Source organism: Ptychodera flava, assembly GCF_041260155.1.
Source record: "Ptychodera flava strain L36383 chromosome 23 unlocalized genomic scaffold, AS_Pfla_20210202 Scaffold_23__1_contigs__length_28996876_pilon, whole genome shotgun sequence".
Classification (NCBI taxonomy): Eukaryota; Metazoa; Hemichordata; class Enteropneusta; family Ptychoderidae; genus Ptychodera; species Ptychodera flava.
The window spans coordinates 16,649,398-16,709,298 of NW_027248277.1; the positions used below are offsets into that span (position 1 = coordinate 16,649,398).

At 38.2% G+C, this 59,901-nt stretch overlaps 1 protein-coding gene across 2 annotated transcripts; it reads right to left on the reverse strand.

The window, feature by feature from the left end:
* Nucleotides 1–1,500: 1,500 nt before the first annotated feature.
* On the reverse strand, nt 1,501–59,172 carry LOC139123498 (guanine nucleotide-binding protein subunit alpha-11). 2 transcript variants are annotated; one of them, XM_070689654.1, is made up of 7 exons: nt 58,812–59,172; nt 58,427–58,611; nt 29,131–29,285; nt 18,298–18,426; nt 15,537–15,666; nt 14,346–14,499; nt 1,501–12,081 (listed from the first exon to the last, which is right to left on the reverse strand). In XM_070689654.1, the coding sequence occupies exons 1-7, from the start codon at nt 58,927–58,929 to the stop codon at nt 11,891–11,893; spliced, it is 1,062 nt and encodes a 353-aa protein (XP_070545755.1). In that variant the 5' UTR covers nt 58,930–59,172; the 3' UTR covers nt 1,501–11,890. The 2 variants fall into 2 exon arrangements, with proteins under 2 accessions (XP_070545755.1, XP_070545754.1); XM_070689653.1 differs by having other exon boundaries at nt 29,131–29,293; nt 58,426–58,611.
* Nucleotides 59,173–59,901: the final 729 nt, after the last annotated feature.

A 59,901-nucleotide genomic window follows, 5' to 3' on the forward strand; every position in this document is an offset into this window, starting at 1 on the left:
TAACACCAACACTCTACCCACACAATTTACCACATCCACCTCTCAATACTTAACATAACACCATACACTCTACCCACACAATTTACCACATCCACCTCTCAATACTTAACATAAAACCATACACTCTACCCACACAATTTACCACATCCACCTCTCAATACTTAACATAACACCATACACTCTACCCACACAATTTACCACATCCACCTCTCAATACTTAACATAACACCATACACTCTACCCACACAATTTAACACATCCACCTCTCAATACTTAACATAACACCATACACTCTACCCACACATTTACCACATCTACCTCTCAATACTTAACATAACACCATACACTACTCACACAATTTACCACATCCACCTCTCAATACTTAACATAACACCATACACTCTACCCACACAATTTACCACATCCACCTCTCCATACTTACCATATCACCATACACTACCCACACAATTTACCACATCCACCTCTCCATACTTACAATAACACCATACACTACCCACACAATTTACCACATCCACCTCTCCATACTTAACATAACACCATACACTACTACCCACACAATTTACCACATCCACCTCTCAATACTAACATAACACCATACACTCTACCACACACAATTTACCCCACATCCACCCTCAATACTTAACATAAACTTCACCATACACTCTCCCACACAATTTACCACATCTACCTCTCAATACTTAACATAACACCATACACTACCCACACAATTTACCACATCCACCTAACCATACTCTTACCACACACTTTTCCTACTCACCACCCATTCATACTGATGCCTCCCCATCCTGTGAGCGTACAGTTTGCCCTTGAGCCTTCTTTGTCTACAGCACTGTCATAGCCACTGTGACAAGTGCTGATACCATAGATTATGCTTCTCCTCACAAGCAAGAGCCAATCGCTTGAGGGAGAATTCCAAAGGCACAGTGAAACATTCAAGCTGCACTGACCAACCATAATGGCAGAAGCTGCTGTCGCCAGTCTATTCCTACCACACCACAAAATAATCAAGAAATTCACCATACTCCAATTACTCCTTTTGCCATAGCTATCTCACCACACTCCTCTCAAACACTGTGCCATACAATACCACACAATCTGCCACATGCACCTCACCATCTACCATACTCTTTCCCGTCCATACCACTTAGGGTTGGACCATTTGATATAGGGGAGTAGGGTGTGGAAGATTGATGAGGTAGCATTTTTTTTTACCTGATCCATTGTACATTATTTTTTGTCAACTCTCCCACCTTTTTTTTGTCAAGCCTTCTCTGGCGGATTATTTTTAATTGACATTTGCTGAGAATCTTTCTTTGAAAATATTCCAGACCCCCCCCCCCTTCCCCAAGGATATCAAATGGTCCACCCTGTATTTCACCACACCTTCTACAACCATGGTGGGAACATCCAGCATAGCAAAAGACAAACAAACAACAGAATGAAACACAATCATTTCCATTTTATGTTTGAATAAATATTTTATTCTGTCGGTAAACACAAAAACCCTCCATGTTTAGGACTGCAATATTTAGAGGATTACATGAATCTTGAACTGCTACACATTTTTAACAACTTTTTTTTTTTCAAAGAACATTACTGTTACATGGTTGGAAAGCTCTGGTTTTACACTTTGCTTAAGCTGGTTTTGTCACGTGTTAGGTTGAAGCATACAAAGTCAGAATATGGCAAATAGACAAAGACACAATACAGTATGTGTATGGACTCCATTGATAGTCAAGTGTATTAGTTTTTAAACAGAGAACATATACAATCAACCGGCCCCTTGCAACAAAACGTTCACTAAAAATTCGATTTAAAAAATCACTATTTTCAAAAAAGAAAACTTTTTTACTACAGGAGTCTGTTTTAAATACTGACAAATTTTTGGTGAAGGTTTTGCTTTTTTTTAAATTTTTTTGTGTTTTTTTGTGTTTTTTTTTTAATTTTTGTGTATTTTTTTTTGACACAAGAAGTTTGTGAAAAAAAGACCACTGAAGTGGGACCGTGTTGTGAACTCCCTGTAAAACTAGTGCCGACCTATTACACTGCCCTACACATTAAAACATGAACCTCTTCTCTACTCTTTTAAAATTCCTACAAAAAAGTCTTACAGAGAAATTGGTTTCACAAGATAGAGATCTCGTCACTGTCTAACCAGGAAAAGATTCAGGGTCTCTCATTTGCAAAGTTCAAAGGTGAGATGTGGCTACCACAGACCTTCCAACATCAAGGTGTATTCTGGGAAACAAAATGCTCAAAAAGAAAACACCAGGAACAAGGTATGAGAGAAAATATTTAAATAAAGTCACTATTTTCAAGCAATTCTCAAAAAAAATTTCAAGAAAGCAGTTTCACATAACTCACTTCTGGGTAATTTACAACTCTCTTTCAAAAATCATGTCAACAATTAATTTATAAAGAAGTTCTGACAAGAAATCAAATTGGATCCAAAGATATTGGTTACTATAAAAGTAGCCACATCATTTAAAGTTTTCCTTTTGTATCAGAAATTCATTACTACATTTCTATAACTGAAAGAGGTGTCTTTCAAAAATTGACATCTGTGCATCAATAACTAGTTAATTTGATTAACAATTGAAACTGGCATGCCTATTTGCATATTCATGAGCCTTTGCCTGGCTCTGAACCAGTAAGATCACTTCAGTTTTGGATTAATTTGCATATGACTCAAAAGATCAGGATTTACATATTCATGATCTACTCATCGGAGCTCTGATTGGTTAGACCATGAATATGCAAATATTCACACCCATCAGGGACACAAATAAATATTTAAGTAAAAAATAAAAATTTCATTCTGAAACTTGTGCTCTCTGAAAATTTCAAACAGTGCTTGGTTTTGAAGTAGCATTCACAAAAATACCATTCCTGCATACAATGAAGAAATACAATAATTTAATCTGGCATATTTCTACAGGTATTTTGGCATTTTTCTACGGACTCTCTCCCTTTCTGATGGAGAATTTTGGTTTACACGTTTTTTTTTATAGACATAAATACATATACAGCTAAAAGACTTGTTCCTAGTGTAACCTATGTAATGAAGAAGAATTTGGGGAAAATTTGACATTTGGAGTGAGTGTATCAGTTCTGATAGGTGGATCCCTGGCCCTATTGGCTGTTAACGGAAGGAATTTGGCATTTGGTACACCAATTCATCGAACAATGTCTATTTCCCCATGAAACAATGGCATTGTATTTCTACAGGTCTTTTCTTCTCGGTGCAAGTGAAGACCATTACACACTTCACTATGAGAGAAACAAGTTTTCTTAGGGGGCCCTCCTATACACTTTTTTGAAACTGAACCCCCTAGGATTGTGCTGATTTGTAAAATTGTTCCATGCGATCCAGAGCCTTGTTCAGTCTTGACTATTTCTGCCGTTTGCCAATTACTTTTTGACTTGAAAGGGAGGGAATCTTGAGCCTTGAGTTGCTAAAACGGTTTCTGATTGGGTAGCCCTGACATATTGAATAGCCTCAGGACCTGAGCCCATCACTTTTTGCTGACACGTAAAACAGTAAGAACAGCAATTTAAAATTTTTACTGCCCCTGATATGCCTGTCAACACAAAGGGGCTGCACTACATTTTTAGAAGACTATTCTCCTAGCAATGTTTTGGCCGGCAAACTAGATAGGGAAAAAAAGGTGCTATAGCAATTAATCCCTCGTTTTGCAGCATTGGGTCAAGCTACACCTAGGGAGGGGAAAGGGAGGGACTAGCTTTGATCAGAGTTTTTGGACTTAGTGGTTTCATCTTTCAAATTTGACATAATCTTGGACAAAGTGAAAGTTGTGCAAATCTCTGCTTAACCCTTCTGCCACTATGGTTTGGCCTGAAATCCATTGTTATCAATGGGTGATGGTTGGCCGGTTTACAGGGAATTGGGGGGTGGACAGGTTAAGTATCGCTCACTGCCATCAAAGTTACACGCAGCAGAGAATGCCTGGTTTAGTAGGACACAAATCTGTAAAAATCTCTCCCTAAAAATCTGCAATTTGTGTTAGTAAATGACTAAAATATATGAAATAAAAAGTCAATAAGCAATATATCCTTTAATAAAAGTTACAGTGTTGAGTGACAGTTCAGGAACTGAAAGGCAATGGTCCTAGAAAAGCAAGTTTAGGGATATTATTATCTTCACCGGGATGGCCATGAATCAAGCAACAGCGCTGACTTTGACAAAATTGGGAAAGTCAAGACTTACGGCAGTTATTTTTTTCCAACTTTTTTTTCTTTCATTTCAGTGCTTTTTATAATTTTTTTTTTTAAAAACCTTTCTTTTCAATTGCGATTCTCTATGTGAACAGAGAAAATATACAGATTTGCACTGTGCAAATAAATCGTGAAATTACACACAATTTGTTTCATTCTATAAAAGCCATGGTTTCTAAATGTACGCCCTCAACAGTGATAAGATTCACTTCCTTTGTTTATTAGTCTGAAAAATACACACTGGCAGTTTTCTCTGTCATAGCTAAGTGGACCGTGAAAGTTCAAAAAATTCTACTGAGCGTGGTGTAGGCAGTGTTCATAGTTTTTGACTGAAAAAAACAGCAACTTTCCGAATGAACAATACAGAAACCCTTGTTGTATCAAGATTTGAAGCACAGTCTCTGGCAACCACAATCCATTTCACTGATTGGCTAGCAAACTGTACATGAATATGCAAATTAATATACAACTCCCTGATTGGATGATATGGTATTAATCATCATGAATATGCAAATAAAATTACCAGCTGATTGCAGCTTGAGCTTTTCCCATGCATGGCAGTAGTATGTAGGGCTCTTCAACCCTGTGAGGTTCATGCTGGAGCATTACAACACACATAACCAAAGAGTTTAACTTCTACCATCGTTGTGACCTTGAACTCCAAATCACACCAATTTTGAACAAACACAGAACACAGGAGGAAACGTTTCAGAATGTTACATCAGTGTTGGTGGGTCCTTAACAAAGCAATACCAAACACATATTCCCACACCTGTGCCGATTTCATTCGGTACAAGTAGAATAGTTTTTTTGTACTTGCACAAGTTGAAAAGTTGGGTAACATCAATACAGTCCATGTTTGTTCAAATCTAGTGTTTCCAACACTCAGTGAGCTGACTTACGTTTGTTAATAACATCAAACAAATATGCACAAACTCTGATCAGTCCAAGTTTGTTCAAATAAAAAAAGGTTCAACAATTGTAAAAAAGTTACATTAAAGCCAATCCTTGTATAGACAAACGATAACATTTCATTGATGAAGAAACATACCAACTTTTTCACCTCTTAAAGATTAAGAACACTCCACTGATGGTTACTTTTGGTCATGTCAATGTCACCTTTTGGCCCCTAGAGGGCGCTAGCTAAGACATTTCCTGGAGTTGAGGTCTGGGGGCGCTGTGCATGAACTCACAATAGCTGTTCTCTAGAGGGCACTTCATGTGACCCTCCAGAGTATTATAATGTGAGGGGCATGTCATGAGGTATGCTTCAGTGTAGGTGCGGCCACAAGTAAAAAAATTTATATCATAACTGTTTCCCTTTTTGGCACATTTGAACATTTCTTTGGTGTAACCTTTTCAAAACCGTGTTATTTGAAAGGAAAGACTGGCAATGCAAATGACTTGGGTATGGACCATAGTAATTGAGCTAGAATTCTGACACTCAGAAACTGTATTCGTATCTCCTTGCTTTCTCACTTTAGTGCAAGCTGATTTTCCCCCTGGGGGCTGAAACCCATTTACCAAAAAACAGGAGACGACAGGGATATGGTCTGACTGAAAGTCTACAATGAGTAAAATATTGTACATACTCTGGTCCCAAGACCAAATGACTAAGTCCAGAAACCCATTTTTTCGTCCAGCTTTCATTTTTGATCCTACAATTGTGGTGTAAAAGGACACAGTGCTCTACAGACTCAGTACAGCCAAGAGATCACGTGATGGCAGTACAGATAAACCCACCTGTACAAACGCATAATGAAATACAAATATTTCTCATTGCATTTATACACATGGTTTTGTTTATACCGACATCCATTCAACTTCCGGGTTTAACTCATTGCACTAGTATCTATTTTAATATCCACTGGGGGATACACAAAGACATTCTAACCTTGGACTGGTTTAATTGCTCTCTTAAACTGTGAAATACATCTAAATATCCCTCAATTAACAGAAAATTTGCTGATAATAGTGTTCCACACCATGCTGTTTCAAATACCCTTTGTAACATCAAAGAATGAAAAGCGCTGAACATTTCACACTTTGGCCAATTATTAACAGCAGCAAAATTTTTTCCATGATTGAGGGATACCTTCACAATTATTCTTTGGACATCAAAAAAGGTATTTTCATTTTAAGTAAACTTAAACCTTTGTCGCTGATCGATTAAGGTAGAACGCGCCTTGGGGACAGAAATTTGGGCTTTCAAATTTCATCAATTCTCTTCTAATTGACCACAAGTGGGGGCTCATTTTCAAGCTCTTGATGAAAAAAACTTTCACCATCTTGGTTTTTGGGAAATCTAAAATTTTATTTTTCCCCGTAGAGTTAAATCTAAAATTTTATTTTTCCCCGTAGAGTTAAACATAGTGACGGCAGCCTTTTTGAATTTTAAATATTAAGAAATCTCAGGTAATTTGTCTCTCTTGTTCCAAAATTTGTGCAGTGATCCAGAATTTTTATATTTGATTTGGTGAAAGAGTGGTCGAAAGCTTCATTGAGGAAAGTTTGAGCAAAAGTTTAAGTCTTTCACTTTCAAGGCGCATACTACCTTAAGCGCAGTACCTTAGTATATTGTTCAGGAATTACTCTCTTATGTTACCCTGGCTTCCCAAAGTAAATTAATAAAACTATATTTGGGAACAACAGAAACATTAATGGGTTCAAAGATCATTCACCTAAAAGAATACAGCTTTGTCAGCAACTAGTTTTGGACTTTTGGTATAACCCTATTGTTTTCCGCAGAATAGTTGGACCTGTGTACATCCAGAAAGGGGTAACAGGATTTACAACGCAACCTGGTAGAGTCTGGATCACATTAGGTCAGCAGTTTCTAAGATCAATGTGTTGGCTCTTGTGTAGAAATGTAAATCAAAACAGACAGACATACAGACACTTGGCTGACAGACTATATAAACAGCTCCCTACTGCAATTTGGCATACGGGAGCTAAAAAAAGCCATATGAGAGGTTGGTTTGGAAACATCATAAATACTGTAGTAGTGTCTTCAAAGGATCAAATCATTATTAAATAAAGCTTGTATGATCTTAAAAACTGCCAGCAATTGCCACTAAAACCCTTTCACTTCACACAACTTATTCTCTAAGTAAAAATTTCATGCTTCTGACTAAGAATACCCATGACTAAAAGTCTGAAATGGAGGGACTGTTTTGGTTGATATTTTTACAAGTTTTTTTTCATGTTTTATAAGTTTTTCTGGAGGAAGGCTGAAAAATTAAAAACAAGTACAACCTTGGATTTACAGAAAGTTAAACATGGTGGCTGCCGTGAACCCTGTTACCACTAAATTTTGGAACCGCCCTATTCTTTCCTGTGGTAAAGCTGGGCCTCTGGATTGAAAATAGGGGCGACACAATAACACAATTCATAATACTCTAAACATGTTGACATGTGATTGCACAGACATCGTGACAATGGCAAGAAGTAGCTTCTCAGGCAATTAAATCTTGCATCACTTTCCTCATGAAACCAGGTTATCCTTTTGAACAGGGCAAAGTTGCTCCTTAAAAACTTAGGTACATATCTATTTTTCCAAGGGCAAAGTTGCTCCTCAAAATGTAGGTACGTCCCTATTTTTCCACGGAGAAGAGTCAGTACTCTTCCCACAAAACTTTGCATACTCTGATTGTGTAAAAGGTTGGTTAGTTCTTTCCTGGAAAATTTGGTCAGTCGGTATTATTCACCATGGCACAGTTCCATACCTTTTGATGGTGCTACAGGGTTAAAGGTATACTGTCACCTGTTTCAATTTTGCCACATGGAAAGAGAAAATCTAACCAATCACAGATTTTAAGCGGGGGGCCGCTTTTTAAAAACAGTGCCCTCACATGGGCATTTGGAATACCAGGGAATGCCCCTTTGACCATACATGGGCATATTTAGATTACAGGTGACTGTATACCTTTAAGGGGAGTCTCATCAAGATACGGCTTCAAAGCAATATATCAATACAGGCAGCAAAACACTCCCAGGTAATGTGGGTCAGAATCCAGTGATGTGATGCAGTGAATGAGCAATGATGCAGGGGATTTGAATTCATTCTGACAAAATGGGCTTGACAAACCAGAAGTACCATACAACAGACTTGTTTAGAAATCCACACTATTACAAGCAACTTTTGTGTCAAGCAAATCATAGAAAAAAAGTGTCCGACCCAGAAGTACATTCGTCCATATTAAGTTAACAATAATTACCTGCTAATAAATTGTACTACTGGCTTGGTTCGGTTTGTTAAGTTTTTTTGTCTTTTTTGTCTTTTTTTTTTTACAAAACGGTGAAAACACGAACTTACAGCATGTGTGAAGGCAGGGAGTAAAGCGGGCATGAAAAATCAACCTGGTCAAGGAGGAAATATGCACAGTATAACAGAGGTTTGGACTGTATGCTATCAGAGACAGTTAGAGCTTGTTCATTAAATCCGCTATAACCTTGATCTGGTGGTTACTGAGAGTGCTTGCCTTACTCTGTCTGCCAAATAAGCAAGTACAAATACTGCCTTTAATGAGGCTCTGTCAGGGTTTTCAGCCCTGCGAAAAAATCAATATCTCTTTCCTATCAATGTATTGTGAGATGAACCCAACGTGTGTTTGTTAAGCTAGAAGAGGTGTTGCTGGCCATGGCGCATAAAATCAAGCACAGTACACAGACATCAAAATACAGCACACAAAATGGACAACTTTCTATAAAATAGACATCAACTACACTTTCTTTCCAATGACCTTTTCCTTCATTCTTGCCTGAGCAAAAAAAAAACAGAAAAAAGTTTGTGTTGTCTGTTATGAATTTATGATAGCATGCACTGCAGGAGCAGGTATGCAGACTCAAAAAGCTCATAGTCAAAAAAGTTTTGTATTGGCTTACTTTCCTTAACATCGAAAATGTCTTTCTCCATAGAGTTAACACAGGGATGACAGCCATTTTGAATTCATGAGTCCATGAATGTTGGGTAATTTGTTTCTCTGGTACAAAAGTTTTGCACGGTGCAGTGTACCCATCCCCCATCCCCACCACTTTTATTCTTGATTCAAAGGGAAAGAGTTTGAAGTCTCCCCAAAGGAAGTTTGAGCAAAAGTTTAAGTTTTTCGATTTCGGGGCGAATACTGCTTGAAAACTTTGGCTTGAAAATTTCAATTTTTCGGTTCTCTTGGCACATCATAATATGGTCTTATGTTAGCTTGTAGAATTTACAATGCAATATTGGAAGATCTGCCTAGGGAGTCCTTCAGTAGAGGATGCTACTTTTCATAGAATTAGGGAGCCCTATATAGTTGCGATAACAAATCAGCGGGTACCTTACAACAATGTCTTTCACCAAGCAGACAGCCATGAACATGTAAACAGACTTTGGAAAAGGCATGACCTGTCCAATATGACACAGATGACCTCTGCCAAACATGCTGATCAACTTTTCAAAACTGACTGATACTATAGAAATCTTGCAATGAAGAAAAGGAGTTTTCTAAAGGGGCCTCTTATAGATTTTTGATGTCACTGGGCCCTCTTGTATTTTGTTGAATAGTAAATTTGTCCAGTGTTGGAGAAGTCTTCAATCTTGCAGAGACTTCAAAACTTAAGGGAAAACAGCACACAAAGATACATCTGATTTCATTGACCAACATGATTTCATGACCTAGCTTGCAAGTGAAGAGAGACCCGAATATAATCACTGCTTTCCCTGGCTTTTCTGAAAGTAGACACACTCTCCACAATGTCATGAAATATCAACACATTCTCCAAAATGCACAAATTTATCGCCAAAACCCTCACACTTCTAGAAATACCCCATCAGTTTTGAGATGCCACCGTGTCTTAATGAAAGGTATTCGAACCAAGAAAGGGCAAAACAAATTACAACTTTTTTCTGTTCTTTGCTCAGGTTTTTCCATAATTTGCATTAAACAGGAAAAGTACACTTTACAAACCATCACAAGACGAAAAAATTTCCAACAGTAGAGGAAAGAAGTTACAAACTAACTACACTCAACATTCTGTACGGCTACCATAGGTCTGATAAAAAAGTTTACAATAGTTATGTTGCGTAATATCATGAAGCTAGGGTTGACCAATGTTCATTCTATTGAGATATTTCTGTTCCAGTGGACTCCTTAAGTTAATCAGAAATATATCATTCAAAGCGTAAACTGCTCGCGCTAAAACTGTGTGACCATTGTGCGACCACAGACAATTGAATACAATTGAGTAACAGAAAAGCACTTCTTCAAATATTTCATTCTAAAATCTACACTTTCAAGCTCGTCCAGTCACAGCCCAGGTCTTCCAATACGAAAGATCACTGTGTTCGTTTCGTGTGAGAGATTATTTTAGGTTCGTGCATACCAGATAAGGAGCTCCTGCGTGAGTGCGTGATGCGTGTGTGTGTGTATTTGTCGCGTACAAAGAATGCTACAGCACAGCGCTGTTGATTACAATTCATTTAAAGACTAGTTAACTTTACAACAGACCTGCAGACTCATACTACCTTTGTTTGAAAAAACTCTCTCACAATGGGTGTGTGATGTAAAAAATCTCTCGTATGACAGTATACAAAGAAATAATTTCACTTTAAAAGGAGACTCTCAGTGTTTGTGGCTTCACAGAGAATTAATGTAGAAATTAATAAAAATCAACATCAAAAACGGATTATTTCTACTTGCACAGAATAAGACTGTATGCTGACTACAAAATGTGGACAAAAAATTTCATATACATTTGTTCAACTCACATAATTTTTTTTTCTTTTTTTTTTTCAAAATTTCTCGTTAAACATAGTAGCAAAAAACTGGCAAAAATCTGAATTGTCAACGATTTGTATGGTGTACTGGTGGTACCCCTGTGTGCTTAATGGAGACCTTTGCTTCACGTACAGCAATGAGAGGGCCTTAGGGAGTGTTACAACAGTCAAGTCAGTCAGCACAAAGGATAGGGAAGAAGAAAAAAAGAAAAAAAAAAGTTGACACTTGTCAACGGATATCCCCAGTTTGTGTGATAGTAGTAAAACCACTGCCTGTTCTTCCATTCATTCTCTCCCTAAAACGCGCTTTCATTTTCAGACAATTCCTGGGGTTAGAAATACTCAACTCTGACTGTTGACAAACAATATCTGGGTGGTTGTTTATTTTTTTCCCTAAACAGTTATTTTATTTTCTAAACAGTGTCATTGGACTACCAAAGGAAACATTGCACGTAATGGTCACAAAAAATTTCCCTTGTAAATTAAAGATTACTCTTTAAGTGTATGTGTCACAGTACGGCTCCAGGGAGCTCACCATTTTGTCTCCTTATTAATTTTTTTTTTTAAAAACTTTCTCAAGTTATTTCAGAGCTTTTTGTAAGCAGGTATAAACACATGTACACACACTTAATTAAATAAGACCATACACCCCAATTGTTTGGGCGGCCCGGCGTACATCTCCTAAAGTTATGATAGAAGATGGTAAACAAATGCCGGTATCCCCTGGGAGTTACACTGTCTACAACCTAGAATCCATGATGATAGTGATATAGGTGTGCCCAACAGATGTGTTGTTTCTTCCTTCGTTTATTTTTTTTGTTTTCGTTAATCCTCGATGGTGACAAGGCGGGAGCGGCGTTACACCAAGTTATACTCCTTAAGGTTAAGTTGTAAGATGGTATCTTTGACTGCCGCGAACACAAACCTGATGTTTTCTGTGTCGGTCGCACATGTAAAATGAGAGTAGATGATCTTGTCGCTATCTGGGTTGAGATCCACAAACATCCTTAAAATAAATTCTCGTGCTGCTTGCGCATCCCTCTGTGGGCCTGCAACCGAAACACAGAATTATTCGGAAACGCCATAAATTACGTGTTGATAAGTCAGTGTTTTTGCTAAGGTAAATCTCACCTCAGGAACTGATATTTGGACTCTCCTCAAATTATTAAAATTCTTTTCTGATCTACCACTTGTGGCAACTCATTTTGAAGCTCACCATTTTCATTTTCCTAAAATCGAAAATTCTACTTTTCCTCAAAGAATTGATACAGGGACGACTCGCAGCGATTTCGAAGCTGTTATCCAATTTGGTGGTTGAATCTTACCAATATAATGAAAACAATACAAATAGACTCCTAAGTGGCTGTAATAGTGACAATCGACCAATCAGATATAACCTTGCAAACACGCTGCGAGTCAGCCGAAAATTGATACAGGGACGGCAGCAATTTGGAATTTCCAATATCAGGTAATGTTACGTAGTCTGTTCCTCTTGTGGCAAACTGTGCATGATGATCCCAAATTTTTATTGCTGATTTAGTAAGAGTATGGATGAACATTTCACTGAGGAAAATTTGAGCAAAAGTTTAAGTCTTTCACTTTTGAGGCACAAACTACCTCAAAGAGTGATAACAGGGTTCACCAGTCGTGTTATATAGGTTCTCCACGGTGCATCAATGAAACATACATGGAGTCCTCAGAAATTTGGGTGTCAAAACCATTCCTCTATCTTTCCAAACCCTAGCAAGGACACTAATCAAGTGTAATGTATTCAAAGTCACTTAAAATTCAAGGTCTTTCAAGACTTTTTTCAGCAATTTTCTACTTTTTTGAGGCCGAAATACCACTGTCCAGATATCTGGTTTATATCTCATTTTAATTTTACAATATCACAACTGATCACTTTTGAAAACTGTGGGTGGAATATCAATTTTCCAGGACTTTCCAGGGACTCTATTTCACTTTCAAGGTTGTTTCCAGGATGCTCTACACTTCAAGGACTTTCACAGACTTTTTCAGGTGCATAGCACTCTACTAATCATTATTCATTAATAAAACAGTTGTGGTTTGAACAGTAAATTAATTGAACAATGCTGTCTACCCAACAAAGTCGTAACATAGATTTGTTAAATGCTGATGTATAAAGGAAATATGCAGAGAATTGTAAAACACATAGGATAAATTTTGAGATACTGAAAATGCTTAGAAATCCCTCACTAAGTAATGTACAGGATTCTCCTACAGTAGTTTGTATTTATATTTAGAATGTCAAGTTTTCTAATCATTTCATATTGCATAAACACAGCGATACACCTGAGAACAATGATGAAATTTACAATGCATGAAGAGACATTGGTTTACCAGCAACTCTAAAGCAGATGTCTCATTTTCAAGTTAAAAGAAAGTTTTTACGTTTTTGACCTTTGAGGGCGCTAGAGTACTGGCCTGCAAAGCAGCAGGCAAAGCTCCTTTTGATTCTATGTAGTTCAGCTAGCTAGCATTGCTTTGTTTATTGACAGTAAGATTGCCAAGATTTCAACCTGGTTATGTGAGCTTGTAGGTTGTCAATGGATCATTCTATGACTGAATCATAACAAAGTATCTCATATCTGACGTTACAAGTTAATATGCTCTGCAAAGCCATGAGCAAACTGGAGGCAAACTTGACTGTCAAACTGTTTTGAGACATTAACCTTCACAGTTTTGCAAGAAACATGGCTATGAAAGCACATCAGAAATTCAATTTCAGTGACAACACCAGTAATGAAGAATTTATACAGATGTTGTGCGCAAATAACATTGTGTGAAAACTGAGAAACGAAATATAAAGCCCACGCCACACCTGATAGAAATTTCCAGTCTTTTATACAGAAAAAGAATGTATTTTGTTTATAAAAAGGTTCATCTCAGCTCTTGACTTGCTTCTTCTTAACTAAATTCAATGTCATTGTTTGTTCAATTAGTGACCTTAGCATTCCAATAGCTGTAACTTTTGACGTAGTTTTTGTTATTTTTCTGTATGGAAAAGGCTTTTGGAAAAAATCACGCCAAATGCCCAGAGTTCAAGTTTTCAAATCGGCCTGTGTGTGTCAAGTGTGTAGTGTACTGATGGCGTCTGGTTTTGTGGTTATAGGACTAAGGTAGCAACAATATTGCACACTGCACACAGCACATTATGTTTGTACAGCTAATATAAGTTTTGTCAAAACACTTCATGGATGAGGAGAAGAAAATGTGTTTTGGAACAACAATAAGGAGTATATCATCACAAAATACAGCGGTTTCTTTCACAGAGTAAATAGTAGTGACTTACCGTCAAACTCGGGAAAATAATCTACTAGGTGTGAATACATGATTTTTTCCTCCAGCAAGTCTTTCTTGTTAAGAAATAGAATAACTGATGAGTTCTGGAACCATGGATACGTGATAATTGTCCTGAACAGTGCTTTACTTTCTTCCATTCGGTTCTGTAAGGTGAAAATTATGTGGATGGGTTAAAGGTCAGAGGTGATGTCATGTGTCAAAGGTCAACTGCCAGATACGTGATAATTGTCCTGAACAGTGCTTTACTTTCTTCCATTCGGTTCTGTAAGGTGAAAATTATGTGGATGGGTTAAAGGTCAGAGGTGATGTCATGTGTCAAAGGTCAGCTGCCACCTTTGTCATTGAAAAGCTGATTTTTATGGCTGCAGAAATTGTTGACGTTTGGAAACATAAAATAGACCCGAACTACTGAATATTTTTGGGTCATAATCAGATTTCCTTAATAGGCTTTAAAGCTAGTAATGAATGTTGTGAAGTTGTGATCTACAATCATTGTACTTCCACAATAAGCTGAAACGCACCTCTGTTTCAGTAAAATGGAGAAGTTCCATTTTGTGCGACCCTAATATCAAACTGGCTAAAAATACCTCAGGATATTACAGATTCTCTATAATATTCCTATCACTGAGTCTACAAGAATTTCATATGTGCAGCAATAGGTTAACAATAACCAGGAAAAGACCCAGTCATTTTGTGAGACTGCATAGTGATTTAGGAACACTGTACGACTACAGATTGGAACTAGACTTCTCTGTCGGCAAAGTCTGGTACTGTTGGTTTGTAATGGTAAGGTCAGTACTACCGTAATCATGTTGGTAGAGAGTCACCACATTGCAGTGTCCATTTCTGGGGTTATTGTAATATTAGGCAAATAATGTGCTACATTGCAACAGCTGGATAACCCTCTGTTTTACCAGTCAGTTTGCTATGACTACTTGTTAAAATCCGGTAGACTCTGTTAGAATTCACAGATGTGTTATCATTCCATTGGAAGTCCAAATAATGGGAAAGATTTTTCAAGCTAGAAAATCACAATGGTTTCATGTTCATATGACAATATTTTAATACACATTTTGATTGGAGTCACTTTTTTACTTTTTAACCAACAGCATGAGATAATTTACTGTGTATTGCACTATGTATGAAACTGAAATCAGATTCAGATTCAGATTCCACTGACCTCATTGTCAGATTCCACCAGGACTTGGTCATATTCACTTAAGGCTACTAAAAACATGATGGACGTCACGTTCTCAAAACAGTGTATCCATTTGCGACGTTCTGATCGCTGGCCTCCGACATCCACCATCCTGGAAATAAAGAAAACAAGTCAACATTGCAATTCAACTTTCATAACACTGTCCAATGGCGAATGGTCATAGATTCCACACAGCATAAGCAAATACTCATTCTCTTCAATAACTGTCATCATCATCATCATCTTTTCAAATATGCTGTCCAAAAAACTTTGATCCTTTCACCCCCCATTTCCCTGTATATGGGTCCATCTATGCCGTTGAGAACAACGGGTTTGTACCAAATCGTGGTTGTGAAAGGGTTAAATTGAGCAGCCTGATGAAAAGCTACAATGCTCTTTCTTTGTTGTTCAAAACATTGTATCTCTACAAATGCAATGCATACAACTAAAGCAAGTACTACTGTGACATTTATAAAGATCACATCATCCTTCAAAACAGTTCTCTTGGTACCATACAAATACAAAGTTCACCTTTGGGGACAGATACTCTGAATCTCAAAATGTTTCCAATACTTTTCTGGTGTACTGCTATATTCACCTATCCATGTTTTCCACAGGTGGAGTGCTGGGCAACAGGGAGAATCAATCGCAAATCATAACCTGGGACAGGGGAATTTGATTGCTATGATACACCCATCAGGGAGAATTTGACAATACCACAAAATGGTAGTTTTAATTTTGACTGATACCTAGTTCTAAATTATCAACATGTAGCCTCTAATTATCACCCCCTTGGGTATTTTGCTTATTTTTGTAGCTTGTGGGTAGGGGCTTTGACATGGCTTTGAAAATAATGTACAGTTCCCCGTTATGCCTACATTATATGCTGTGAGTTTTAGATTGGATGATCAATGTATCAGTCAGTCATTTGCAAATTAAGCAAGACAAGCTCTGTACTAGGCAGTGGACTCTAAGTAGAGTTTAACTTATATTAATTGGTGACATTAACCACTATCCTGCCAGACAATATCACTTCCCTATCTGCCAAGTCAGTAAAATGTGATATTGACCTACATATATTTGCAGCTACTTGGCAAGGTACGTTATCGCAAGTTTAGTCAGTAACAATCACGTATTCAGTATTAATGTGTTTAACCCTTTCACCACCATGGTTTGTCCCAAATCCATTGTTTTCTATGGTAAAGTTGGACCTGTACACAGGGAACTGGGGGTGAAAGGGTTAAAGGTCTTCAAATGTTCAAATTTTCATTGAAATGCAGCTCTGGTCTTAAGCAACTTGACGGTGAAATATGAACTTGGCGGGACAAGGGTTAAAGGGGCAGTTTTCAAACCCTGGTTCTCACATTAGTGGTTGTTGATATTGACTGTTTATGTGATTTTAGTCCTTTGTTTTCTTGAAAGTTGTGCATCGTCAGTCAATTTGCTCAGAGATAAAGCCGATAAAGAGCTTGCCCCTGTAAGCCTTTCACCCCCAGTTCCCTGTGTACAGGTCCAACTTTACCATAGAAAACAATAGATTTGGGACAAACCATGGTGGTGAAAGGGTTAAGCCTTTCACTGAACTTTATCAAAGGTAAGTGTGGAATGGTCTAAAGGGAACGATTATACTCCAAAATCAAAATGCACATGATGTGTTCTGCAGACTTAATACACCAAACAGATCACGTGATGGCAGTACAAACCAACCTATGTGTACAAGCATGTATGTGAAGACATGTATTTCTATGCGCGTTTGCACACATGGGTTTGTTCATACCGTGGGTCCATTTGAATTCCGGGTTTTACCTCTAGGGTGCCACAATATATACTTAACATTTACTCTGTGTTGTTCCTGCGAACATCATATCTATGCAATAATCTCTGAAACTCTGTCCCAGCCTTGGACAAGGTATATTATATCACACCAGTATATTGATGGCACAAATACAGCGATCTGATTGGTCGAGACATGAAAAGGACCGCGGCATATTAGCGATTTACCACAGCTGGCACACATCAGAGCTCTCGGTAAGAGCAAAAAATCCTTTTTTGATGTTCCATGCCATAATTTCAGTATACTGTTGTGATATAACACCAATAAATCACAATCCAGCGAAGATATACCCCTCGGTTTTGACCAGTTCACTTCATATATGCACCAGTGTTTTCTCTGCATGTTCACTGAAGTGGGCAATTTCTGCCCCATTCATCAAAATTAGGGGGCAAACTTGACATTTGAGGGGGCAGTATTTTTAATACTTACTAATGACATTAAACAACATATCCTATCAAAACATGAACATAAAATGGCACTAGTATCCATGGAGACCGAAGCACAACTATGTCCTTTACTGTGTTTTCTTTTCGATGCGTACACTCCACGTTATGCACACGTCACCAAAATTGAATGACAGGTGATATTTTGTCTTTTCTGGGGGAATATTCTGAATAGAAATAACAGCAAATTCACAGTTCACTACACTATGCGTTTGAGTCACAATCATATGGGCGTATTTGCTTGTTGTGTTTTGTGCGCGATTTTCGCGCAGTCAGTAACTTTTAAAGGGCAGAAAACGGCTCGAAATGCGCAATTTGCGCAATCGCGCAGTCGAGAGAAAACCCTGATGCACCCGCTATTGTTTGTGCATATATGTCGTGAACTGGTCAAAATCTAGTGGTATACCGTCGCTGAGTGTGCTTTATTGCTCAATTACAAACTTTGTTGTAACATTAAAATACCTACCTAAATATAACTGTCTCCAACTCAAAGGGATACTCGATAATACCAGTAGTGGGTACTCGGACTCTTAAGACATCTTGTTCCGTCGGGAGATAATCTGGTGACGATATGCGATCTAACTCAGTAAGGTAACTGTAAACAAAAACAAACACAAACAAGAGCAGTGAGACATTGATTTGTCATGTCATCATTGTATGCACATGTTGATTGTCCGTGTGATAAAAACAAGTATTTTCGCCTTAGTGTGTGTTTACAGTAAAAAACTTAAGATTTAATTAAATTTATTTTGTTGACAGATGCACACATATGCTATCATTTCCATTTCTTTGTGTACATTTCTACATCCTCCTTGGCAGTACCAGATAAACAACTGTATAGGGCGCCCCCAACGACAAAATAAAGCTAATTTCAGTCCTGATACCCAGAATGCTTTGCAAAGGTCAGCCAGCATCTTTCAGAGATACAGTTACAATGCTAACATCACAAATGCTGGTTATAAACCTGTTCACCCAAAAGTTCGCTGTAAACAGGTCCAAAATCACCATTGATGTCAATGAGTTTGGAGGTAGAACGGTTGATTCTCGACCTGCGCAGCTGTCTACAGCAGACCTGACTATTTAATCCACTTTCACCTTTCAGTTTTTTTCACAAAATACCATCGTCATGTTTGGAAATACATTTGTCCTCAGGCAAATTTTTATAAGTATCCTAATGCGTACAGAAATGTAGGACAGGTGACAGATTTGCTACTTTGGAAAACTGTTATGAATGGGAATAGGATAAGGGAGGAAGTTGCGGGGAGACCTATGTACAGGGAAATGGTTTTCACCACAGTGCTGGGGTTTAATCCCATTGTTTTCAATGGTGAGGTTGGACCTATGTACAGGGAAATGAAGGTGTTCACCACTGTGCTGTGGTTTAACCTCATTGTTTTCAATGGTGATGTTGGACCTATGTACAGGGAAATGAAGGTGTTCACCACTGTGCTGGGGTTTAACACCATTGTTTTCAATGGTCAGGTTGGACCTATGTATGGGGAAATGGTGTTCACCACTGTGCTGTGGTTTAACCCCATTGTTTTCAATGGTGAGGTTGGACCTATGTACAGGGAAATGAAGGTGTTCACCACTGTGCTGTGGTTTAACCCCATTGTTTTCAATGGTGAGGTTGGACCTATGTACAGGGAAATGAAGGTGTTCACCACTGTGCTGTGGTTTAACCCCATTGTTTTCAATGGTGAGGTTGGACCTATGTACAGGGAAATGAAGGTGTTCACCACTGTGCTGTGGTTTAACACCATTGTTTTCAATGGTGAGGTTGGACCTATGTACAGGGAAATGAAGGTGTTCACCACTGTGCTGTGGTTTAACACCATTGTTTTCAATGGTGAGGTTGGACCTATGTACAGGGAAATGAAGGTGTTCACCACTGTGCTGGGGTTTAACACCATTGTTTTCAATGGTCAGGTTGGACCTATGTATGGGGAAATGGTGTTCACCACTGTGCTGTGGTTTAACCCCATTGTTTTCAATGGTGAGGTTGGACCTATGTACAGGGAAATGAAGGTGTTCACCACTGTGCTGTGGTTTAACCCCATTGTTTTCAATGGTGAGGTTGGACCTATGTACAGGGAAATGAAGGTGTTCACCACTGTGCTGTGGTTTAACCCCATTGTTTTCAATGGTGAGGTTGGACCTATGTACAGGGAAATGAAGGTGTTCACCACTGTGTTGTGGTTTAACCCCATTGTTTTTAATGGTGAGGTGGACCTATGTACAGGGAAATGAAGGTGTTCACCACTGTGCTGTGGTTTAACACCATTGTTTTCAATGGTGAGGTTGGACCTATGTACAGGGAAATGAAGGTGTTCTCCACTGTGCTGTGGTTTAACACCATTGTTTTCAATGGTGAGGTTGGACCTATGTACAGGGAAATGAAGGTGTTCACCACTGTGTTGTGGTTTAACCCCATTGTTTTCAATGGTGAGGTTGGACCTATGTACAGGGAAATGAAGGTGTTCACCACTGTGCTGTGGTTTAACACCATTGTTTTCAATGGTGAGGTTGGACCTATGTACAGGGAAATGAAGGTGTTCACCACTGTGCTGTGGTTTAACACCATTGTTTTCAATGGTGAGGTTGGACCTATGTACAGGGAAATGAAGGTGTTCACCACTGTGCTGTGGTTTAACACCATTGTTTTCAATGGTGAGGTTGGACCTATGTACAGGGAAATGAAGGTGTTCACCACTGTGCTGTGGTTTAACCCATTGTTTTCAATGGTGAGGTTGGACCTATGTACAGGGAAATGAAGGTGTTCACCACTGTGCTGTGGTTTAACACCATTGTTTTCAATGGTGAGGTTGGACCTATGTACAGGGAAATGAAGGTGTTCACCACTGTGCTGTGGTTTAACCCCATTGTTTTCAATGGTGAGGTTGGACCTATGTACAGGGAAATGAAGGTGTTCACCACTGTGCTGTGGTTTAACACCATTGTTTTCAATGGTGAGGTTGGACCTATGTACAGGGAAATGAAGGTGTTCACCACTGTGTTGTGGTTTAACCCATTGTTTTCAATGGTGAGTTGGACCTATGTACAGGGAAATGAAGGTGTTCACCACTGTGCTGTGGTTTAACCCCATTGTTTTCAATGGTGAGGTTGGACCTATGTACAGGGAAATGAAGGTGTTCACCACTGTGCTGTGGTTTAACCCCATTGTTTTCAATGGTGAGGTTGGACCTATGTACAGGGAAATGAAGGTGTTCACCACTGTGCTGTGGTTTAACCCAATTGTTTTCAATGGTGAGGTTGAGTATGTACAGGGAAATGAAGGTGTTCACCACTGTGCTGTGGTTTAACCCCATTGTTTTCAATGGTGAGGTTGGACCTATGTACAGGGGAATGAAGGTGTTCACCACTGTGCTGTGGTTTAACACCATTGTTTTCAATGGAGAGGTTGGACCTATGTACAGGGAAATGAAGGTGTTCACCACTGTGCTGTGGTTTAACACAATTGTTTTCAATGGTGAGGTTGACCTATGTACAGGGAAATGAAGGTGTTCACCACTGTGTTGTGGTTTAACCCATTGTTTTCAATGGTGAGGTTGGACCTATGTACAGGGAAATGAAGGTGTTCACCACTGTGCTGTGGTTTAACCCCATTGTTTTCAATGGTGAGGTTGGACCTATGTACAGGGAAATGAAGGTGTTCACCACTGTGCTGTGGTTTAACACCATTGTTTTCATGGTGAGGTTGGACCTATGTACAGGGAAATGAAGGTGTTCACCACTGTGCTGTGGTTTAACACCATTGTTTTCAATGGTGAGGTTGGACCTATGTACAGGGAAATGAAGGTGTTCACCACTGTGCTGTGGTTTAACCCTATTGTTTTCAATGGTGAGGTTGGACCTATGTACAGGGAAATGAAAGTGTTTATAGCCACCCCCTCCCTCTCCCATATTTAAAGTTACAGTTCACAGGAACAACACAGCCAGAAAAATTCACCAGACAGTAGAAATATCAGCAATACTGCAATGATTTTATGTCAAGTTTAACCCTTTGGGTGCTGTAATTGTTCCCACCAAAATTTTAGTGCAACATTTTTACCAATTTTTATGAATTTTTCTGTAATCTTTTGATTATTTTGGACCAAATGGACATCACATAGCATTAGGTACAGTTTGTTATCAAAATTTTGACAAAAATCTGAAAAAAAAAATTGACTGGAGCATATTTTCTAAAGGTGACACAAATTGACTTTGGCGCTCAAAGGGTTGAGGAAGTAAATCCTTTGACTATTCTTATTACTAGTAATTAATGTGCTTTACTTGACATTAAGATACCAGTAGGTTTCAATCAGCTCAAACTTAATGCTGGTACCGCAGATAACATTGCTGAAATGAATGTCACTCCTATACGGCATACAGATTCTGTTTCTTGCTACCTTTGCAAAATCACAAGAGATGGAAAGCCATGTGACATTTTCAGGAGAAAACAGTCGCAGTGGTAAAACTCTTCAGATGGTTTGGAAAGAAAACATCCCACTTTCTCACACTGTCAGACACTTCACTGGGGAATAGTACACATTAGACATTATAGGTCAAGGACAGCCTGCGGTAGAAACTGGGTCATTTGTTTAGAATATGTATCACCTCAAGAATTGAATCACGCTTACCTAGTTTGGTTGTTCTACCTTCTTTCCTCTTAAAAAGGAATACTAATCATTTTTATAAGAAACAAGGCTACATGTTAATCTTTCTTTTATCAAAGCTATTTTCTGCATGCTCTAAAACAGAGTACATTATTCTGACGGAATATTTTACTATTATTGACTAGACAAAATTGAAGATACCAGTCTCCTGGGGCAAAAGTAACAGAATATGATCGACAGCATCCCTTGATGAATTTAGCCTATAAAATTACACAACTGCTTGTCTACATGCGTGTTATAGCTTCCACAAGTGATGCATTATCATATTGCATGGAGTAAAGAAATAAACTGAACCACACACACACAAACAAATCTTCAGATCCACATTATTGTGGACTCTTTCCCATCAAAATTTCAGTGCAACATTTTACCAATTTTTATGAATTTTTCTGTAATTTTTTTGCTAATTTTGGACAAAATGGGCATCACATTTCATTGGCTACAGTTTTTCACCAAAATTTTGGCAAAAATCTGAAAAAAATTTGACTGGGGTACATTTTATAAAGGTGACAAAAATTGACTTTGCCGCTCAAAGGGTTGAGCAAGGACCAGATACGTACATGTTCATTTTTTTAACTTTTTTCATTGCTCACACTAAGAACCTGTATTTTTTCATTCTACAGAGCATGTCAACTCTTTCAATGTGCAAAATAAAAATGCCACAATGTGAATCTTAAATATTACTCATTAATTTATCACTAATCAATCAATCATTTATTAATTTATTCATCTTCAGATAATGGAATTTGGAAAATCACCAGGGGAATTATTCATCTAAAGTGCAAAATTCATCAAGATTTGAACTCTGTAGGATCTTCCATTCATTCATCCTCAATACTGAAAATGGAGAACAGACTTATTCTTACATCTTTGGAGCAAAAACGAACTGTCAATATTACAGTCCTGCTCATTGACAAGAGTAAGGCTGGCTTCAAAGAGTCCTGATGATACTGAGACAATATCGGGAGCACTTTCTTCAGCGCAAATGTACAAAACACCCTCAGAAGCACATTAAAAGGCCAACAGCGGTAATCTTGATTATTTTTTTCACTATTGTTGTTCTGTAAGTCAACTGCAAGTTCTTGTTCTACTCCCCATAGCATGTTGACACACCCACTATTCAGCTTGTCTAGACAGCCCCTATACCTGTAAAATGCACTGTTATTATTAACAGTGGAATTCTAGTCATATGTTCGTGGGAAAAGCCTGACAGAAGTTGACAAAATCTGACGGGAAAGTTTTAGGGAGTACAGTACTTGGTGACACAGATCTGTATCAGTTTTGTGCAAAGTAAATGACAGAATCTCTAGGTGTTGCAAAAAATGCTCATCTCAAGAGAATCCAAGAGAATCAAAAAAAAATCATGAAAAGTGCAGACCGTGATTGTACAATTGATACAAAAGTATTTGCTGCAGAGGACAGAAAGTCAGACAAATTTTGTCTTTGTGTACATGTTCTCATTACTAATACTGTAGCCAGAATCTATATTCCAAATGACAACACAGCACACTATAGAAAGTACCCATAATTCCCTCTGGTTCTTCTTTGAACGCAATGTTGATGTTTTTTTATAACTTTTTCTGTTCTTAGTTAAAGGGCCAGCTGCTGCAATTATTTTTTCTCTTTTTTTTAATAAGTATGTCAACTGCAATTTCTTGTTGTACCAGTACTCCCCAAAGCATGTTGAAACGCCCACAACTCATCTTGTCTGTGTGGTGCATATACATGTTAAATGCACTGTTGTTGTCTGGACTAGAATTCACAAGTAAATAATAACAATTTAGTTTACACATGTACAGGCTGAGTTGAAAAACTGAATACTGTGTATCGTAAAAATGCTCTGGGGAGTAGAATAAGAAACTGGAGTTGATACACAGAACTAAAATAGTGAAAAAAAATCACCTGAAGATAACACCTACCAGCCTTTGAATATAAAGGTGAAACACAAGAATAATCTTTACATATCTGATAAAAGCATGTTAAGACATTGGAGTAAAGATACAAATTGCAAGTGATCATAAACTTAGCTTATTCTACACATACAATACTTTTTAAAAGCAATTTTGCATAGAGATCCTGGATTCTTCAACTTGATTTTCCATTTTTTTATGAGTTGACATATTTTTGCTCTAAAAAGTCAAGAAAACAAATCAAGGCCATTTTGAAGTTCAAGCATCCATACAGATAAGCTTCAAACTAATTTGCAACTTAATTTTACAAATAAGAACAGCAATGTTGGATTTTTATTCTGAATTATAGCAGAGACCAAGAAAAAATTTCCTTGAGCAAAGTGTGCACAAATTATTCAAACTTGAACTCTTGAGATACATATTTCAAAGACATATCCATTCTTTGTTAGATTGAAGGAATCATCAATACGATCAAAGCAGCCAACCTTGGCATGTTTTTTACAAGACATGTCTTCTGACGTATGATTTCTAAGGACTTTACTCCTCGTTGTCTTCTTTATACCTTCAAATTTTGTACAATTGTATTTTTTCCTGATTGTGTGGGAACTTGCACTACTTTTGTGTGGTTTCACAAGCTAGTTCTCAAATGAAAATACCATATAATAATAAATAAAATAAACTGAATATTCCCTTCACAGCGATACAAGCTGTGGTAGATCATCAAGTATCTATAGAAACACTTCCAAACACACGATACAACTTTGATGACCTAATTTCTGGTGCATAGGACAGTGCAAACTAATTTCACGACCGACTTGTTTTTCATCTTCTCGAAAAGCAGGAAACCCTTTCAAAATTATTCCTCAAGTAGATGGAGCATCATAGAAGACCATAACAAAAGTTAATCAACAAAATTGATGCAAAAGGTCAGACAGAAAAGTTTCTGATACACAACACATCATATTAACCTGATCACCCCTAATTCCCTGTTAATAGATCCAAAATCACCACTGATGACAATGACTTTGGACCAAACCATTGTGGTGAAAGGGTTACAGAATATCCAATTTCTCTCAATAACGAGACTGTATAATCAAATAGACATCTTACTAACACTATTATGGATGGGACTGTACGTAATGACCTCATTCTGTTGTCATTCATATTCAACAGCAAATATTTGTCCGCAAATAAAAATTATATTTTTTGATAAAAATGTGCCTGTCTTCTGGACCAAAACCGATCAAAATACATGCCATAATTTCAAAAAATTGCAGACATTCAGCTCTGTTGTATTATCTGTATATTATTCTCAAGAGATTTTATGAAGTTTTGCTCCTTTGTCAACTTCATTATTCTTTGAACTCTACAAAGATGGGACAATTGAAAATTTTACATCTAAATATGTCAATGTAGATAAAAAATTATAATTATGTTAATTTTTTCTGCCATTGAAAGAAATTACACTACTAATATCCCACGGCTTTTGACAATACTGATACAATTGTGCTAAGTTCAAATAAGTGCCATGCTGTAATCACATTCTCTCCAAAGTGTCACCCACGTTTGTTTCAAATCCCAATGTTTTCAATATTCAGTTGATTCTGGACATATCAAACTGGGGGCCAACAGGGGGTACGAAGGGTTAACTTGTGAGCTCAGGATGAAAGTTTAATTGTACAAAAACTGCATGTACACTCTAACATACACACACAGGTAGTAATTTGGGAACACTCAAGAATTGGTGCTTGTGACAGAAGGCAAATTTGCAAATGAAAGGGGAAAATTGATTGCGAGAAACAATGATAAAGCAGACAGCAAAACCATAAAAGCGGTAGAGAGAGAGAGAGAGAGAGAGAGAGAGAGAGAGAGAGAGAGAGAGAGACAAACAGACAGAGGGAGAGAGATAGACAACAGAACAGACAGATGGAGAGAGATAGTGAAAGATACAAATGTAGACAACAGACACACAGATAAATAGATACAGACAAAGGCACAGATTGACAACGAACAGAGAATAGAGAGAGACAAAAACACTGACAGCGAGAGACAGAGACACTGGGAGTGAAAGAAACAGAGAAAGAGAGAGAGACTGGGGAAGAACGGAGAGAGAGAGAGAGAGAGAGAGAGAACGCAAACTCACAAGATGGAGCTCTGAGAGTCAGTTACTCGGCTATCCCACAAGAGTCATGGGAATGCCTAACCTGCCTCATTTGCATATCACTATGGTGAAAACAGGTGATTTGATACATCTCAGAAATGGCTACTATCGTCATTCACCTCACAATGATGTCATCAATAAAACCTTCACCACTAAAAAAGCTCTCTCGCAAATAAGTTCAACTAATATGATGGGTTTTCAGGTCTGTTTCAGACAACATTGTCAGATCAACAAACACGAATTATTATTAAATTATTCCTGATATCCCTGAAGCCATAAAATATCAAATTTTTCTTGCAGCAAAATACACACGTATCTGCAATTTCATTGAGTGTAATGGAAAATTATGCCAATGATCAACAATCTTTGTTCCTAATTCAGCTCGTACGTACATCATTTCAATGACATATTTTCCGTTATGATTTTTCATGGCCTCAAAAAACAGGATTTTTCATGCAGCACAGATTTGACCATTTCACTTCTCATTACTCTAATCCTCTCAACAATTGTAACTTTTCAACAGAATGCTACATCAAAGTGACCCATGGCTATGCCAAGACAAAACACGCTTCACAATTTCATAAATGTTACTCTTTTGCTACCAAACATTGGAATATTCCAAATATTTTCAATAGGTTGGGTGGGCCTAATTACGAGAAATGAGAAAGAATTGGTCCAAAATTTAAAAAATATCTTTTGTTGGTGAAATTTTTTTAGTGTATCTCTAATATTGCTGTTCACGGTTACACGTTTGTTACTAAATATAGCTGTACGCGCGCGACATCGGACACGCAGCTTGAAATGCGGACAAATTTTATCAATGTTGCATGCGTGGCTGTTTTAGCAGCTTGTACTCTGAGTCGTGAATATGTTTTTTAGTATTCACTGTTACACTAGCAGTCGCCCACTGAGATGTATTTTCGTCGTTCTTGCATGCGTAATTTTCAAAAGCGTAATCTAAAAATGCGGACAAATATTTATTTTTGCATATTAATGAGAGAACAGTGACGTAAACTGTGAACGGCCCTATATTGCATTTGGTTACATTATTATAAATACACTATATTTTTATTACAAAATTCTGTTAGAAATCTACATCTTCTAGAATTGCAAAATCTATACTCATAAGTATTACATAGAGCGACGGAATTGCTGTATTTTGTGTATGGCACTGCAAGGGGGTTGTGTGTCTCTGTGTGTCGTCAGTATGTATATATTTTTGTGTATGTGCCTGTTTGATTCCCAGATTTACACAGACAGACATCCACATTTGCAGTGCTGTAGACACAGCAATTACAACTGTGGTCAATGTTAACTTCTGGTTCAGAATATTAAAACAAAAGCTGTTTCCATTCACTGCATAAAGGACATACATATTGGTTCAAGATGTTCAATGTACATTTCAAGAAAATACATTCGGTTTAATTTGACTCAAAAATATGCACATACATCCTCCGGTATTGAATAGGTCATTTTGATGACCCCTGGATGACCTTACATTCCTGTTCCTTTGTCTGTGTGCCGTATTCACAGTCAAACACTACATTGTTTGTGTGAATGCAACCTCTTTGACAGTGACCTTGGCCGTTTTCTAAAGAATATCTCATTTTGATGATCCCTAGATGACCTGACATGTTTAGGTGGGAGGAAGTATACACAATGCTACGTACAAGTGCATTTGGAATGTAAAGAAATGCTTGAAAATCAGTTACAGCGGCAAGCCAGTGCTGTATCAATGAATATGGCTGCCTGATACAGTAACAGGGTGGCGTCCAATCAAAATGGTATATGCATACCAATGAATATGCAAAGATGCAATGTCATGTTGGACACGTAGAAAAGGTCATGTAAGGGTCATGAAAAGGTCATATTTAGGTCATGAAAAGACCAATTTGTGTAGATGTTACGGAAATGGTCTTCGTATACCACTTACAGATAATAGATGGGTACTGTGACAATTTTGTTGAAAAGGACATGCAGGGGTCATGGAGGGGTCATGGAAAGGTCATGGAAATGTCATGGAAAAGACCAAAGCACGTTGGGGTTGTGACAATGGTCTTCTGAGGACACTTACAGACTACAGATAGGTACTGTAACAATTTTGTTGAAAAGTTCACAAAAATGAATACTGACTGAAGTGTAACTTGATACTCAGAGTCTGTGAATAAAAGTAATTTTTGAATGCAATGACTGGCGTTATCATGACTGTTTTGGTGAACACAATTTAGTCGAGTAATCGCAATGATACACAATTATCTCATGCAGGAGTTGTCTCAAGTCAACTTACACCTTTCCTGTTCACCCCATACATAGCAGTATGCAGATGCCAGTCTTTCAAGTAAATCAGTGAAGATGGCTTACAAGTGTATTGCTGTCATTTCTGTCAAAGCATTTCACATCAGAAAGTAACACAATGATGTATAACAGCTTGTTGAATTATCTTACAAAATCACTGACTTGAACACGCTCTGTACTGAAGTATGTAATAACGAAAAACAACTGGTACTCAGTCCAGAATACAAACAGAAATTATCTTTGTTAGTGATACTTACTATTTTGCTGAATCTGTAAGTTGATACTCTCGTCTTCTGTCGTAACACTCTTGAATGCCGGGATCGTTCCATAAATTTTTAATTGCTTCTACGTAGTGTGATTCTAGCGTTGTCACTGTTTCGTGATCTACACCCCGTAGCAAATTTGCATGTTCCTGTAAGTCCGATACACGGCAAAAACAAATCAAAAAGGTCAGGACATGATATCACACACTATTTCATAACGGAATGGAATGTGTCCCTACTCATGTAACACACATCTCCCTTTCAGCTTAGCAGACAAAAGTGTTGCGCCCTCACAGGCAACAAACCTAGATGATTGGTTCTCATTTTGGAGTCCCTTGCAGAAAGTAACAGGGTGACACCAAATCGGTGTTTCATCTAGATAGGGGGATGAGGGGATGCCCCCTCTGTTGACATGTTGGCACCCCCTAGTAATTTGTCAAAGGGGGCCAGCCCCATGAAATGGTGCTAGTCACACCTTTAGAGATACAAGTAAAACACATGAACTGATAAAATCCCCCCTTAACTTTCTGGTAAAGGGGAAAATCCCCCCTGTTGATGCCATCCTGGATGAAACACTGGAATTTACTTCATTTTAGATTTGTTTCTCAGCTCATGAGAAAACAACAGAACATAAATGCTATCAGGCAGAGGTTTTACAAGGCCCTCTGTGATTGGGCCATTTCTTTTATATTTCTACATGAAGACCAATCTGAGAGTCTGTACCAGACCCTACAACTCACACCATACAACTCACAGTGAGTCTACCAATACAACTGCTATCACATTAAGTTTACATACTGCATGATTATACAGAGCCGATTACATCTCAAATACCATCACATTTTACAAAGCTGGCACACAAATATGAATCATTTTCATTCTATGGAAACAAACAAGGACAACCCCAACGAGGTATATTTGGTATCACTCATTCAGTGTACATCACATCAACAGAAGACATTGGCCTGTTAACCCCCAATGCCCTGTAAACAGGTCCAAAATCACCATTGCTAACAATGAGTTTGGGCCAAACCATAGTGGTAAAATGGTTAAACTGTATAGAAAATGCTGCAACAAGAGTTGACAAAAGTGAAAGTATAATCAACGTGCACTTTCTCTTGCATAGGGAGATGTTAAATAATACCTCAGTGTTTCATCTAGACAGGGGGATTCCGGATTCCCACTCTGTTCACATGTTGGCACCCCCTAGTAATTCGTCAAGGGGGACCAGCCCCATGAAATGGTGCCAGTCACACCTTAGAGATACAAGTAAAACAAATGAACTGGTGAAACCCTCTGAATTTTCTGGTAAAGGGGGAAAAATCCCCCTTTTAATGCCCTCCTGGATGATACACTGATACCTTACGACATAAAGAAACCGTCTAGGCATTCAACTGTGTGACTTAGAGATCACCAGTTTCATTGTTTCATCACTGTGGTTTGGTCTTATCCCACTAAATTCAACTATGACGTTGGACCCACACACTATGTAACAGGGGTGAAAGGTTGTATAAAAGTTGTAACTAATAGCCAGCTCCCACCATCATCTATTCAAGATTGCCCCTGCATAGATGAATATTGGGTTAACCCTTTCAGTGCTGTAATTTTTTCCATCAAAATTTCAGCGCAACATTTTACTAATTTTTATGAATTTTTCCGTAAATTTTTTCATACTTTTGGATCAAATAGACATCTCATTTCATTGGCTACAGTTTTTCTCCAAAATTTTGCCAAAAAATCTCAAAAATTTTGACTGGGGCACATGTTATAAAGGTGACAAAAATTGACTTCGGCACTCAAAGGGTTTTAAATACAGGGATGCCAACGTGTCTGCATACGAGAGAAAAGTCAACGTGTTCATATGAGACCATCCATCTTCTCGACCTCTGAATGACCTTACACTGAACAGAAACATCACAGTATTTTCTAGACTCAGCTTGGTTTCAAAATCAGCAGGAATGAACTATGCCATTCAGGATGTGTAGTGAAACATGGCCTTGACTAATTTCCAAATTAAAACACTTGACATGAACGTGTCCCATACAATGTACTGTATTTCACAGACTTGATGATTTAGAAAAGTCCCCAAAACACATATCATCATGATTGTCAGTATGTCTCCCTATTATTTATGTGAACACAATATGATTTATTCAGACTTGACAGGACAGTGTCAGACCAGTATGTGTCAAAGACATTTTCTAATGCCTTGATTCCTATACCAATTGTGGATGATTTGACCTGAGGGGTCAAAGTTCAAAAGGTCAGGATAACAATCTGCCAGGGTGAAGAGACAGAAAGCTTCTAGCGAGGGGGAAGAGTACATGTTCTCCAGTTTCAATATTAATAATAAAATTATGCTTGTTGTTACAGAAACTGAAACTTAACACACTCAAGAAAGATTGGATATTTTTCTGATCTGACTCAAGAACTCATCTGCTCCACGTTGCTGGGAAACATAGTAGTCCTATTCTGTAATATGCCCTGGTTACATTCGGAGGAATAGCATGAATATATTTTTTCAAGACAGACCTGAAATTGGGAGGGGGGTAGAGAGAGAGAGGGGGACAGAGAGAATCCTTTGTACATCCAACAATGGTGCCGTGGGAGGTTAATAAGTATCTAACTGCATAATTCATATGCTTTGTTTTAAATTTCAACTCTTCTATCTGTTCATCTACATATGAACAGATTGGCAATTTGTAGCTAAATTTAACAGCGGAATGACCCACTGGTGTTTCATGAAGGTCGGGGACCACTGTATTATACTGAATCTGAAAAGGATAGCTGCTGAAACCTGTGACAAAATTCGTCCATGTCCTCTGCACTTTTGACATATTTAACCCTCCACCCCCAATTCTTTGTCGATTGGTCTACCCAACCTGGGGAAAGCAATGGAGTTTACCCTATTTCTTGGGGTGAAGAGGGTTGGGTCACACTGACCATAGCAATGACTGGTTTTACCTAATGAATGATCCAGAGAATATTATGTTCAGACAATGTTTGTTGCAATAGCGCTGTTTGCAGTTACATGACTGCATGCGCTCAACATTGGACACTGCTTCTATAAATGTGGACAAATTTTTTCAGTGTTTTTTGCACGGCTGTTGTCACAGCTTGTAGTCTAACTCCTAAATACGTCTTTTAGTATTCACTTGAACATCGGCAGTCACCTGATAAGTTGTAATTTGATTGTTCTTGAATACATAATTTCCAAAAATGTAATCAAAATTTCAAAATTACTAGGCACCATATTAAGTGGCATGGAATAATGCATTGTATCATAACTACAGCGTGCACAATGACATAGATTTGTTGAATGTAGGTCAGACCTGTCAATGAGAAAGACAAAATAGATCTGCTACAAAATAATGATAGGGCCCAGCAATTAACCCTTTGAGTGCTGTAATTGTTCCCAGCAAAATTTGTTGAAACATTTTTACCACTTTTCATGAATTTTTCTGTAATTTTTTGATAATTTTGGACCAAGTGGACATCACATTTCATTGGCTACAGTTTGTTATCAAAATTTTGACAAAAATCTGATAAAAATTGACTGGAGCATATTTTCTAAAGGTGACAAAAGTTGACTTTGGCGCTCAAAGGGTTAAAACACCAGTAGCCATAACTTTGGAGGATATCTTCACTACTGTTATTTCGTATATCGTATATCAATTGCAAGTTCTTGTTCTAATCCCGAAGTATGTTATACCACCAAGTACTTACTGCGTAGCTCATCAACACAGTGTCTGTCTATGTAAAATACAATTATAGTTTTCACTTGAATTCCAGTTGATACAAGAATTTACTTGTAAACAATAACGATGCAGTCTACACATGTACAGGTTGACTAGCTGAATGCTGTGTATCTCAACATGCTTTGGGGAGTAGAACAAGAAATTTTTGCTGAAATTAAAAACAGAAATAGCCATAAAAATCAAAATTTACAGCTACTGGATCTGTAATGGAATAGTTCAAATTCTGATCATGGCGAGGGATTAGGATTAAACTCCTTGTTAAAGCCAACATGAATGGATAATCCATCAAGACTTACGAAACAAGCACAAGATACGTATGATCAGCCACACCCAATGTTTAGAGTAGACACTAGAAACACATGACATCTGAAGGATCTGAGTCATCCAGCAATATCATGTACCTTCTCTCCAGTGAGATTCATAATTGTATGACAATTCCCAGCTATCAAATTTCAAAGCCGTACACGCGAAGCATTCCTGTCATATCTGCCTGTGAAATGTCAGGTCAAGCTTCAACCCTTTCACTCCGCCAAATTTCGGTACAGCCGTATAGATTTCTGTGGCAAAGTTGGAACCCTGAACTTGGAAATGGGGGTGGAAGGGTTAGATGACAAACATATTCACAGAAAGGTGTAACACTGGGAAATTTCATCACTATGTCTATGTACACAGGTTCAATTTTTGCCACAGAAAATGACAGTACAACCTAAAACTTATCAGTAAAAGCACTGAAGTGGATGTAAATAAATAAATGGTCAAATATATTCAACTGCCTGGTAACCCTTTTTCAAACACAACTAGGCTGGCCTTGTTATTTTCAGTATTATGGCTGGAACATCCCAAGGGAAACCAAGGGTGGAGGGGAGGGGTGTGAGAGTGAAAAAAACAAACACAACTGAACAGATTTGTGCTTTGTGACATCGGTCTTCCAGTTTAACACAAACCTCAACGATGTCAATGATTAACCCTCATATAAAATTAACAAAACGTAAAACTTGCATGCCATTTGTTACGCCTCTAACAAACCTTTTTAATGAAAGGGGGAAAATTTGATGTCAGTATGAAACTAATCATTAACGTCAGCTTGGAAATCCTGCATCTTTTGAATAATACGTTATCCGTTTCAGACAGAAAATATTCCTACCTATATTTTAGAAAGCAATGTACATTGATCTGGTTTAGCCCTTTCACCACCATGGTTTGGCCCAAACCCATTGTTATCAATGGTGATTGTGGACCTGTTTACAAGGAATTGGGGGTGAACAGGTAAGGTCTTTCACCCCTACTTCAAAATACAGGAGTCCAAATTTGCAACAGAAAACAATGGGCCTATACCAAATGAAGCAGTGAAAGGGTTATGCCAGCGAGACAGTGTGAAGTATTCTTGATTTATTGTCTGTGGTTGCTAACTTTGGTCTTGTTGTCAAACAGCGCTGTCATCACACACTACAACTTACACACAGTACCTGGTAACCATACTCTTGTTGCTGGGTTCAAATCTCACAAAGGCTCGAGAAGCCGTCTTTGAGTCAAGGCGATGTGACCCTGGATGACCTCTAGCCAAGTTTGAAGAGGGGGAAACAGTAACACAACAGCACTCTACAAACAAATTTTATTCTTGGCTGCCTTGAGTGTATATTTGATGACTGGACATTTGAGATAAGCCATTGCTGGGGTCTGAGACAACGCCATCTGTCCAGAAATATCTTGAGAATGAGTTTTGAATTTGATCTTCATGTCACATACTGCAAGCAAGATCACTCATATTTGACAATCCAGTTCCCATGTAATAATGGCAAGACTGAAGTACACTTGGCCCATGCTGAGCTGTAGTACATTTTCAGATTATCCTAGGGGGTATATTGTAACTTTTCACCATTACTGGCACCCTTAGACAAACACTGATTTCTACTGTACGAAGGCTATGGCAAAGTGTTTTGCTTGGCCCATGCTGAACTGCAGAACATTTTAAGATTATCATAGGCGGTATATTGTATCTATTCACCATTACAAGCAACCTCAGACAAGCAGTGATTTTTGCAATAAGAAAGCTCATGCTTTCGGATAAAACTGAACACTTCAATGTGCAAAGCTCGTTACAACCACTGTTTACTACATGTTCACAAGGCAAAGTAGGACCTTTACACTTGGAAATAGGGGGGGGGGGGATTATATCACCATACAAAATGCTTGATGGCAACAATCTGACCTTGTAGCAATACAGAACAAAGTTACTTCCTAAATGACCAGTTTCATACCAAAGTACAAAGTTTTTATTCCTCAGTCAATAAACTTTTACAAACACAACAATTAATCTGCAAATATTCTATTCACAGTAAAATTTACATATCCAGGGCAGTGATATAAATAATATTTGTTACAACATCTGGTTAAGCATTACTGAATCACAGTAGTTGTAGGTACACACAGCCAAAACATACGATAACATAATATTATACTATCATGATAATATTTGGTCAAGCTTTATTGAATGGCAAGAATGTAGGTACATAACAGTACAACATGATGTTGTCTGGTAAGCAATGTTGAATTACAACTTAAAGGCATATATTAAAGTCCAACATGATGTTATATTATCATGATAATATCTGGTCAAACATTCTTGAATTACAACTTCAAGGCACATATGCAGTCCAACATATCATATTATAATGATAGTATGTGGTCAAGCATTGTTGAATTACAACTTCAAGGCATATATATAGTCCAACACGATGTTATACTATCTGATTGTTGAATGACAACTTCAAGGCACATGTACAGTCCAACGTGATGTTATAATGTCATGATAATATCTGGTCAAGCATTATTCAATAACACACGCCTGTCCTCTGAGCTGAATTGACAAAGTGCTGACTAAAGACAGTTCTCTTTCATGGAAGAAAGTTTTACACAATAAATGTCCTGGTATGGAGCCAACGCAAAGAAATTGACCCTCTTCCTAGGTCACAGGAAATTGCATTGATTTTCAGGATTCCCAGATGCTGGCATTCTGGGGGCATTATTCTACTGAGCAAGTGAAATTCACTTCACCCTTACCACCATGGATTCATCCAAACCCACTGTTATGAATGGAGATTGCAAACCTGAATACAGGGCATGGGGTAAGCAGGTAAATCAATGTCTGTACTTTACTGGTATATCAGTGTTCTCCACAAATGAAAATTAAAGGCGGGCGGCTAATTAGCATATTATTTGCATAATATTTGCATACAATTTACATATCACCAGGGCTATTCACAAGGCATTCCAGTGATGAGATATACTTCTGACATTTTTAATATTTTTCTCCATTCAGCAGTGATAAATGGCAAGCTATACAATTTATTTTTAAATTTAAATCCTTTTTATTTACATTAAATAAATAATAAAACATCAAAAGTGAAAAAAAAATTGAACTAATACAAACAATGCACAATTTAGTAAATATATTGCACAATACCAACATGAAAATTCAAAAGTAGGCCTACATGAGAAGTAATCAGTGTTCGAAATAATCGGTGGCAAATGGTGGCATATTTTCATATGATCCTCTGTTACTATATGTTTGTCTGTAGCCCGATTGGTAAAGCCATGAACTTCTTTTTTTACGTGCGGCGTCCATGACAAGTTGATACGGGACTGAATATTGCACTAAGTTACAATGCGGAGTCAGCGGAGCATGCCTGCAGAGAAACATACGTTGACTTTAAAACTCTATTCATAATAAAGAGAGGCCCGAAAAAATGATACCAGGTATTTCCAAGAGAAAGATTTGAAATTTCATCGACTCATAGTTCGGCAAACGTACAAAACTTTGACAACTGCGCGGCGTAGGCTGCCATCCATGTTTGTGTGGCGAGTACGCTGGCGCTCTTGATCTCGATCACACGCGACCTTTGAACTATACAGTACAGAACCGTATGTACATAGCTGTTGTATTCGGATGATTAGCTCGTGCAGTTTCTTTTTACTTCATTTCATTGTGCCTTTAATATTTTAAAACGGTCACGGATTTTGAAACTTGATCAAACGCAACTGCTTCTCAAAGTCAATCGAGTGAATCGCATGCAAGTTACGAATGCGTGACAGGAAGTGACACACATGGCTTCAACGTCATGTGGACGTACACGGATCTCAAAATGGCTAACTCGGCTCGGATACGCAACGACCTGAACACGCGAAGTACCATACTTTTTTGCATCTGATATTTGTGTCAACCAATCGTACGATTTTAGCCACATCTGATCGAAATCACTTTTCCTGACCTTCGGATCCTTACAAGTACGAGACATGGGCAGCAATGGTAGTTGCCTATAGTATAGATGCTTTGACTGAGTGCCCGCTGGCAAAAATGCAACACCGAGCCTTGTACCGTGTCCGTTGTATGAAATGGACGGTGTCTGTACGGTACGGTCGGCAGCTTAACACATTTCAAGCTTTTTGAAGTCTTAGCCAATGTTCATCGGCACTACGGCCGTTTCACACTAAAAGCTCGCTGAAATAAAAGCGTGACAAAATCGCCGCTGAGAAACAATAGGTCTTCAACCACATTTACTAAAGAGTATCGGCGGATATGAAAGAGGATCGAGCGAAAAAAATAAAGGATCGGGGCCGATCCTGTTAAACGGCCTGGGGAGAACATTGAGGATTGCATGCAGTCGCAAAACAAACCGACAGATGTGTGAACGGCCCCTCTTTATTACACGACGTTGTCAGTTGCTGTCATTTTTGTACAATAGGCTTTCAGATATTGTTCGGACAACTGACTGTGAAAACAGTTTAGGCTATAGCTACAGTACAGAAAACAAAGGTGGGCGGGCGAGATTAAAGGTGGGCGGGCGAGATTAAAGGTGGGCGGCGACAAAAAGAAGCCGGGCGCACCGCCCGTCAAAAACCCCTCGTGGAGAACACTGTATATCACAGTCAGCCAAGTCCAGTCACACATACCTAACCCTGTGTACAATGCTGTGTGTTCCTGGCATTGCACAGCCTCTCACCACAGCCCTGCTGACTTTTCACTCCATAATGTACTTTGCTCTGCCTTGTATATTACATATATTGTACAGTACATTGTGCAAAGTTTTCTGTCATCCATTATGGTCATACCAGTGACGGAGGGGTAAATTTTGTGTAAACGATAGTTGTTAGTACATGTAGCCAAACCTCAGAATGCTGTAATGTCAGCATAATATCTGGTCGAGCATTATTGAATGATTATGGATTGAATGATTATTGCAATGGAAAAAAAATATCTGGTCAAGCATTATTGAATAATAATGAACTGTAGCTGGTAGTACATGAAGCCCGACACTGGAATTTTTATGTGATATCAACATAATACCTGCTCATACATTACTGAATAAGTTGGTGAAAAAAAAACTAAATATCTGGTCAACCTATATTGATATACTACAGCTGTACAAAGTCTGACATTGACCTCGTTATTTCAAAACCACTGGTACACCCATCAGGTATTGCACAGATCTTTTCTATCCTCTAACCTGACCAACAACACAGATTATGTAAATGGAGGTCAAAGTTCAAACTGTGACCTGACCTGTTCATTATAATAACAGGGTACCAGTGTTTCATTCAAACGTGTGTTCAGGTAGAAAGCACCTCTAAGTCAGAGACAGATATACTGACTCTCAAATCTTGACAAATCTTTTCTGATCTACGATTTATAGAGACTCATTCAACAGCTCTTGGAGTAAGACAGATTTTTACCATGTTATTAGATTGTCCAAAATCACAAATTTAAATTCCCCATAGAGTTAACATTGGGATGGCAGCCATTTTTATTTTAAATATTAGTAAATATTTAGTAATTTGTTTCTCTGGTACAAAAATTGCACATTAACCACCAGGTTCAAAAACACAAATTTGGCCAGTAAATATTTTTAGTAATTTGTTTCTATAGTACCAAAATCTTGCACATTAACCAGGTTCAAAAGCACAAATTTGGCCAGAGCCAAATAGGTCTGACATAGAACCGGCCCAAGCATTAAAATTTAGTTTGCTCTTCTTGTGTGTAAAATGTGTACCAAAAGCAAGTCCATCATTTTGAACTTTTAGAGGTCAGAGGTCACAGAGCTTTTACAAAAGTAATGTCAGAGTATTTTTTTCGTTGCGATCGTGTAGTGAACAGAAATATGACCATCGGAGACAACTTCAGCACATCTGTCATCATCAGGTCAAGTTGGTTTTGAAGAATAAGACATGTCCCCTTGTTGCACTTCAACAAAGACTCTAATTTTTCAAGGTCTATGAAGACTGACAATGTAACATTACTGACTACACCTGCCGTAAATGTAATGCTATACTGTGCAGAAGACCTTTAAAGACAACCTGTATAGGTTTTGACTCAATACCACTTTTCATTGACTTAGCACATGGGAAAGTGATAGGCCTGGCTTGAGTAAGGGTTAAAATGTTTCTGACAGCAGTTTCAGATTGACAGCATGTTGAAGCAATGTATGTGCCATCCGAGTCTCACAGTGGAAGAGAAATCTTGTCCCCCACAAAGGAAAGTTACAATATTGTAAGTGACATTTGACCTGTTCATCCCCTATATCCCTGTAAACAGCTCCACCATCGCCAGGGCTAACAATGGCTTTTGGGCCAAACCATTGTGGGTCAAGGGGTGAAAAGTTCACAGCCATTCATAGGTTTATCAGCAGGTTGTGACCTCATAATTTATTCTGCAAAGATCACCGTATTTTCATTTGGACCACCGAAATATTCTGGTGCGCTGCATGAACCACTGGACCAAAAAAATTTCATTTTGAAAAGTGAAATTTGAAACACTGACCCAAAAATAATTTCAGCTACAACAACATAATCATGAACTGAATCTCTGACCTTGTATTTTGCTATTCAAAATGAAGACACTTATTTTTCTTTCAGATTATTTTTTTCCTGGCATCAACATCAGAAAGAAGTGTGTACAGAAGAAATGAAAATGTGATGTGCATAAATTAACATGCTTTGTGAATTTAACATAATCGGCCCCGGTCTGTATTGATGAAAATGATTGCGCGTTGAGAGATTAAACAGAACAATTGGCCACAATGCAATCAAATGAATAGCCACTCAGCTTTCCGTATTTGATGATCAAATTACAGACCTTCGTATCCCACCACCTTTTGTTGGTGCCTTAGTGATTAATTTCCTCGTCATGTCGTCGTGATCAGCATCTGATCTGGGTCAGACTGTCACATCTGACAAGCACATTTACATTGCAACACGGCTGTGTCCATCTTTAAAGCTTCATTACATGTAACTTTTTTAATACATTCTTCTGTACTTCCTGTGTCTGTGTTAACCTTGTAAACCCCCGCTTCCCAGTAAACAGGTCCACAATCACCATTGACAACAATAGGTTTGGGCAAAACCATGGTGACGTAAGGGGTAAAAACGTTTCATATTGTTTGTACTCTAACAGTGACGTCTTACATGCCTGTAGTAATTAGCTATCAAGGCAACTATTCCCCTTCACATGCATTTCACTACAGAGTATGTTCGTCCTTCCCCTTGCTCTCAAAATGCATCTCAACAGTCTCCAACACCAGGAAAGAAAATCAGGAGGAATGGCCAATTTACATAATAATGCACAATTTGCATATCCTTTTGTAATGAAAATGCATACTTTTGTTTTGTTATGGGGGGGAGGGGGTTACTGTTACTGTCTTGTAAAGTACTCAATTACATGATTTCAGAAAAAGTACATTCTACACATTGACACTGACATAATTCAAGTAACTTCAATTTGAGTCGTTTAAACCCCCCTTCGAATTTCATCCAAAATCTAACAACCTATTTATATAATTTCAAAGAAAAGGAAAAGCCGAAAACATTTCGTAATCTTATTAAAGCCTTAATTAATCCATCTCTTTGGCCTTTTTGAGCCACTTGTGGACAAATATTTGCCAGTTTTCAAGAGTCAAGATTGAGAGAGAGAGAGAGAGAGAGAGAGAGAGAGAGAGAGAGAGAGAGAGAGAGAGGAGGGGAGAGAGATTTAAACCACCTTGGCTTCTCCCTAGGGAAGGCATGTTGCCATGGAAACAGTCTGCTGTCATGACAACAAGGGTAACACCACCAGAAGGAAGGTGTGCTGCCATGGAAACGGTCCGTCTACCTCCATCTGCAGAGCCGGTGGGTGGCAAGAATGCTGTGACTGCACTAGATGGCGAGCACTTAGATGTGGGATCAATGAACATAGACGGGCAGGAACACATTCCACAGACAAGCCACCACATATTTCAGGGCATGAGATTTAAAAAGTGCTGGTGAGCTGAAAATCACTCTCCTAAAATTATCTGCGGGAGTGTTACGAGAGTGATAAAACTACTCCCCTGAAATGCATAGGGAGAGTGAAGCAAATAAAAAGAATTATGAAATCGTTAATTGTGTCTTGTGCATTCTAATTGAGAATATCTATTTTTACTTTTTTTTTTATTTTTTGTTTTTGTTATATTTGTGTTATAGGAACTTAATGTAAGTATTATTATAGTAAGAACCAGTATCGGCAATACAGTCCTGATCACTGGACAAGTCACAAAATACAGACAACTTGCTGTGCTATGATATACCGGTAACACTATCGATATAGCACTCTGTAATTAACATTATTTATAACCACCTATTAGCTAATTACAATCTACGATGATCATTTTCTGTTGACAAAATAATTTTTTCTTTTCATCGCTTCAGAAGTTTTACATACTTCACAATTTTCTCTTGTTGCACTCCTCTCAGAACGTCTACTTTTGAAGTTCGATATCGCGATGCTCTTTGTTTGCAAGGCTGGTTTTCGCCCGAGTGCTCATGGGTTGAATGAGATTAACAATGGCCGCGCGGATACGAACGCTTCCCTCGCATAGATAGAGAAAACTAGGCTTTGGCTAAGTTTATAAGCGCGGCTGAGCACATCGTGTACCTAGGCGAGGTGGGTGTGCTCGAAAACGAAGATCAGTGCAAGTTTTGGATTCAAAATCGGCTGTTTTCGGCGGAGAAACTGCGCGCCGTATTTCCGAGGAGGTTTTCATAGTACGCATAATATGAGAGCGGCGATCGTGCATCAACGTCTTCAAATATTTCTCCAAACTGCATATTCAATTCTTGTCGAAATCTCTGTGCTCTAATTCATCGAGAATACGGTTCTTCCTAATTATGAAGTCAGCTAAACGCTTTTCAAGAAAATAAGTACGAACAAATGAGGGAGGATCGCAAAATTCGTGTTGAATGAATTGCCTGTAATGATCTATGGGAGCGCCCGCTCCGGACAGATGCCAGGCTTACGTTCAATATAGTCCTGGTTGCGTACTCTGTACAGACATCGCATATAAAGCAACACAATATTTGATGAGTTTTACTAGCCACGGCCACGGCTAATCCCCTGTAGGGACCGTGTATAGCAAAGCTTAGAAATAGAAGACACGGTATTGGCACACGTTCGCATGGCCTTTGTTTCTCTTGTTCATATGTTCGCTACAATTTAATTAATTTTTACAAAAAAGAAGCTGAAAGTCTGCAGGCTGTAGCCTGTCATTCCGATGATGAACACGTGCTCAGACGCCAGTTTTTTTGCAGTGCATTCATTCTGTGAACATGTCGCAGTCCTGTCCAAGTTGCCACGCGAGCGGAAAATCGTTCGCGTGGATTTTGATTTGCGCGAGCGCTAGGCGAGCGGAGCGATGCTCGCCTCAAATCTCATGCCCTGATATTTTCTATGCTAAATAACCAGAAGGAAAGTTGAGTGCCCGGTTACGATAGTCTCTCAATGGGTGTGTCAGTTTTTCCTTCACTTTTCTTACTCAATTAACTTGCCACAAATATTGAAGCTCTACTTAAAATTATCTCTGCTCTTCCCAATGGGAGTTTTCCGCACATCCATTTCTACGTAGATGTTTCATTTATTGGGAAGAGGGGTCTGTTGCATGGTGTTCCACTAATTTAACTGCAAATTTCCCTCTGACAGCTAGTTTATTCACCCTTTAGTTTCAAATGGAATGGCTTGTATGATAGCAGAAAAAAGATGAAGTTAATGAAAGTCTGGTTGGGATTTTAGAGGGTGCATATAATATAATGGTTAATATGGCTTTGAGAGGACAGTTAATAATATACTTATTATAGAATAAAAAGATTAATGTGACATTTCAGAGAAACCTGACTGTCCTACCCTCTCACCCCCATACCCTATCAATAGGTCCTGCCATCCTATTGAAACAGATAGGAATATACCACAGTACGGTGGTGAGCATGTTACATACATCATCCTGTATTTAACTTGTATATTAACCCATTTTGGAATGTCTCCTCCTTTTACTGGAAGATTTACCTATCCAACCCTATTCCCTGTATATTGGACCACACTCACTACTGATAACAATGGGTTTGGGCTAAACCATGGTGGTGAAAGGGTTAGAGGGACAGTTCTATGAATTAGAACACTGGTTATCACTTTTGATTCATGAAGTCAAATATGGGACAGAAATTCAGTTGTTAAGACCATCCTGCCGATCCCATGACTGTTAGAAATCAAGCAAAATACACTTACATAGAATACACCTTGGGGAGAAATATCAGAATTCTCAGATTTTTCATATAGTTTTCTGGTCTTCTATTCGTTGGGGCTCATTTTAATGGCCTTGGGGTTAGAAATTTTCTCTGTCTTAAATTTTTTTTGAAAATCGGACTGTTATTTTCCCAGGGAGTTGACACAGGGATGGCAGCCATTTTGAATTTCAAATGTCAGTAAATGTTAGGGAATTTGTTTCTCTAGGTCCAAACTTTGCAAGGTGACCCCTGATTTTTATTACTAATTTGGTCAGAGAATAGTTGAAAGTTTCATTGAGGAAAGTTTAAGCCTTTCACTTACCGGGCGCATACTACCACAGACCAAAAGTACATTTTGTAAAATGTCAAATTCTTAAGGGTATGATGTCAAACTTGTAGATACTAGATGCATGACTTCCATTCAGCTAAAATAAAACAATATTTAGGTCAAAATTGTAAAGAAATATGTTTTAATACGTCATGTTTTGCCAAAGTAGTTGGTTTTTAATCCTGGAATTGCTTTCAGAGGGTGATGAGTTGCGGTAGTACGGCAGACAGAATGACACTCAATCCCTACTGACAGTGATAACACTGTCCTTAGATTCCACTCGTCCTCCTTGCCAATTTTGACATGCCAATAAATCAGAGTTTTCTCCGTGACTGCAGAAAATTTTACACGTACGTGTATTAGAGTAGGGTCAACCTAAAGCTACAGGCCTCAATCTCTGATTATTCATTGCACACATTCTTGTCACTGGACATAACCCTTTGAGTGCTGTAATTTTCCCACCAAAATTTTAGCACATTTTACCAATTTTTATGAATTTTTTCATAATTCTTTGATCATTTTGGATCAAATTGACAGCATTTTACAGAGACTCCAGTTTTTGGTCAAAATTTTGATAATAATCTGAAAAAAAATGTTTGGAAGTGAAAAAAGTATTTGGGTTACCTTTTTATACAGCTGACAAAACTTGGCTTCAGCACTCAAAGGGTTCCCTGTGTACATGCCATTCATCTCATTCTAATTCAACAATATATTGGTATTCACTTCCAAAGTGCAATAATATTGTGTTATTTAACCTTTTCACCCCTAATTCCCTGTAAACAGGTCCACAATAGCCACTGCTAACAATAGGTTTGGGCTAAACCATGGTGGTGTGAGGGTTAAGTACGGAAATCCAGATATAATGACTCATATTATCAGTATAGACTATTTTTATGTACCTAAGGTCTTGTACTATATCCCTTTTGCCACCGCATTCATCTGTTGCCATCCTCCAAAATAATTTAAAAACAGTTTAGCTGCACATTTTCCTATTTGATATACTTTGACTAACATGGTTGCCTGATTCTGTCCAATGTAATGTGTTTAGACCATCCTGACAATTTGAAATCCCTGAAATGCACAGCAGGAAACTATCCTGGCCTGATATATACATACAGATTTTTACTTATAACACCAACTGAATCTTGCAGGACAGGGGTCTGAAAGCAGACCTGCTTTTGACTGAATTGGTAGGGAAAAATATACATCTGCCAATGTGCAACGTGCACGGAAGGTTGTATCTGATTGGTTGATTGTCACTGTTCACAACAACTTAGGGAGTCTTTTTGTATTATTTTATTATAACGGTAATGATGACGCATACACTAAGAGGGATATAAGCTTCCGAGACGCTGCACATCAGCCAATGTACATTGTTGTAAATGTTAGTCTTTCATTTTCCTTTGAAAGTTGTTTCAATTTGGCTTGAAATCATGCTGACACAACGTGGGCCACTGAAGAAAATTTAAAGAAATTTATAAACCGAGTGAAAAATCAGAATCGACGTCTTATAATATATTAATATATAATATATTTAATATATTTGGACAGTACAGAGTCAAGACTGAAATGTGGCATTTTTGACATTCTATCAACTTACAAATACTTGCAAAAGACTGCAATTGCTGACGATGTGATTCCACCTTCTGACCTTAGTTTGGTAACTGATCCAAAAGCATGTGTCCCTCATGTCTTTACCCTACCACCCCTATTTCTAAAGTGTGGACTCATCCATACCATGGCAGCAAACCAAAATCACGCAACAGAATTTCTTTCCCGATATGTTTCTTGGTTACAGCAGAAATGACAAAACAATGCGATATGACCAGATATTGATATCAGTACATTTTAATTTCTTTATACTGTATTTGACCCTTTCCTTGAGTTTGGTCCAATCCACTGTTTACAGAGGTAAAGTTGACCCTCTGAAGATGATAAGAAGATGAATACGCTACACATTGAAGAGAAAAGATTTTACCGCCCGAAGCAGGAACCTAAACCTATATGACTGACAATGATATTTTTAAAGCAATGTACAACAAATCTGATCAGATCTGACTGCCCAACTCAATGAAACATAATCCCTGATAGACACATTCTTCATGTGTTCTTGCCGAGCCCTGTCAATATCAGTTTAACTAGAGACGCCATGTGAACTTTGAACTTTGCCCATATCACCTAGGAATTTTCCTGCCACTCTATACTATTGTTATAAGAGATATAAAGCGTTATTAACCTGATCACCCCTATTTCCGGTAAAGATGTCCACAATCACCATTGATAATAATGAGTTTGGACCAAACCATGGTGGTAAATGGGTAAAGCTGAGATTGAAATGAACTATATTAACATTATCCCTGCCATACATTATTATACACAACTGGCAATTTCTTGTTTTGCTAATTATACACCCAGTACATCATGCTGTACTGTGAATATTCTTCAACAAATTAAATATACTTCGTTTGTTTACTGTGGTGAAAGTGACCCTTCACAGAGGATATAAAACCCCACTTTTCCAGATTTTCAAATTGTTTGAGGCAAGACTGGCCATCCCACCGAGTACCTATCATCCAAATGCAAAATTCAAGTCCCCTGAGACGAGACAAATTCGATGCAATATAAGAGTAAAGTCATAATCTAGAGTTATTTCTGCCAAGCAACAAGGACCTTCTCATTCAAGCACTACAGGAGTAGGTCATAAAATACACAAGTACAAAACTTGTGAGGACATCTGTGATTATTTTGACACACCAATGGATTTCAGCATTCAGACCCTCACAATGAATGAATTAACCCTTTGAGTGCTGTAATTTTTCCCACCGACATTGTACCATTTTTTATCAATTTTTCTGTATTTGTTTTGATAATTTTGGAGCAAATAAACATCATATTTCACTGGCTACAGATTTTTATCAAAATTTTGGCAAAATTCTGAAAAATTTTTAACTGGGGTATATTTTGTATAGGTGACAAAAACTGATTTTTGTGATCAAAGGGTTACAATATTTTGTAGGCCAATAAAGCACATCTTGATTGATTATGAGCTCTGCTTGAATTGATGATGAACAACACAAGAATTGATGATGCTCTACAATGTATGACCTACATTAGAACAGATTATAGCTACACTGGAAGAGCTACCCTGGAATTGATGAGGATTTGTGGTACTGGTATTGATAATGATCTACACTGGAATTGATAATGATCTACACTGGAACTGGTGATGCATACACTGGAACTGATGATGCATACACTGAAATTGATGATGGGCTACACATGAAATGATCTACTCTGTAATTGATGATGATCTACACAAAAGTTGATGATGACATTCTACACAGGCATTGCTGATGGGTGACATGGTAGCTGAACTTCTATTGAAAGGTACACCAAACTAGCAAGTTCATTGCTGTGCTGTGTTCAGAGATTTCTGTTCAAACATTGTTCCTCAGACATTTAACAATGCCAACCTTTCACCTCTACTTGGGCAATAATGGGTTCATCCACCAGCCAAAGGCAGTTGGACTGTACCAAACCTGCACGACATAAACAATTTCATTCTTGACCAAGACCACGATGTTATCGGATGCAGCAAGTAATTCTGGAAGGTCTAACTATTCTAACGCCTGTGGGACATCCTGGCTCAGCATATAGTTTTGGTATTACATAAGGCACTTATGAATATTAATATCAACAATTTGCATAAACACACAGATGTTTGGTCTGGGCACCAGGTTTGCCGATGAACACATGTTCAAGAAGAAGTGCAGCCATAGGGCTGGAGAACAACCACAATGTACAGTGAGAGCATTTCAAATGAATATAACTGTCTCTGCAATGTGACCTGAGGTCTAGTTCATCCTTTGTCCCTTGTGGTTCACAATTACCACAGGAATTCAACCTGTTCACCCCTGATTTCCTGTAAACAGTTCCACACTGACCACTGATGACAATGCTTTTGAGTTGGACAACGGGGGTGAAAAGGTCAGTTTGCATAGCATGCTCAACCTGCCAATCAAACTATCTTGCGCAAGTTCCATATGATTTGATATGCAATCTGTTTCATGCCCATCAACATTCTGAATATTGATGTTTCATTTTGATATATCTAACCCTTCAGCAGCATGGTTTAACCCATTTCTATTGTTATGAACAGTGACTGTGGACCTCTTTACTGGGAATTTGGCTGAACAGGTCATCATAGTGAACAGCTTAAATTACACTTACTATACATGTAGCAAAGTTATTTTGAAATTGAATAAGGGAGATATTGTGATATCATGGGTACAGGAGTGATATTCATAGATAGTTCAGCTTCAAAAAGGGTTAACCCTTTTGAGTGCTGTATTTTTTCCCACCAAAATTTTAGTGCAACATTTTATAAGTTTTTATGCACTTTTCTGTAATTTTTCTGATAATTTTGGACCAAATGAACACAACATTTCATTGGCCACAGTTTTTAATCAAAATTTTTGCAAAAATCTGACAAAAATTGACTGAGGTAGATTTCATAAGGGTGACAAAACTTGACTGTGGCGCATAAAGGGCTAATAATGGGCAAAAAAATGCTTGTGTGTTGATATATACATATACCTCTGACATAGATTGATATTCAAAAATCTATCATCTTACAACCTAACACCATATTTGAAATGGTTAATCATCTCATCAAATTCCTTTCATGTCAGCAGCATTGCTATGTTGTTCAAATTTCCCTCATCGAAGCATGGTGCGCACACAGAAACTATGAAATAGTTTCACTGACAAGGAGATCATTTGTTTAAGAAACAGATTTCCTCAAAATAACAGCAAATCACACTCCATATAGTTTTTGAAATATTAAGTTTTCATATGTTAGAACTGACTATTCTAGCCCTTGACTTTTTAACTGTCACCCCTATGCTTTCATAATGGAGCAAACCTTGCCACTAATATAAACAGGCTTCAACCAAAATTTGGTCACCAGAGGGTACATACTCTGGCAGATTTACATGCAATATACAGTCAACCAGACTTAATTTTCTCCATCAATCATCAACTTGATGGCTTGAGACAACACAGTTTCCATTCTGGACAAAACTGCTATTCATTACATGTGGCCATGGCAACGAACTGAATTTTGTGACAAATCACCACTTTTCTGGTCTGATATACAGCTTCTCTCTGCCAGAGACTGAACAAGCACAGCACCTGGCTGACGAACCATTTCAAGAGCAGCTGTTCAGAACTGTATCAAAGCACCTCTACCGAAATGATAATTACAGTGATATAACCCTATTCCACCTCCCCTTGTATGGTTTCTTCCCATAGTTTCTACTTTGACTTGGGCTAACACACGAGGAGATAGGGGTGGGTAGGTTGGGTTGTGAAAACAAAGTCACAAAATGGAGTTAAGCACATGACATTAGATTTGTTATCAAAATAAATAATGTTGGAAGGACAGCTGATTAAATTGAACAGTGATAAAAATCTAGATTTCTGAGAACAACTGATATAGTGACCTACGTGGCTGACACATTTTGAGGGACAACATCACATAAATTGTAAAGTAAAAATATAAAATTGTTGTGGTTGATCTCTTTGAGCATCAAAACTGTAAGTTTAGAAATGATACGTGTATATGATATCTTTGAGATTGTTCTCATATTGCATACACCATGACATTGCATTTCTGCCGGTCAGTATTCGCTGCGAAATTCATCTAATCAAAGCTAATAACATACATCAGTTTAACTGTTCTGAACTATCCTTGTTATAGATTTTCACTGTAATTTTTATCTCTACAAAAGACGAAACTTACCAAAGCAAACTATCAGTCTCACTGGGCAATATACACACATAAATGACACACACTCCAAAAATTGCTTCTTATACATGTTCATATACAAAACAACAAAATAATATCAAGACAGAATGTGCCTCTTAGGGACAGACACTGGAACTCTAAACACTTTTACCATAGTGTTTTGCTCTACCATTTGTGGGAGCTCATTTGAAGATCATTGAGCGACTAAAGTTTTCAAACTGAATCACAAATGTTATCTTTCCCCACACTCAGGCCGCAGAGCTAACACAGGGATGGCGGCCATTTTGAATATCAAGTGTTGGTGAATAACTTCTTTCTCCGATACCAAATTTGCAAGGCGACCCCTGACTTGGATTTTTGATTTCGAAAGGGAATGGCTTTAAGTTTCTTTGAGGAAAGTCTCAGCAAAAGTTCAAGTTTTTTATTCCGAAGAGTGAGCTACCCTATAACAGTGTAGGACACATAACTGTAGGCCACAATGCAACCACAGTACAGATACCCATGTTTACAATGCTATTCTGGTCTACTGTTTTTTGTTCACTCATTTTGAAGCCTGTAGTGTGGAGTACATGACATTTCCATGAAAATCAAAAATTAAATTTTTTACCCATAGAGTTAACACAAGGTATGGTAGCCATTTTGAATTTCTAACATCAAGAAATTTTAGGTGTTTGATTTTTTTAACATCAAACTTTACACACATGTCAGCACCGATTTTTTCCCATGATTGCAAAAGACAAGTATAATGATATTTACCAGTGGAAATTTGAGAAAAAGTTAAAACATCTGTTTCAAGGTGCACATTTCCTTAGAATTTTTCAAAAACATTGCTTAAGAGGACCATAAAACACGAGTGCTTGAGTCAATGACAACATAAGAGAATTTTACCGATAAATCACGTTCAATGTCATGAATATTAAATGACAATCACCTTGGTTGAGAAGACTGGATTTTGTACACTGACCCTCCCTGCCTTCACATATCAGTTGGTGCAGCCCTACAGTTTCAGGGGGACGATTCGATCAGTGTAAGTGGAAATGTGGGGAGGGAGGGAGAGGTATAAACCTGGCCTGCAATGTTTACTCCAGGTTTCTCTCAAAAGGGGGTGGGGTGGGTGAAGTCACCCTCTGCTTGAAAATTTGGGGGGATTTGGTTGTGATTGAGAGGACTGTAATAAATTATGCATTATTAAATTATGCAAATAAAAATTTTCAAGGTAGTAGCAAATTAAGGTTATAGCATTGATGGAATATCAAATAAAAGGTCTTTCAGGTTTATCACATCCTTCTGTGACTACAGATAGTGGATTACATCAACTGTATGATGTTACATCACAGACAGTAATCATAAAGTGGAATGTTAAACACTCTGTGTTGATCAGAATCTCAAACCTCGTTGTATAAGGGTGACATGTCGTGCATTTGTGATTATTTGAACGGGGATTTTGAATAGATAGGGGGGATTCGAGAAGAAAACGCTGTATTGGGCTTGGATGAATTATGAATTTCAACATCTGACAAATGTACTGTACAATTACATCTTCTATTGTACACTAATAACATGATAAATCTCTCTTGACCTAATCATTTCTGTTGCCCAATATTGACCTAACTGTTTGCTATTTGCACATGAAGCTCCACTGAAGTGTGATTCACCCCTTCACCATCATAGTTTGGCCCAAACCCATTGTCACCAAAGGTGCTTGTGGACCTCTCTACGGAAAACTGGGGTGAGCAGGTTAAGGGTCGGGGGTGAGGGAGAGAAAGAGGGTACAAATCATAGTTATTTAGCAGCTGTAGCTGGCTGGGAAAAGCAAGTTGGAGGGGATATGAGAAGTACTTATGAAGGAGCTGTATGTGATTGGGGCAGTGAATAGTGATCTGCTGACTAAGACTAGGACAGCTAGTAGTACTCTAGCAGCTAATAATGGAATGGGATAGGAGAGAGAGCTAAACAGGGTTATCTAGAGTTGTGGACTAATGGCACAGGATGAGGGATGGGGAGGCAGTATGAGGGGGAGATATCTGCTAGGTGTGGATGGCATCAGATTCAGAATAGGGAGGGAGTGGAGGGGGGGAGTTATCTAGTGGTTGTGAACTGATGGGGGACACGGAGTGAGGAAGGATGTTGTGAGTGAGTGAGTTGCCTAGCAGTGGTGGACCCATGTACGGCAATTTGGGGACAAGGAGGAAGGTTGAGAGTGAATTATCAAGCTATTATGTATGGCATGAGATGGAGAGGGAGACTGACAGTGCGTTATCTGGCAGTTGTTATGTATGTCATGGGCTGGGAAGGGAGGTTGAGAGTGAGTCATCTAGCAGCAGGGTTAACCCTTTTACCACCATGGTTTGTCCCAAATCCATTGTTTTCCATGGTAAAGTTGGACCTGTATACAGGGAACTGGGGGTGAAAGGGTTAAATATGGGATGGAGGAGAAGGTTGAGGGTAATGTTATCTAGCAGTGTTTATGTATGACACAGGGAGGGAGTATGAGTGTGTGGTCTGGCAGTGATATCTATGACAGGGGGACAGAGTGTGAATGTGTGTCATTTACTGGCAGCTGTTATGCGGCATGGGTAGGCGGGTTAAAAGTACCATTGTCTAACAGTTGAAGACTGATTAATTTTTTTTGTCATTTAGTACCCTTGACTGCCATTCACAAACTAAACAGCCATTCACCAACCACCAACAAATGTACGTTTTCAAACTAGCACAGATGATTAACAACTAAATCATGTCCTTGCCCCCGGTCAGATCTATCATCCTTCACAAAGATGTCACTGTGAAAACCAGCTCAATTACACATGTCACGATACAGATTTTTTAAAAACTACTGCAGTCAATCCAATGATATAATGGGTGCAAACGTTTTGAGATACAGACTTGAACTTGGCTGGCTTGCTTTTGACAAAGGGACAATAACAATCAGCTACTGTTCTTTTCTCCTGTGAGTTCAACTGATACATGCAAGCGATCCTTCATATCAAGTAACCGCGTACTCCATATCATATCGACACGTTCCCCCCTCTATTCCTCTCCCCGTTCCTAGTAAACAAGTCCCCACTCACCATTGCTAACAATAGCGTTTGGACCAAACCATGATGATGGAATGTGACACTAGAGGATCAACAGCACACACAGGCATGACCTCGACACTCAAAGTTGGTGTAATATCTACTTGAGAATGACTTACGGACAACGTACAAGGCGGGTCTATTCTGACAAGGATTTATTTGAACGAACACACAATACACAATATCTGGCTTACTGTATTTGACAGCCTTTATTCCCTGTCCAAGACACAAGCATACCTCCTGTGGGTTAGTTTTGAGACAGTTCACACATTCACCCCTCTATTCCTCCCTCTCCCCCCCCCCTCCATCCAGTAAACAGGTTCCCACTCACCATTGGTATGAGATTTTCCCAAAAATTTTGATCAAAACCGTAGCCGGTGAAAAAGCTATGGCCACTTTCTAAAATCATCAAAAACTTACATAAAAATTCATAAAAATTGGAAAAATGTTGCTCTGAAATTTTGGTGTGTAAAATAACAGCACTCAAAGGGTTAACAGCCCAGTGCTTTACCCTTAAGTACAAGGAAAGTTTTTTCTCAAATTTGCAAAGCAAAAAAGATTGGCTATACAATTTGCTTCTGTGAAATTTTTCTGTAGCAACAATATTCTCTGCAATTTATAGTGACAACACTATTCTTTTAATTTGGTGGGAGAGAATAATTTGTATCATACGATATTACTATTCTATTATCAGCAGCTACATTAGCATATATATTTTTACAAACACTTCACTTACATAATTGGGATAAGCCCCAAAGTGGGGCATATTCACAGAGTATCAAGCAGTTTACAGCAAGAAATATGACGTAAAATGCCCCAAAGATAATATACAATGTTTCTATCAAAAATGTCTTCACCCTGTGAGGCTAACAAAAGTCATACTCCAAACATCAATGCTCTTGTTTTGTCTCTCCACACCTTCATCTTGTTTCCCTGGTAACAAGGGACTTTGTCACCCAGGGAAACCTAGAACCCCTAAATATTACAATATTCTTCTCGCTCTCTGGTGTCAGATCAAACATACCACCAGGACACTACGGTTTCAGAATCTGTGAGTAATGCAATATTCTAGTTTTCTGAGGTCACATATAGGTCACATAACAGGGAGCCTGTCAACTCAGAAGTCAAGAATGAAGCGAAATGAATGACACAGAAACCATATGATATAAGAAGCTATATGGTGACAAATCATTCTAATGAATTTTATGATTTCTTTGATTATAGTGTTGTTGACTCTTTGAGAGCCAAAGTAAATTTTTGTCGCCTATATAAAATTTACCCTAGTCAATTTTTTTCAGATTTCACTCAGAATTTTGATCAAAATCTGTGGCCGATGATATTTGATGTCCATGTGGTCCAAAATTACAAAAAAATTACACAAAAATTCATATAAATTGGTAAAATGTTGCACTGAAATTTTGGCGGAAAATTACAGCACTCAAAGGGTTAACACTGCTTACACAGAGAATAATTTTTGGACACCAAATATTTTATCATACTCTTTTGGTATGCTGCTTCTTATAGTCATTTTGAAACCTGCAGATTATATGAAGTTTTCACTGTCTTATTTTTGTGGAAATCAAGAATTCATTTTTGCCACATGGAGTGAACTCAGGGTATGGCAGCCATTTTGAATTTCCAATGTTGGTAAATATTACGCATGAGCGATTAGAACTCTCTAGTCAAAATTTCCTCAGAGGAGAAAAAATACCTTATACTCATTCCCTCGTATAGTACATGGAGGGGAGGGGGGAGGGAGGGGGGCTATCACTAAGTCAATACTCCCTGCCTTGAATAGCATTTGAACCCTTAGGTCAGTCATAATAAATCCTGTCTGATGACAGCTGATAACGATCAGGTTCACAAGGCAAGTTGAGCAATAGATACTGTGTACATGGTTTTAAAAATGCAAAATTTACAGCCTGACATGCTTTGGAGACATTAAAAACATGGGTTTATCACCATTCTGAAACTCTCACATCCTCCACTTATTAATCATGCATTTCTATAATTCACTAAGCTACCAATAATCCACTGTGGAACATATACCCACATCAGATATCAATGGATATGTTTTAAAATTGCAGTTCTTTTATAAAAGCAAGCCAAATTTCACTGATTTGCATGTAAAAAAAATTTTCGTGGTGGGTTCTGCTCAGTATTCCAGGTGCCACCCCCTCCCTACTCCAGAATGATTAATAGTACTCGGCAACCAACAGTGCTACGACAGAAAACGAAAAAAAAAAGCATGTCAAGGGACGTGACCACAAAAGCTGTAGAAATGTGCACAGGCACAAATACACAAACTTGGCCTGAAATTTCTGATCATATGTATACAATGTTTGCAGTACCATATATTAAACTAGAATCCCCGTTGGAGACAGATATTTGGAGCGCAATTTTACAATACTTAGCTGATCTGCTGCTTGTGGGGAGTCACTTCAAAGCTTGTGGAGTACAGAAGTTTTCTTTTGGTGTACATGAAAATTAAGTTTAATTTTTCCCATCGAGTAAATATAGGGATGGCAGCCATTTTGAATTTCAAATTTCAGTAACATCTGGGTCATTTACTTCACCAATGGCAAAATTCACAAATTTTCTATTTTGATTTTGAGAGAAAGAGTTCTAAGTTTTCTTGAACAAAATTTGAGCAAAAGTTTCCTATAGTATGCCTTTATATTTGAGGTGTTTACTGCCTCAAGTGACAAACCTAAATTCACTATCAGCTGTTGGTACAAAACAGGTCACACTACAGCACTGTCAAAAACACACCGAATATTTCCAAAGTACAAATTTTTACAGTGAAACAAAACAATGTTTACTAAAAGCAATACTCAACAATAAGTTTTTATAATACTCTCTACAGCAAAGGACAAGGTCACAACAGATATCAAGCCAAACATCGAAACAGCAAAGCAAGTTTTTAACCCTTTTTGGCACCATGGTTTGGCCCAAACCTATTGTTACCAATGGTAACTGTGGACCTGCTTACTGGACAATAGGGTGAACAGGTAAAAAACAAGGGAAGGGGTACAGCAAACAAAGACGTAACATTTTCCATCCAGATAAACCTGTCTTTGATATCGTGACACCATTGAGGTGTGGCTCTGAGCAAAGTTTGAGGAGTGTTTGCTGATGGCACTACAAGCCCATGGATTATTTACATTCTGGATTTTCGCAAACCTGGAGCAAAATCCCGTGACTGGTATGTCGTCAAAATTTTAGGTCGTTGCAAATTTTCGACCGACGTTCGAAACCAATAACACTCTATAAACTTGCAACGTCACTTCCCAATAGTTTACATTCAAAATTAGTTTCATAATACATCAGGCACAGCGTAATATGATGACCAAATAAAAACTGAAATAGAATTTATCAAATTCTTGCAGAAAAGCCAAGCCACAGCTAAGCGATCGAACCGCTGAAAAGGAGAGACCAGATTACGATGAGCTATTGCTGTCGTACACCAATCACTTGTGCAACTAAATCGTAACCTTTCAGACCATGAAATCCCATTCCAATGTCTCATAATTATTGTAGAATTAATGTTCAGGGCTAATACTACAGATAGAATTCAATTAGTCAGTGCTATCAAAAAAATTCCCTGTCAAAATGAGAGGGAAAAATTGCACTGTATGCCAGCAGTTGGTTGTATCATGTTACAACTAAATTATGCACAGCTTTGTGAGTTTGGACATGCAAACTACCAAACAATGTTATCAAATAATTAGCTTTCGCACAAAACAGTGAAAATGTGTGATATTTAAATGGACATGTTTAATATTCAGAAAGCTATGCCTGTCTTTGTTGGCAAAGGTATGGTGACAGATTTTTCTGATTTCTTTGTAAGACAGAGACAGACTGAATATTTGTACGTGAGATGACAAGTCACATATCTGGGCCACTTCTAATAAGGAACACATACATAAAGCGCTCCATTACCACTGCAATACTGAGTCAGACAGCACAACCCCATGGAGTTCATCAACAGCTTTGCATAAGTCACACTCTACCGCAAAGACTCTCAAGTTTTCAGAAGAAATATGACAGGCTGCACAGAAATATATCCTTTCCTGTAACCAGACACCGGTTTCAGCCAGACACTTGGTTCAACCCCAGAACCCCTACATATGTGGTCATAGATCGGGACGGGAGATAGGTTTTTACAAAATGTGCACCCAAGCTTATAAACTCAATGTAGACACATCCCTCTGTAGAAGTGTATCAGTATGCCCATACAAGTATGCATTGCATGTGTGTATGTATAAGTATGCATGTACATATACACACACCCACACACATTTAAACACAGTCATGTATATATGTATATATATATATATATATATATATATATATATATATATATATATATATATATATATATATATATATATATATATATATAAGATCTCACTCTTACCAATCATGTACTCAGAGACACAATGGCATGTTCATTAAGTTTCATGTGATTTTTCTGTACAAAAAATAAAGCATCCTACATAATCAAAATGTCCCTTATAGATATTTTTAAGACTATTTTCATGCAAGAATTGTCTGCGATGGTCTTCCGCTACGAGCACTCTCATGTCTGCAGGTTGGCCACAACCTATTCTGGGTTAATATTTGTTTGTCAACACTATGTCATCTGAAGGTCACCTTTTTGTGGTGAAGGTCTCTTGGATAATTCTCTAAATTTTGAAAACCTACTTATACAAGGTGTTTAACATTGGTGCAAGTACAGTACATTTTTGTGCGCAGAACCCCCTCTTAACATTGGGTTTGGAATTTCAGGTTTTTCTAGTTACATGCCCTGATGTATATTTTCATAGTCTTAGAAAATATCCCCACGCATTCACTTAGAAAAACAGAACCACCATTTGTTTTACTGAGAAACACCTCAAAAACAAACCACCACATACAAAAGTATTCATACTACAAAATTTGAAGCCTTTTAACATCAGAAGCAATATGAAGTACACCTTGAAACAGCAAATGACAGATATTTAAAATTAAGGAAGTATTTTTTTTCAATTTGCACAAGGGCAAGATACGGGCCAGCTGTGGTGACATCATTTACATGTAACCATGGTTATAGAAATAAGCAAATACTTGGAGGGTTGCCTTGTGTATATAGACGACAAAAAAATTAGGTTACCAGTACACATACAGGGTAACTTTTGAATATCAACATTTTCAACACTATTTTTTTTCAAAATTTAGCAGACATACATTAACACAATATTTGAAATGACACAGTACGACAAGACACCAGAAAAAACACTAGCTTCCCATGGATTCTAGTTTGACATCATACAAATGGGTTGGACACCTATTGACAAGTACAATGCCAAATTTGATCATGAAAGAAATTGTGTAATTTTGATCATGCACGTAGCATTCACAAAAATATTATAATCATGGGCCATGTCTATTTTTAAAGAATTGCAGAAATTAATGTGACTTGAAGGGCTTCAACCTAGAATTTGCACTGTTATGCAAGATTCAACTGAGGGGGTGGTTCAAACCAGGGTGCATACACTTTGACGAAATATTCAAAAACAGATATCACATATCACAAGCCGATATTTGTACAAGAGTGTCCCCAACTAAATAGGTCACGGGGGGGGGGGGGGAGAGGGAAGAAAAGATGTCACCATTCCAACATCTTCAATAACGACGCACAACATACGATCAAAGCCAGTGTGATACGCACAACGTACTTGAACGACGCATCTAGACGTAAACCGTTTTTTATACTTACGATGCTATTTTGGTTTTTATATTGTATCTTTAGTGTTTCCATAGCCCGGATCATCGAATTCATCGCCATAAATATGTTTTGGTATACCAACTTAGTGAACGTTTTCCGGTCTTCCTCCGTATATCCCGACCCGTGTATGATTCGCATCTGCTTGATGAAAGTGCTCTTGCCGCTTTCTCCCGTCCCTGTGGTGTCGAAAAATGGTGACAAATATTACCAAAAACCGCACGGACATCCCGGCATTTGGGGCATGTACATCAATTGCTTACGAACAACATGGCGGCCAATACTCAATGTAGCGATATACACATTAGCATTGCAGGGGAAAAATGTGTGATACGGGGACAGATTTCGGTATATGGAAAGGAAAAATTATGAGACTTACCCAGTAAAAGGAGCTTAAGTTCCCTCCTGGCATCTCGTTTGTCTTTTCGGAGTTGTTTTTCAATTTCTTGATTGATACGTTTCTGTTCTTTCGCTTCCTCGCTTAGACAGCACGCCATTTTGCTTTTAGCTCACACAACACCAAAAAAAATACCTCAATTAATAAACAAGCACCGTTTCTCCCTCAAATTTCACTCCCCTGGCTTCAGCGGGATTAATCAACCACAAATCGATGGCACTCGGGATGCCTTTTTTCCGCCTGGTACCGCCCAATTTTTCCCGATACAGTATCACAAAGACAGATAAAATAGAGCCACTTCGTTGGGTGTGGTGGAGGGAGACAAGACAGCTACGGTACACCAACTCCCCCTGGAAAAGCAACTTAAATATCTACAAACAGCAAATCAAAGCAATATCTTGGTCTTTCAACTCAATTTGACGAGCTATTATAACACAATTATTCGTTCTGTACCAATTTTGACTAATAAATACGAATAATCCTCCGATGCGCCGGAATTTTCCTAAATATTCAGCGGGGAAACTAGATTGTGGGAACAGCGAGAAAAATAGGATCCGGCAGCGGTAGGTGAATATTATGGGATATCGTGTAGCTATGAACCCTATTATGGAGGAAAACTGGGGCTGGGCTAATGTCGCTGTCCAGATATAATAACAAAATCAAAGAAATTTTAAAATTTTGTAGAATATAAAAATACCGTTATATATTTCAAAGACAAATATTAACAAAATGTTTATGTGATGACGTAAATGCAAATTAATTACGTCACTTGGAAGATTTATGTTTTTGCATTATATTCCCTGTTTTTCGTTCGTACCTCTCACAACTGTCCAGTTTCAGCGGAGATAGTGGGCGCTAGCATAGTCATAACTGGAACGATATGGGCGTGAAATCAGTGTGTCACGTGATCGTTTGGTTCCATCGAAGAAAGAGTGGGGTATTCAACGTCAATTTCTCGATCAAAGGGGAGACGTTGCAAGTATTCTAACCGTCAAACGAGCTCAGAGCATCCGCGTTCTGTCGACCGATTTGTGTAACTGACTCGGTGCACTCGATACACGGCGCTGCAAAT

Bases quoted from the DNA above. Each gene is read 5' to 3' on its own strand.
- LOC139123498 (XM_070689653.1), bottom strand. From the start codon at position 58,929: ATGGCGTGCTGTCTAAGCGAGGAAGCGAAAGAACAGAAACGTATCAAT. The intron at 58,612-58,811 runs GTAAGTCTCATA...TCGACACCACAG, and splicing joins ACTTAAGCTCCTTTTACTGG to GGACGGGAGAAAGCGGCAAG. The intron at 18,427-29,130 runs GTAAGTATCACT...TTTTGTTTACAG, and splicing joins CTTACAGATTCAGCAAAATA to TTACCTTACTGAGTTAGATC.